We start from the raw sequence: 54,390 nt of genomic DNA on the forward strand, positions 1-54,390 counted from the left end.
GGGTAACGAAACAGAAATATGGCAAAATTCAATAAAATTCGTTGACTAAAACCTATGGAGAACTTTAATAAGTTTCTCTTACACAAAAAATTTTCGGATCAATTTTGTAAAATAAATCTCGTCATGGTTAATTAATGAAAATTTTGTATATATATGTTGATTTGGATGAAAATATTAATTTAGATGTCAAAATTATATTGTGTTAAAATATACTATTTTGAAATAAAATATTATTTTTTTATTTTAATAATGTTACTTTGACTAAAATGTAGATCGAGTCGACTTATCATAACGAAATAGATTTGTGAATCTCGTTGCATGTAAGACATACTTGTTAATTTAGAAAAACTAGCTAAAAAATTTATATATTGATTATTTATTCAACATCAGTGAATATATCAATAATTATTTTTCTCACATCAATCAAATTATATAATTAATATTAAAATATTATCATTTATATATTTATTTCATTTATATTAATTTATTAATAAAGGAATGATAAAATTGTAATTTACTATCTTATCCAAAATTTATTGAATCAAACTACACATTTTTATTAATTATTATTCAATATTATTCTATATCCTAGTGCTCTTCTCAACAATTTTAATAATCATAATATTATATACCTATACAATTTTATCTCAGATTTAATCTATTAAACAAAATAATGCTAAAAAAACAAGAACGGGATCGGGGATCGTTAGCGGGACAAATATATGCCATTATTATTAGCAAATGAAATGTTTTCCCATTATGTGACAAATTGACAATAATACAAAAATGTATTGTGTTCGTCGTATTACAATAATCAACAAATAATTATTGATCAGCAACCCTTTTTTTTTTTTTACTCAAAATCAACAAATAATTATTGATCAGCAACTTTCTTTTGAGCACGGAGCTCTGATCGTAGTTCCATATAGTCAATAATATATTATAAGAAATTATGAAACGAAAAAAAAAATGACATTGGTTAATCAATGAGAAACACCGGAAAAATGCATGAATACAACGTTTACAGAATCCAAAATCAAAACAAAATCTGATAGATTATAAATTATATAGCCGAAAAATAAGCATGAATTCATTCTCGATTACAAAATAGGTGCAAAATTTAGAAACTATTGAATGGAATGACATTTTATCTCTAATTAATGATATTTATATACTTAATCAAACATCTTTTAATAAATAATCAGTGCCTAAAATAACCTACCCTCTTAAAAAAGTGGTAATTTTTAAAATAAAGTGCTTAAAATAAACTTTTTTTCAAAATATTAATTTTGTGTTTTTTTTTAAATATAGAAAATTTTTTAATGAACTTTTTATTCCTCTTCGAAGTTTCATTGGCCAAATGATGGGATTAAAAAAAAATTAAAAAATTGGGCCAAATGTCCACCACACTGGACTATTGAAGCTTTGCTCAACATATCTATATCAATTAGATGGACCGAATCAGTTTATATCTAGAATGAAAAATAACAATTTTGGTTTCAGAAATAATATTTTTCATAAGTCGGGTAGAAAACATGTCTCACAAAATTAACATGTGAGATGTTGTTGATTTCATAGGATTTTTTTGTGAATTTTGAACTGTTGATTTAAACTCTCCGACGTTTGAGTAATTGTAGAGTGTAGATCTGCTACTTACTTCAACCTATTCTCTTTAAAATTTATACTGATTATTTAATTAATTTAATGTGGGATCAATTGAGCATATTCCAACTGTGGTTTGACCTAAATATAAAAGAAATTAAGCCCTAAAATGTGGTCATTTTCCATCACAAGATTCTTACCTCATTTAGATGCTCTATATATACTGCATGTGATAAAATTTAATATGAATCGGACTTGAAACATATAGAATTGACTTCTTACTAAAGAAACAGCAGTATTGAACTTTTCCTCACCAACTATATATATAAGTGGTAAAGTTTATATATCTTAGCACATGATCGGACCTTACTATGAATTTTTCATAACTTGATCGAACTGATCTAGCTTAAAAATAGTTCAACTGATCGAGTAGTTCAACAGATGGTCGGTCTGATTTTAACCGACTTATTAGTTCACAACTTGTTTTTACAAGTTCTGTCAAGTTTGACCACAAAACGGTTATCAAATTTGTTTCGGACTGGACCCATGACTGGTTCTTAGTTGAATCGATCGGTCTTATCCGGTCCGGTCTGATTTTGAAATGATTGGAGAATTTGGAAGTGAATATGATTCTTCTTTAAAATAATCATAATAATAATGGAGATTCGTTATCTTTGTGGCGTGGAGAATAAAACCATAATAATATTGTTTTTTAAAATATTTTTATTGTATGTCATCAGCATGCGGACTACTGGGCCTTAATACATTATTAGCTGTCTGTACTATTTGCAACCTTAATTTGATTTAAGTGAGCCCGTTTTTATTTTTTTAATAATGTCTAAGAAATGAAATTATGACAGCACTTACCAATTGTTGGTGACTATGAATATAATTGTTAAGAGATTGTAATATTTTTAATTAAACTACCGTAAAGATTATTTAAAAATATAGCTTTGTTCGAATTCTAAGAAAATAAAAAAAATATTCAAATAAAGACTTTGTTGGTTCTAAACTTATGATTAATCGGTGAGATTTTATAATTTTCATTTTTTGATTTTATATAATTGATATTCTATGTTAACCGATACCTACAAGGATTCAGGCCTGGCATACAACTTTAATGGGACAAAACGTATCGTTGCTCAATCTCCTTTTTTGGGTGGAACTCGTAGCATTCCCAATGATTTCATTTTGGTTTTAAAAAAAAACAATAATATAATTTTATTTTAAATATACAAATTAATACTATAAGTTCTAAACTATTTATATATTAATTCATTTATTTATTTATCTCTAAAAAATATTATAAACAAACATGTGTAACAAACAAAAAATAATATACATGCACGCGAAGTGTGCAAATGAGTGTCATTTTATAGAAATCCTCACCCTAGCTATGATTTATTATCTATATATTTGTCAACAATTTTATCATTCATTTTTTGTTCATTTCAGAAGTATCGAGAATTTTGATTAAATATGAAAAAAATATTAAATATAGTATGGAATTATAACTAATTTATGTTTAATTTAAAAAATATATGACTTTTATTTTAATATTTTTTTCACGTGTACCGTTATACGCTGATGGTTTTTTTATACAAGACTAGATTTCACCATATATTAGAAATATAACATGTATAATATAGGCAAGACAATCTTTTAGCCTATTCCTAATATTTTTCCAGTCCTTACAACAATTTCGTTAGGAAACCTATCGACGCACAAATGATCAGTGATCATAATTATATATATATACGGCATATCATATTGGGCTTGCATTATAATCAACGTTGAGGACTCAGAATACCAGATATTATTTTCATTTTTTTCATCGACGACGATGGATTTTTATCAAGGAGTTGATAGTGAAAATGTGCATTTTCAAAACTTCTTCATGTTAGAGTACAATTTTTTCGCACTCAATGCACAATAGAAGTTTAAAATTTTTAGTTTCGATTTTCGAAACGTTCTTTGAGCGTCGTATAATTAAACATTCGTATAGTGTTTAAAATTGGTTACATTTCCATATTTAATGTCGGTTCTGACTATTCCGATTTTTAAGGGGATATAGCACTTCTTCTAAATCTCTTGAACATATCTTCCTCTTTTTTATTGTCTAATCTGGTCCAAGATCAAAGAATGAGTTTCTCATTTAGATCGCACCAGAGGTCAAAAGAAACTTTGCGTTGAAACTGAGTCGTGGGAATTTTAGAGATCCTGCAACGAAGATGGCCATGGAAGTGGCCATATGAAATTTTTCTTCGAAGTGGACGAAATTTTGTGAGGAAGGAGAGGGATGGACACATTTTTTTGTGAAAATAGTCTTATTTCACATGAATCTCAATGAAAAATTATTAATCAATTAATCAATTTAGACTCTTCTAAAATATTTTATGAGAATCATGACATGTAGTAGTCATCACTATTATTATTGTTATTTAGTTAGTATTTACTAAATAAATAATTGAGAACTCATTATAAAATCAGACGGCACCGATGTGTTGATAGTGCAACTATTGTTCATATGATGAAAATTGAAAATTTGGAATATCAAAATTTCCACCGATCTATTTTGGCAGCTGTCAGTTTTGTAAACTTTTTTTTTTTACCAAAACAGTCATCTTCACTCTCCTTACTTGATTAATAATTAAACTAACTTACACAACTTCCAATAAATGAAATCAACTTTAAACTCCTTTATAAGCAATTTGTCTAATTTCCATCCAATTGCATTTGTTATATTCAATTCTTTGAATTTCACCATCTCAACGGGAACACAGAATCTGATACTTTTTTTGTGACCCTAAATAATTCATAAATATTGCTATCAATGGGTTCACAACTTTTTGTGATTCAGAATAACATTTATTTTTATTCGGGCTTACCCTAATTGGTCTCATTCTTTTCATCGACCCTTTGATCAAAATTGTCAGAACTCGAGTTTGAATCATGACAAGAGCGTCTAGTAGCATCGCCTCATTATCCACTAGATATCACTGACAGTGACTGCAAGAACATTATGTTATGGTTAACGTACAGTACGGTCTTTCAACTCATATATTTCGATCAAATCTACAACCATTGGTATATCGAGAGTTGCATTTGAATTCGATAACGATGTGATGTATCCTTGAGTAATAATAGTTACATAATATGTGCAGCTAGGAAAACACATTTCCATAAAGCATATGTCTTGTTTTGGTCAGAGACTTCTTACACTTTTGATTCATCAGATTAAATAGGATATCTTGACCTGTAAGCAAACAGTGAATCTCCAACTATAATGCCTTGCTTCTACGTATTTTGAAATTACACTCAATCTCCCCCCTGATGATCCTCAACGGAGTCCGTAAACGGATCAAAGTGCATGATAGTACGTATAGCGTCTACATTGTCCCGGGTCAACTGACTAATGATGTACAAACATATCTGACTGTCGATGATAACCACTTGGAAAGTACGAGGGAGAGTTGTTCGATAAATCATCAAATTATCACCCATTTGCAAGAATAAACACCTCATGTCTGTACCAATGGAACATGACGTGTATATCACATATGTTATCTTAGGCGACCTTTATCTTTTTTTAGGCGGCTTAAACATGTTTAGGATATACGGTACACTTCTTAATGAGTTTCATGATTTTAAGTTGCGATACGAATCTCAAGGTACATTTAGTACATTTAATGGCTTTATATATGTAACTTACACAGATAAAGTAAATATCGTAATTAGATAAAACCATGAAATATTATTAAAATAAATATTGTTTTTACATTAGAATCAATAAAGCTCAAACCACAAATTGACTCATTTAACAACTACTTTGACACTTCCTTCGTTCAAAAATATTGATCTCTCTTCTTCGGTTTAATGAAATTATACATGATTTTGTTATTTTTCTACATTTACTAGTATTAATATGCTATCCTAAACAGAGACAATTCTAATCATTTCCTAAGCTGAATCCATAATTTTTTAATTATTATCACATAATTATAATAGCGACGTTTTAAACTTATTATCACAAAAAAATTTATAAGGTCGTATGACATATCAATTTTGTGAGATATATATTTAATTTGAATAATTGACGAAAAAATATTATTTTTTATAATATTACTTGTTTATTATAAATATGAATTTTTTGATTTATTTCGCGAATAAAATTAATATAATTATGTATCTTGGCCAGACGTAGATCATTTTCGTCAACTATCCACATTTATTTTAATTAAATTTCTTTTATAAAATCCTCGCGACTACCCATGCAAATCCAAATCATACCCTTAAGATTTTCCACAACTATTTCAAAACTTTATGTTCCACGGAACAGTATTTTGGATCATTACTGTGCTGCAAAAGCATCACTCTAATTTCCACACCAAAATGAGATGAAGAATTTTTCACAAAATAAATAATTAATATAATATAAAATATAGAGAATTTATATTTTAAAAATTATATCTTTACAATCTTACGAAGCAATGAAATCATCATTTTGATTATAAATAAAATTGATACTCCACTTTAAATATCTAGCGTAGCCACTGTGTTCTTAGTAAATAACCATATTTAGATGACATCCTTAAATTAATTTTTGATACCATTTTTTTCAATTCTGATAAATACACGTGTCATCTAATTAATTTTTAATATACTTATGTATGTTATACTTTACTAGAAAATATGACAAAGTAACAAAAATATAGTTGAGGATAAAATTAGACCAGCACTATTACACCACACAATTATAATGTAAGAAAATTGCATGCAACGACGCAGCATCATGGAAAATTCTACGCTGGCTTTCACAGTGAGCCATTAAATGTTGATAAGATCTTCCTGTTTTTTTTTTTTAAATTAGGTGGGAATTTATTATTGGGTGCAAATTAGGTAAATTTCATACAAACATAATAAAGATTACAAATCATGTTCATCAAGTAAATTATACCGAATAAGTTCTCTGTGACAGATTCACCCAAGAAAATGTTGGTTGAAGAAACCAAATTCTTGACCATTAATCAAATATTAATCTACGTATTTCATCAACTCGGACACAGTGAAAAGGATAATCTAGTTATTATCTGTTTGAAGTTGATTCTTGTGTGGTACGTGTCATATATATTGGTTAGTAAACTGCAGGTCCAAGATAATGGTCACTATGTCTATCTACCAAAGAAAGGATAAGCAATGCCTATCTTTTGTTGAAATATACATACGCTGCGTTTGGTTGTTCTGATAAGGTAAGTTTATTTTTTTTAATCCACTTTATCATTCGTTTGGTACGCGTGATTATTTAACTAACTTAATATTTCTTATGAATGATTAGGTTATATTATGTGGTTAAAATAGTACCTCCTCATCCCTTAGGATTATTTATCCAACTCTTAATCCTTCCTATTTTTCCAATTTTATCCTTCTCCTATATCCAAACTCACCACCACTTCCCGCCACGACCGCCGCCTCGGACCACCAATCGCCGCCACCAGTCGGCTGGCCGATCACCGCCGATAGTTGCTGAGAACCAGCAGACGTCAGACCACCGACCGTCGCCGCCGACCAATAACTTCCGGCCGGCCGGCAGCCGTCGACGCCGCACTTAAAAATCTTATCAAACATAATACCATATATTCTATTTCTACGACAATCATTTTCTTTATCATTTACTTACTAATCATTAGTTTATTTTATGCTCCAAACCAAACGCAACCATACAGTCTACAGAGCATAGATCGAACCCGATGGCGAGGAATTTCAACAAAACAAAAAATAAAAACTAACAAAAAAATTGATCTGGAGAAAAATATTTGATGTTCAGCTCAATTTCACCATTATTACGATTATTATGATTATTATTACTAAAGATTTTAGCCGAGAATGCAGAAAAGTCGCTTTCTTTTGTCCTGTCAATTAGTAGATCGACATGTAGAGAAAGGGATATTTACTGGCTTTGCCTGCAACTCATCCAACTACTCCTACGTACCACCAATTATTTAACCAGTATATTCAAAGGTTTTACTCAAGCCTATGTTGTTCGATACGATATATCAAGTTTAAATACTCAAATTTCGATATGTCAAAAATTTCATAATTTTTCAATCAAATAAATTTGATATATCGAAATTTTGGGATGATATGAAGTATTATAACCTTTATACCAAAATTTTAAAAAAAAGTTAGTGTCATTCACATCAATTTTTTTTGAATATTTTACTGAAATATTTAATTTTTATTAATTATATCATATCGATATTGAAATTTATATTATATTATAATTTTTAAAATATAATTTTTTTTAATGTCATACCGATATCGAAAATTTTGAAATATACAGTATTTTGCAGTAAGGTATATAATAATGTTTGATATTTTTTCTCACCTCTTAGTTTTACCACTTTTTTATTAATTAAAACTTTTACTATATCTATTTTTATTAGTTAAAACTTTTACTATATCTATCACACTTTTGTAAAAATAAAATAAAATAAATTAAAATTGAAATTGTATCTATAATTTTATATAAAGGAAAAAAAATTCAATTATTGTTTTGGAATAAAACTTTTCAACAATAATGTTTCAGTGCATGTAGCCATCAATTATTATAATTTATACTCCTCTATTTAATTTTTTTAGTGCATACTTTTCAAAAAAACTGTTATTAAACGAATCATCGCGTGGGAATTCTTTCGAACTCGTTATTATTTTTATACTAATTGTAACGCCTGGATGCTCCCATTTACATATCAATTTGTGGGAAACATATCAATTTAATTCATTCAATATAATTGCTCATATGGATCGATGATAATTTTTTTCCCACGTTATGTATAAAAGACAATGTATCGAGTTTAAATTAAACTCATCTTGCTCGGGTGGGTTACATTAGGCGAAGTCAGTCTAGAAACAGATGTGAGACGATTTCTCGGATTCAATGTACTTGTTCCGTCATTATATGGCAAATGCCATCCCTATATATAAAATCATGAGAAATCTTATATCGAAATAAAATTATATTTCTAGCTCCGTCAACGATGATAAACTGAGCTGTTTATCAAAGAAAATGACCGAAGGATTTTTTTTTTACAAAAACAAAAACTTTAAATTAATGAGGCCAACTCCTCCACTCCAATTCCTGTTCCTTCATTGGTAACAGTAAACACTGACGGTCTCAGTTTTTGCAGGCGCCGCTCTACATATCCCATCCACCATCACACACAGACACACTCTCTCTCCTCGCTCAATCTATACATACATATATACCCAATAGAAACTAGCCTTTATGAATGTACATGCGCAGCCATTGTGAATTATAGTGCTGTTTTACAGCGAAATCTTTTTGTTTTCCTCCTGATATTCTGATAATGGGTTCCCTACGTCTATAATTATTGTATAGATAGATTTGCCCATATTTCAAACCATTGAATTTTTAGTCATGGTGGGCTCCTCTAACTTTCCAACTTTTTCCTCTTCTTTTTTCTTTTTGTGGTCACTGATCGATTCATTTCACGGGTGTAATTTTCTGGGTTCTTTTATGGAACTTTGGTTTTGTTGTTTGCAGTTGGATACTTCGGAGATTCCACGGTGGCTTTTGGCTCTTTTGCGTGAGAAATTCTTTATTACGTGTTTGATTCACGAGGATGCGAAGAAGAACGAAAAGAATGTTTTTTGTTTGGATTGCTGTGAGGGAATTTGCCCTCACTGCTTCATTCATCATCCTTCTCACCGACTCTTGCAGGTATGTATCTAATCTAAATTAGTTAGTGAAATTTATTTCATTGAAAAACGTAATCTAACACCATAATTAATCTATGATTTGATTTGATTTTTGGGAGTTTACTTTATTAATTTGTTTTTTGTTTGGTTTGATTTCAGATACGGAGATATATGTATCACGATGTTATACGGTTGGGGGATGCTGATAAATTAATGGACTGTGCTCAAGTTCAAGTAAATTTTAATATTTTCCTGTTTTTATTAATCCTCCATTCTAATTTTCATCTGATTTCTTGTGTCTAAATGCAATTTTCTGGTATAATAAATTTAATGTTTTGCAGTCTTACACCACGAATAATTCAAAAGTAGTGTTTTTGAAAGAGAGAGCACAGTCGAGGGCAGGCAGAGGCGGCGGCAACTTGTGCATCAGTTGCGACAGGAACCTGCAAAAGTCGTTTCTCTTTTGCTCTCTTTCTTGCAAGGTCCTCCTTTTAACTTTCTTGATTGATCTAGATTTTTACAATTTCTAAATTTCTATTTAATTATCTAAAATCTTGAATTTTGATTCCGAGTTCCGACCGGTTTTGTATATTTCCCGGGTTTGTTTTTATCATAATCATTTTTAAAAATATAGGTTTTACTTGATCAATTGTATAATGAATGTGAAGATTGGTTGATTCATAAATTTGATGTATCCATTTTCAAAGGATGTGATTTGGTTATTTATTTATTTCTTGAATTGATAGGTTGGCTATGAGAGATAAATAGAAAATTTAGAAATTTGGTTCATCAGAGTTATGATTGATACGAGTCATAATTGTATTGTTTTGGAAATTGTGAAAAATCAAAGTTAGCGTAAATTTTATAGAAAATAAGGAAAGCGATGGAAATGGTTTTATTCTCGAAAATATCTATTTATTTGTGGAAGTATTTCGAATATTTTTTTGGGTTTGAAATAATTCTGGAACCATCGACTAAAATTAATAATTTTAGCTGTATTTATTGAAATTTATGTTCTTGTTTTGCACAGTTTCAGCACGTTGTGAGAAGTGGCTGCAATGTTTCAAACTATCTACGCAAATGTGAGTTTCTTGCAACGCCTGAATCGGGTTTAGATGACGACCAAAGAACACCCGATTCAGTGCTAGAAGCCACCGGTCCAGGAAGTTCAGAGTCCGGTTCTGACTGCGGTGACCCGACTAGCTCACTGGGTTACCCAGCTTTCACCTGCACGGCTACCACGGAGGTTGTGAGGAAGAAAAGAAGTAATCTTGCTGGATTCCGGTCTGATTACAGTCTGGATTGTGAACCGGTTTTAGAAGTATCCGAAGTGATACTGAGCCGGAGGAAGGGTACTCCACATCGGTCTCCATTTTACTGATTTGTATAGGAAATAGTGTGGGATTGGAGACAGATTTGGTATTTCGTGAATCCTGCCAAGGGCAATATAGGGAGGAGATTGTCTGTCATCTCCAAATTTTGGAGCGTAAACTTGCTTCCTTCACATCTTTTGTGTTGTGTAGGCCTATGTGATTGCTCAGTTATAAATTTGAATCACCAATTTAACCTCCACTCATATAGTTTTTGTTGATTAAAAAGTTGAATTCCCAATACTTTTCTTAATATATATGAAACAACAAATAAGTTTAAGTTGTGTTTCGATTTTAAATATATTTTTGTTGTTTATGTTAATAAAGATGAATTTCAAGTTTAACTAATAATAATAACGATGATTGAACTCGATATTTTTTGTTTTTGAGGTGTCGGTAAACAATGTTTTTGGTTGGTGCATCATGCCAGCCCAAGTTTGGAGTTGGGTGTCCGTAATGATACTATGTTTTCATTCGCAATTATAATGTCCTTATATCAATGTTTTGTCTCTGGTAATTTAATGTTTAATCTCCCAGTTTACATCGTACGCGGCATATTAAAGTTTGCATCGGTGTGCTACTGCTACTCGTTAAGGTCTAATTTGAACCCATATTTAACAACTCATAAATATATAGTTTTAATCGCCTTTTAGCGAAGGTTGACATAAGATTTAAGGTTTTCGTAAACAAATTTTAGGATTATGATTAGCGATGGATTCATACGGAAACAGAATTTATTAGATTTGTGACTGATAACTGTCTTAAATGGGTGTACTGGTGGTGTATACATCAATTATCAGTATTTATTATATCGAAGCTCACCACTGGTCTATCCTAGCCCTAATAAATAGTATAATTGGTAGGGATGTAAACAAACAAAATCGTTCGCGAGCTATTCAGAGTTCGGCTCGATAAAAAGCTTGTTTGATTTCGTTTGTTAATCATATCAAACCAAGCTCAAGCTCGATTTTGATCTCGACAACTTAATCAAACCAAGCTCAAGCCTAAGCATATTCGGCTCGAGAGCTCGCAAACATGTTCGTTAATAGGCTCGCGAGCTCGAACTCGGCTCGTTTAGGTGGCTCGTAAGCTCGAGGTTGACTCATTTGTTGAGTTTGACAAATAAAAATATTAGTACTAATAAAAGTTAAATTTTTATGTCTAATATAAAATTAGTTCATAGATATATTTAATTTTAACAAGCTCGAATCAAGCTCAAATTCGAGCTCAATTGTATGTTTTACGAGCTCGTAAACGAGCCGAGCTCAAGTCAGACTTGTTAAATATGATAAACAAGCTATTAATAAACCAAGCTCGAGCCCGGCTTGATTAACATGATAAACGAGCTTTTCACGAGCTTAGTAATTTCAAGACAAGTCGAATTCTAGCCTGATGATAAAAGCTCGAATAAAGCTCGAGCTTGAGCTCGAGCTCTATCAATCTTAAACGAGCCAAACTCAAGCCAGATTATAAAAGCTCGAATCAAGATCGAGCTCGAGCTTGAGCTTGAATTATTCTTGAACGAGCCAAGCTCAAGCCTGATACTGTTCGACTTGGTTTGGATCGTTTACATCCCTAATAATTGGGCTCCGTTTGGTACGTGTGATGAGATAAGTAAATGATTAGTAATTAGAATGATTAAAAAATAAGATATATGGATTAATAGTATGATGGGATAAATAACATAGTGTTTGGTATAATTTTAAAATGATGGATTAATTTTGTAAATTTTATTACAATGACCAAAATACCCCAAATGTTAATAAATATATATTCTTAAAATAATTGGATAGATAATAAAAAAATTTATAATTATAATTTACATTTATTAAAATTAATTTAAATATATTTATTAGAAATATATTTGAAAATATTACAGTAATCATTAAACAAAATAAACTAGAATTTAATAAAAATTTATTTTCATAAAAGAATTAATTAATAAGATTAAAAATTTATAAAAATTTAATTAAGATAGATTTGTATTACAATTTATTTTTTTTAAAATGATTGAAAATAATAAAAATATATGAAATTAATTTATAAAAAAATATAATAAAAATTTAAATATTATATTAATTATTAAATTTTCACTAATTTTAATTTTTATATTATATTGAAGAAGACAATTTAAGGGTATTACGGTCAATATACATTTTTATTATTATCACACCTTTGAGGAGAGATATTTAATCACACAAATAACATAAATAATGAGGGCTTTCAATCATAATTAAAGGCCTCCATGCTAAATTAAAAATGAACCAAACATGAGATAAGGAATGATTATTTAATAATCATTCCCTTATCATGGCTACCAAACATAACCTAAATAGATACGAGTGAGTCTCATGTGAGACCGTCTCACGGATCTTAATCTGTGAGACGGGTCAACCCTACCCATATTCACAATAAAAAGTAATACTCTTAGCATAAAAAGTAATACTTTTTCATGGATAATCCAAATAAGAGATCCGTCTCACAAATACGACCCGTGAGACCGTCTCACACAAGTTTTTGCCAATAGATACAGTCTCATAAACCCAAAATACATTAAAAAAATCCTTTAAGATAAGAACAAAATCTCGAAGATATCGGGATATATTTTCAAAATTCATATTTTATTTAAGATAAGATCATATTAGTGCAAATCTCACAATGAATCTCGCATTTTAAGAACTTATTTAGTTCCTTCCAACTATATAAATATCATGTATCTATCATATTTTAGATAATCACACATTGCTATCACTCAACCATACTTTGTTGCACTCTTAAGTTTTGATTCAACATTATCATAAGCATCGGCCGGTTTTGCCGGAAATATCTCCGGCACCCTCAACTTCTGTCTGTCTGTGCATAGTTTGCCAAACCGAATCCAAGATGAATTTTTTTGTTACATCAATTTTTTTTTCTCAAATTATAAAATATTCTATTTTTATTTAATAAAAATATCATTAAACATATCCGATGTATTCTGAGAAAATAATTTTTTTACCAATACTTTTGAATTCTTATATTAAATAAACCTATAACACATATCATAAAAATTATTGTAAAAAAGTATTAAATTTTAATACAACTTCTCGAAATTCACAAACAAAAGTTTTATCTAATACACAACTTTTAACATGCATGCACTAATACAAATAAAATTTGAGCGGAGGTAAATATTGTCGATTGCTGAGTTAGATATCATTGTTTCATCCACAAAAAAAGAAGAAGAATAAAAGGAAAAAATCAAGCATCATCTTGAAATAATATTCAGCATCTTAAAATCAGATCGAATATATGCAATACTCCATAAAAAAAAACTGTAACTAAAAATCAGAAATTATGATGAATCTACTATTTTGGGTTCTGGGTTAGTTGAAGATGTCTCCTCATGAGTCCTGCTGGGCTTCATGTAGGTTCCTTCGACTCTTCCAAACGCCTTTAGGATCTCATCTTTGATATTCGGAACGTCGTAGTTTTGAGCGATGTATGCGCCGCCTATGAGCCCCAACACCATCTTCAACTTACATTTGAGAAACCCCATTTTTTATTGAATTCTGTCTTTAACTTGGTTTTGATAGCAATGTCAATTTCAAAGTGTGGGGCGATGAATTATGCGACATTGTATTTATGGGATTTTTGGTGTCTTGTGGAGCAATAAACTAACTAGAAGCTGTTCGTTTCCCCTTGTCCAAGACTCGAATAATAATATAATAAAAATTTTAAAATATATAAATTGTATTATTTCAAAATTCGTCAAATCGTTTCAAGCTCAACACCAACGTACAATTGAGATTTGAGGCTTAATTTTATACCCAAAAAGGCTTTCTTTTCGGAGTGGATATCCTACGGTGGGCATCCCACAGTAGGGAATGATGTGTCAAAATTTTTTTTAAAGTTTTTTTATATTTATTTTATTTCTTTTTAGTTTTAATTTTTTAATTTTGAGCTTTTTGTTTTCATCTTTTTTCACTCACTCCCAAATTTACATTTTTAATCTTATTTAAAATATATTATAATTTTTCTTTTGCTATTTTTCTTTTTGTTTCCCTCTTTCTTTCTTTTTTTTCACATTTTATTTATCTCATTTGTTTTGAAAGTAAAACATATTAATGTATCATCCCACAGTAGAGGATGTTGTGACAAAAAATTTAATTTCAAAATTGCTTTACCGTGGGCATCTTCACAAAAGAGACTGTGATGTCGTTTTACAGCCACAATCACAATTTTCTATTCTTTTATTTTTTTTTTTTGTCTTTTTATATATTTTAATCAATACTTTCTTTTTAAATTTTTTTTGTTTTCTTTTTGACCTTTTGTGTATATATTCTAATTTTTTAAAAAGTATTTTCTATTCTCTTTTTATCTTGTCAATTTTTATTGTATTGTTTTTTTTGTTATAATTTATACTTAGCTTATATATTATATACTAATGTACCAACTGATTTAAATATGTCAATATGGAAAAAAAATATTATATATTTTATTTCCTAAATAAATAAATTCGGTAGTCAAAAAATTAGAAAAGAACTGGACATATAAATGATCAAGAAAATAGAAATTTTTATATTGAAGTTCTCTCTTCCCTTATTTTAATTTTTAAAAAAAATTAATGAGAAAAAAAAAAGAAAATTGACGAATCAAGCGTGTGAAAAAAACTAAAATTGAAACATTTTACTTTCAAAACAAACAAGATAAACAAAATGTGGAAAAAAAAAAAAAAAAGAAGGAAACAAAAAGTCCAAAAATGGCAAAAGAAAAATTATAATATATTTTAAATAAGACTAAAAATGAAAATTTGAGAGTGAAGAAAAGAAAGATGAAAACAAAAATTTCAAAAAAAAATTAATACTAAAAAGAATTAAAATAAGTATTAAAAAAACTTTTAAAATATTTTTTTTGCCACATCATTCCCTACTGTGGACACCCCACAGTAGGGGATCCATTCCCCTTTCTTTTATATAACTAAAATAAATTATTTCATCCTGGTTTTTATAAACGGCCAACGCACTATTTGCATGTGGTTTCGGATTTTTTTACGTTGACATTAGACAAGTGCCTTTCAAATTGTTGATTCGACTCTTTTTATGTTGTCTCCATGTGAATTTTGAAAAAAAAAAAAAACATCTGTACATTTTACATATGGTATTGTCTCCACTTTCTTGAATATGCATGTTACAATAACAAAAATATACACATTTAGTCGTATCGATCGATTTTGGTTCTGAGACAGAGAATTTCAAAGGGAATGAATCCAAGAATCGTTCTGACATTTCAAGAGATAGTGATGAATTAAACGAGAAGAAGAAAGTTCTGATAAACTACATAGTACTTCTATAGAATGTGAAACTATTTATTGAAAAATTAAACTATATATTTATTATAAGATGTTGATAATGTTTTTGAGCCTTTTTTGGCGTAGAGAAAATGGCACAATCATTGCCAATATTATATATTTTAATTTGCTCAATATCTCCTTAATTTTTGGATCACGAAGGTGTTAATTAATTTGATTTCATTATTTTACATCAAAAGGGATGAATAATTTATTTTTCAAATCAAATATGGAAACATCTTTGAATTGCTCAATCTTGTGTCTGGTTTTTGTTTTAGATGTGGAGTGTTAATGAAAACATGGGAGCCAACGTAAAATGTATGAATATATATTTTTTTAATGAACATCAATTTGAATCTTGTGAAAATTATAACTCGGCCTTTTTTTAATTTGTTTGAAAATTTTAGTTAATAATTACTGACAAAAATTATACCAGTAGAACCCTACATGACATTCTTTGTAGGAAGAATTTCTAGTAAAAATATATATAACTAAATAATTCTTGTTTTCATGCATGCACCAAACAACCATTTAGAATGATGCAAAACCTACCTAATCGAGAAGATGAATCTCGGAGACGGAAATGTTCGCCGGACGCTATCTAGCTATCGAAAAAATATCCATATCAAGAACAAGTACAAATTCAAGAACAAAATCGGATGAAGAACTGGAATCAATAAAAAGTACTCATGAAAACTTATCAATACCTTAACGATTAATACTCTCAAAATATACGTGAGGCATGATTATAATCAGTACATCATGTCTAAGAACTTGAAGCATTATAGAATAAATTTTATATATCATTCAAAAATACCGAGAGACCCACCCGTCTTCTCCCTAATGCAAGATCAATTTAGTCCTCTTTCCCCGAACGATCGACCCATCCTAGCTAATGTTTAAAAATAATGAAATAAATACACACTGCAAATTGACTAATCATTGCTTTGATCAATATATATTAAGATAATAATACATAAAGTACCCTCAAGTTCGTGATATGATGAGCATCAGTTGTGAATTGGAGGATGAGTTTTCGGCGGCAAATAGTCTAAGTTAAACCCTGGTTCTGGATCTTCTCTTTTCTTGTTAGGCACCCTCCAAGATACACTTTCTAAAGACTCATTTTGTGCGGCATCAGGTACGCGTATCTGATCGCCTTTCGCCTTTGTTTCATCCTTATTTCCCTGGTCTTTGGAATGGTCACTGCTAACCCTAATCACTTCCTTCGATTTGTCTTCCTTTTTCGCCCCCTCGGATACTTTAGGCAGTAAAGAGTACCGCTTGTCATGTTGAATCAAAACCCCAGTATCATTCAACTTCTCATCATTTTCCTGCATATTACCCTAAATCCACATTAATTATACTTTTCAAAATCATATACCGGAGCTACAAATTGTTGATGATAGTCATATGTTGTCAAATAATTATACTATTGTAATGATCCTGACAAACAGCACGAATAGAAAGAAGGGATGGTTGCCTCCAATACTTATATATGCATAAATCCGATCCACTCTTCACTACCAAATAGGAATTAAAGTAAAACAAGACTTGAACTTATTACCAGTCTTTTTGAGTGATATTCTTGTGTAGGTTCCTTATTCACCACTCCAAGACTTCTAGCATTAATACATGCATGGAAAGAACACAAAAGAACTAATACAAGACACGATATGACTGACATTTGAAGGAAGGAAAGATCTCCAAATTAATCAGGCTAAAGTTTCCACACAAGATTAGATGAAATCGTTCGCTGAGCAAGGTTTTGGTACCAAAACATATGTATCGAAGATCAAAGGAAGGTTTTGGAGGATTTGATTAATTGGTTTCTGAATTTTTTTTGGTAACATGCAGCAGGTGTATGAGAATGTGAAAATTTAGGATGCATATATAAGGGCGACCAACTTCTTCTTGCGTGCCCACTTTCAATTGGGAACCCAAGACTTGACAAGATATATCACCCGCCAAACAAGAAGAAGCATACATATATATATGGGTTTATTCTTAACTACACGAATATGTAATAATAACAAAAACCAATCACTTATACACACGAGTATTGATAAAAAGACGTGAAATAAGAGTAAATAACAAATTCAGTATTTTTTTAATCCCCTTGAATCTTCTAAAATCAAATGTTAATGGTTTTTGGAAACACGCTGATAATTACGTAATGGTCATTAAGTATGCCGTTAATTAATACAATTCGACCTTATGTTTTTGTAAAGATCATAATTTAAAGGAATTCAACCATAAATTAGAGTATAATAATTATGTGCGCGAAAGAACAAGAAAACCGATAAACAAGCAAGAGCTTGTCTTATTTGTTTCCTCCGAGGAACTTATGACCCTCGTTGTCTCGTCTGTGTGTTACGGTTTGGGTTTTCTCATTTCTTGTTCTAACTTTCCCCCAACCATTTTACATGGAAAACATAAAAGGAATATTATTTTAATCTTCAATGTTAAAAAGTGTGAAGCCTTTTTAAAATTGTACAGGAGTTCTCTAATTATTAAATAATTCTATACATGCTTGATTTTTGGGGGAGGGAGTAATCAAGAGTAGATTTTAAGCTTTTGATGAATTGACCTTTGAATTTTTAAAGACAACTTATTCCTTTAAATGCAAAAATGTTGTCGTTATAGGTACAGAGTTTGAGCAGTCCGAAGAATTTGAGAATCCATATTAATTTGAATATAGAAAAAGAAATTCATGTATCCAAAATATGAAGTCAAAAAATAAGACATTCATATCTATTAAAATTACTTATGAGATCCCTGAAATATTGGAGAAACAACAAATATTTATGACACGATCCGTTGTGAGATGAGTAAGAATATTCGAATGTCAACAAACAATTTTCCCTGAACTAAATGTCTTTGCAACAACGTTCCGTTCGCGAAAAAACGAGCTTGTACAAACATTTTCTATTTTTTAGTTGGATGGAAGTGTTTTGCAGGTGTTTTCGAATACCTATTTCTGCTTCAAATTCTGCAATTTGAAGCTGGAAGTAAGATTGAGATATCTATTTCCAAATACTCCGTGCTTTTGTTTCTCACTCACTTTTCTATAATATCTTAAAGTATCACGTACTTCAAAATAAGTAGAAGCGCGATTAAGAGAAAACGAATAAAACACGTATTAAACAATTAATACCTTGCAAGAAACGATCTTACGACCATACTTGTACGATTGAAAATTTGTTGATTATCTTAATTTAAGACAAACTGAAAATTAATATCGTATTCTATTTAAGGTACATTGAATATTAATACGTAACTGAGACATTTAACATGCTAGCAAGTAGCTGAAATGACGTAAACTTCTCTCATGCATGCGTGGGTTTGAATGTAGTAGCCCGAATCCCAAATTGGGTAATTAACGGATTATTGGTGATTAAGAAGGTTTAATGTGTAATTTTGACCGAGTCATGATCGGACGGACCGAAGATGGTTCAGAAGCACCGAAGAGTTCGGAAGGTCCGAAGTGAGTTCGGTGGATCCGATCATTAGGTGTCAAGAGTTGATCGACACGTGGGAGTTCGGACGTTCCGAAGTGTAGGTTCGGTGGATCCGATCATGAGGTGTCAAGAGCAGCTGGACACGTGCATGTTCGGACGGTCCGAAGTGTATGATCGGAGGATCCGATCATGAGCTGTCAAGAGCCAATGGACACGTAGCGTTCGGACGTTCCGAAGTGGTGTTCGGAGGATCCGAACATGGCCTATAAATAGTGCTCGGATTTCTCATTTGTGACTTGCCATTCCTTGAGTTAAGTCTCCTCTTTGAGAGTTTTGGAAGGATTCTAGGGCTAGTTGTTGTTCGAGCGATAGCCAAGAGCTGCCGGGATTGGTAGCATAGCAGCGCCGGAGTTTCGAGGCAATCGACATCAAAGGGCTGTCGACGGACGAAGGTAAACCCTAAACCTTTGGTAGTACTAGGGAGTACTGGTTTTGCTAGCCGAGCATGGTAGTATTGTTCATTGGGTATGCTTTTGATGCGTAGGCTTGTTCTAGACCTGATTAGCGGTGTTGCGTAAGGCTAGGCTTGCTGTGATAGAGGTACGAAAGTACTATCCGAGATATCCTGGTTGAGTATACATTCATATATGTGTTGCATGAGTATTTGCTGCATTGTTATATGTCATATGATGCATGTTATTATGTCACGGTTATTACTGCACGTTGCATTTCATGTTGAGCCGTATCTCCTTCGAGATAGCCTTTACTGTTGAGCTGTATCTCTTTCGAGATAAGCTATATCTTGGGGCCGCTCAGCCCTGTCTTGTGGACGCATGGACACCGAGAGTACACAGTGGCCGACGGGTCGGGAGGGCTTCGGTGGTCCGGGACATTTTAGGTCCACGTCTGTCTTGTAGTGGATGCAGTGACCCAGAGGTGTACCGCGCGGCACTATCCACTTGGCGCCTCTAGACTGAGCATCGTTGAGATCCTTTTGTGACTCCTGTTTCTTGACTACCCCGGTATCATGATCATAGCATGTGCATTTCATATAGGTCTGTATACTCATACTTTTGTACTGGGCGTTCTTATCGCTCACGTCCTCGGTTTTGTTTATTCTTGGACACCCCATTCCCGCGGGGCAGGCCTCAGGTTGGACAGCTCAGGAGGAGCAGGAGGAGGACGTTGAGTAGCTGGTTGGGTTAGTTTTCGGTATTGTTCTATTCGATATGGTTGTACTTGTATTTTTAGTTGAGTTATTCTAGACTTCGATTGGGTTGTATAACCATTATAGTTGTCGACTTTTTCCGCTGTTGTCTCTGATTATTGTTTATTAGGTTAATTGCATGCTTAGTTTTTGATTAGTAGGTGATTCTGGAACGGGTCACTACATTTATGGTATCAGAGCATGCATGCGATTTTGGGATATAGATTCTGTTTTGGGATTTCCGTTGACCAATTTACTAGTTTCCCCATTCTATGTTGTAGCAATGGCTGACCACTTTGGTGATGAGAGTAGTCAGGGAAGTGTAGGTCGTTGGGGTGACCAGGACGATTTGTTAAGCGTCATAAGTTACCGCATGTTTCTCTAGATGTCATTCTTTCCGTTTCTACTCCGATGGGTCATTCGGTTTTAGCCAAGCGTCTAGTGATGGGTTGTCCCTTAGATTTGGAGGGTAATGATGTTGTTATTTTCGTTTTGTTCATTTTCTAAGCTTGATTTCGAGGACGAAATCGTTTTAAGGGGGGGAGAATGTAGTAGCCCGAATCCCAAATTGGGTAATTAACGGATTATTGGTGATTAAGAAGGTTTAATGTGTAATTTTGACCGAGTCATGATCGGACGGACCGAAGATGGTTCAGAAGCACCGAAGAGTTCGGAAGGTCCGAAGTGAGTTCGGTGGATCCGATCATTAGGTGTCAAGAGTTGATCGACACGTGGGAGTTCGGACGTTCCGAAGTGTAGGTTCGGTGGATCCGATCATGAGGTGTCAAGAGCAGCTGGACACGTGCATGTTCGGACGGTCCGAAGTGTATGATCGGAGGATCCGATCATGAGCTGTCAAGAGCCAATGGACACGTAGCGTTCGGACGTTCCGAAGTGGTGTTCGGAGGATCCGAACATGGCCTATAAATAGTGCTCGGATTTCTCATTTGTGACTTGCCATTCCTTGAGTTAAGTCTCCTCTTTGAGAGTTTTGGAAGGATTCTAGGGCTAGTTGTTGTTCGAGCGATAGCCAAGAGCTGCCGGGATTGGTAGCATAGCAGCGCCGGAGTTTCGAGGCAATCGACATCAAAGGGCTGTCGACGGACGAAGGTAAACCCTAAACCTTTGGTAGTACTAGGGAGTACTGGTTTTGCTAGCCGAGCATGGTAGTATTGTTCATTGGGTATGCTTTTGATGCGTAGGCTTGTTCTAGACCTGATTAGCGGTGTTGCGTAAGGCTAGGCTTGCTGTGATAGAGGTACGAAAGTACTATCCGAGATATCCTGGTTGAGTATACATTCATATATGTGTTGCATGAGTATTTGCTGCATTGTTATATGTCATATGATGCATGTTATTATGTCACGGTTATTACTGCACGTTGCATTTCATGTTGAGCCGTATCTCCTTCGAGATAGCCTTTACTGTTGAGCTGTATCTCTTTCGAGATAAGCTATATCTTGGGGCCGCTCAGCCCTGTCTTGTGGACGCATGGACACCGAGAGTACACAGTGGCCGACGGGTCGGGAGGGCTTCGGTGGTCCGGGACATTTTAGGTCCACGTCTGTCTTGTATTGGATGCAGTGACCCAGAGGTGTACCGCGCGGCACTATCCACTTGGCGCCTCTAGACTGAGCATCGTTGAGATCCTTTTGTGACTCCTGTTTCTTGACTACCCCGGTATCATGATCATAGCATGTGCATTTCATATAGGTCTGTATACTCATACTTTTGTACTGGGCGTTCTTATCGCTCACGTCCTCGGTTTTGTTTATTCTTGGACACCCCATTCCCGCGGGGCAGGCCTCAGGTTGGACAGCTCAGGAGGAGCAGGAGGAGGACGTTGAGTAGCTGGTTGGGTTAGTTTTCGGTATTGTTCTATTCGATATGGTTGTACTTGTATTTTTAGTTGAGTTATTCTAGACTTCGATTGGGTTGTATAACCATTATAGTTGTCGACTTTTTCCGCTGTTGTCTCTGATTATTGTTTATTAGGTTAATTGCATGCTTAGTTTTTGATTAGTAGGTGATTCTGGAACGGGTCACTACATTTATGGTATCAGAGCATGCATGCGATTTTGGGATATAGATTCTGTTTTGGGATTTCCGTTGACCAATTTACTAGTTTCCCCATTCTATGTTGTAGCAATGGCTGACCACTTTGGTGATGAGAGTAGTCAGGGAAGTGTAGGTCGTTGGGGTGACCAGGACGATTTGTTAAGCGTCATAAGTTACCGCATGTTTCTCTAGATGTCATTCTTTCCGTTTCTACTCCGATGGGTCATTCGGTTTTAGCCAAGCGTCTAGTGATGGGTTGTCCCTTAGATTTGGAGGGTAATGATGTTGTTATTTTCGTTTTGTTCATTTTCTAAGCTTGATTTCGAGGACGAAATCGTTTTAAGGGGGGGAGAATGTAGTAGCCCGAATCCCAAATTGGGTAATTAACGGATTATTGGTGATTAAGAAGGTTTAATGTGTAATTTTGACCGAGTCATGATCGGACGGACCGAAGATGGTTCAGAAGCACCGAAGAGTTCGGAAGGTCCGAAGTGAGTTCGGTGGATCCGATCATTAGGTGTCAAGAGTTGATCGACACGTGGGAGTTCGGACGTTCCGAAGTGTAGGTTCGGTGGATCCGATCATGAGGTGTCAAGAGCAGCTGGACACGTGCATGTTCGGACGGTCCGAAGTGTATGATCGGAGGATCCGATCATGAGCTGTCAAGAGCCAATGGACACGTAGCGTTCGGACGTTCCGAAGTGGTGTTCGGAGGATCCGAACATGGCCTATAAATAGTGCTCGGATTTCTCATTTGTGACTTGCCATTCCTTGAGTTAAGTCTCCTCTTTGAGAGTTTTGGAAGGATTCTAGGGCTAGTTGTTGTTCGAGCGATAGCCAAGAGCTGCCGGGATTGGTAGCATAGCAGCGCCGGAGTTTCGAGGCAATCGACATCAAAGGGCTGTCGACGGACGAAGGTAAACCCTAAACCTTTGGTAGTACTAGGGAGTACTGGTTTTGCTAGCCGAGCATGGTAGTATTGTTCATTGGGTATGCTTTTGATGCGTAGGCTTGTTCTAGACCTGATTAGCGGTGTTGCGTAAGGCTAGGCTTGCTGTGATAGAGGTACGAAAGTACTATCCGAGATATCCTGGTTGAGTATACATTCATATATGTGTTGCATGAGTATTTGCTGCATTGTTATATGTCATATGATGCATGTTATTATGTCACGGTTATTACTGCACGTTGCATTTCATGTTGAGCCGTATCTCCTTCGAGATAGCCTTTACTGTTGAGCTGTATCTCTTTCGAGATAAGCTATATCTTGGGGCCGCTCAGCCCTGTCTTGTGGACGCATGGACACCGAGAGTACACAGTGGCCGACGGGTCGGGAGGGCTTCGGTGGTCCGGGACATTTTAGGTCCACGTCTGTCTTGTAGTGGATGCAGTGACCCAGAGGTGTACCGCGCGGCACTATCCACTTGGCGCCTCTAGACTGAGCATCGTTGAGATCCTTTTGTGACTCCTGTTTCTTGACTACCCCGGTATCATGATCATAGCATGTGCATTTCATATAGGTCTGTATACTCATACTTTTGTACTGGGCGTTCTTATCGCTCACGTCCTCGGTTTTGTTTATTCTTGGACACCCCATTCCCGCGGGGCAGGCCTCAGGTTGGACAGCTCAGGAGGAGCAGGAGGAGGACGTTGAGTAGCTGGTTGGGTTAGTTTTCGGTATTGTTCTATTCGATATGGTTGTACTTGTATTTTTAGTTGAGTTATTCTAGACTTCGATTGGGTTGTATAACCATTATAGTTGTCGACTTTTTCCGCTGTTGTCTCTGATTATTGTTTATTAGGTTAATTGCATGCTTAGTTTTTGATTAGTAGGTGATTCTGGAACGGGTCACTACATTGAACCACGTAAAATTAATCCATTTTGTCTAAGTAATTTGATTATCCAAACTTTGTTGATCATGTCAAAAACAAATAATTCGAGATAAACTCGACATTAATAAGGCAATAATATTCTACCATGTATTGTGACAAAAAAAAAAATAAAACATTTTCGAGTAAAGAGTACATTTTTATAATTAATTTATACGATTCAACGAGCCATATATATACCATGCTAACTTCTCGTGTTCATAAACGGTTGATTCTACCAAATCTTTCGTGAGTTTAAATGATTCGTGTTTATATAAATAATAGGTATTTTTATTTGTATAATACAAGTATTTAAATTTGTCTTTTTATATTATGAAGGCTAAAAAGTTTTTGTTCAAATTAAGTTGCTCAGTATTAATTCAAAGAGCATGTTCAATAGTGCGAAAATGTTAGTGAGATGAAGTCGACAACTCAATTACATGCTGATATCAACGTTGATAATTTAATAGTGTGTATTCAACTATAAGATTTAATGAATTTAAACAAATTTTTTTAAATGATAGATTTCCGTGGATTTGTTAGATTTTTATTGACTTTTATAAAATTTCACAGATTTGTAAACAAATTACATGGACTTTTATAGACTTTTTTAAAGATTTTTGTAGACATTTGTAAAAATTTTGATTGATGGTACAAATTTTGTACTTTTATAAATAAATATATATTTTAAATTTCTTAATTATTTGACATAAATAATATCTTCACTTTAAAATAATTTTTTAATGTAAATAAATTTACTTATTTTAAAAGTAAATATATTTAATATATGAAAAAAAATCACATTTATATTTAACAAAATCAAAATTTCAACTATTTTCATGATTTCTTAGCACACGCTTAAATATTATATTAGATCATTGAGGATCAATTTGTTTTTAAAATTTTCATTTCGAAAACTTGTAAACTAATATTTAGTGTATTGTTCAGTTTTGTTTTTTAAATAAGCTAAACTAGAAGTTTCAGTTAGGCAATAATAAAGTCCTAGTGAATCGGGTTGTTACAAAAATTATATTCTATAAAGCCTTCTAATGAACATCATTCCAACAATGAAAACGGGGTGACGCAACATAGAAATTATTCGAATTTCCAAACATTCAGAAACATATTTTATGTTATTTACGTTTCAGTTAGCTTATTCTTGATAACCTAACTGTTTTTCTTAAGTAGTCATTTTTTAGTGTCCAATTTGTCAGTTAAGCTTTATTCCACACAAAACTTATTTGATTAGCCAACTGACATTGATTTGACGTGAATTGCTAAATCAAAATTGTTAACTCAACTAAATTTTGGACAAACAAGTGTGATTGTTTATTCAACTCCTTCTAACCAATCACACGATCCTAACAATATGTATGTAATTATGTATGTGGTACGTATATATGTACATATTAATGTTCTAGGCGTTGCACATTTATGTTGTTTTTCTCGTTTTGCAAAGTTTAATCGTTGAATTTTTATATAAAAATTGACACAAATTAGAGTTAAAATTGAAAAAAGGGTAACGTGATGATTATAAAATTGTCTGTCAGGGATAAAATGATTATAAATTCCAAAATGGTTGCAATCCATACAATTGTCAAATGGTAAAATAGTAATTACGTAAATAAACAGGGGTGATATGGTCAAAAGTTATATTTTATAAAATTTTGTCGTTTGTTTTTTTATTTTATTCATCTTATAGAAGATTTCAAACATTAATAAAAAAAAAGATAAATTAATATTGATAAAAAAATATTAAAAATGTAATAATAATTACATAAAAACATTGTCGATCGTGTCCATACTCAAATTTAGATAATTGAAAAAAATAAATGTTATAAAAATTAACAATATTATTTTCATTTTACTAAATAAGCCAAAAAAACATTGTTTGAAACAATAATGCCAAATTTGACCGATCGTCCTACTTGGGAAACTTGACTCAAAATAAGCCAAACCCAACAGCTAAGACATTGCCCAATGTTTGGGCCCATTTTGTGGAGTTGCTGATTAGGTGAAATTAATGGATAATTGATTATTCAAAATAAGATATTTTAGTTTTTGAGTATATCTTTTGTGAGACGATCTCATGAATCTTTATCCGTAAGATGAATCAATCCTATCGATATTCATAATAAAAAGTAATACTCTTAGCATAAAAAGTAATATTTTTTCATGATTGACCCAAATAAGAGATCTGTCTCACAAAATACAACTCGTGAAACCGTCTCATACAAGTTTTTGCCTATAGTTTTTTATAAAACAAATTTGTACTCATCTTATAAAAAAATATAAAGAGAATATTTTAACATTTAAAAATAATACATCGAGTCTTTGTAAAGTATATAACGTTAGCAGCTTATTTTTTAAGATTTAATTAAAAATAACAGTTTCAAAATTCATATATTAGGTTTATGTCGCCATTAATATTGCATAGGCTAAAAATAAAACAGTTCTCGATTTTAAATATTTTTATAAAAAGTATATCTTATATGATGAAGCAGACTACGTAACATTACATGTGGTCATGAGATCGATATTTAATCGAAGTTGATATGTAAAATTATATATATGTACTATACATTCTAACATCGCCCATGGATTGTACACCTCTAGCGGTAAGTTGTTCAAAATGTTTGATATATCACAATACGTCAAGAATTCATGTCTCATTATCAAAAAAATATGAATAACAATAAACGCATACCAGATTATATTGATTGATCTAGAGTTTGAGTTATGGATCCACAGAGAATCGATCACATTATTCTTATCTTAGATGAGAGAATAAAGTAGATCTAGAATATGTGTGACATATATATTTTATGTGAATCGAGAACCATAACCTTAACAATTTTCGACCCATCATTGAAAATTTAATTGAGTTGAGTTTCTACCCATAAGATGGATCATACCAATTTATTTAATACTTTTGAAACTCATAATTAACTAAATCAGTTTATTGGGTCTTTTATTAGATAGCTTGTCTATATACAATTAGCTAAATTATATGAGCCCACAAAATAATTTCAAGTTCAATATAAAATGAATCAATAAAATAATTATATATTACTTTTAAATCTTTTTAAACTAAAAAATTATAATTAGCATCAGAATTAGTCCACCTTTCAAATGTGGATGTGATTAATTAATATACATATAATTGATTTAATTATAAAATTTTTGAGTTTATTAATTAACTAAGGGAAAAATACAAAGGAAATGAGCTGGAAGGAAAAAGGAAATTTGTACCCCATCCATCACATGAAAATTAACAAATATTAATTGCACCCAAATCCATATATATCATGCTTGTGCCCTAAACTACTCTTTGAAACCTAAGCATGTCCTCTCTTATTGAACACACAAAATTTAAAAAATATCCAACTTTTAACCTTTTTTGGACAACAAAATAAATTGTCCCTTTTAATCTGTCTTTGAAATTTTAAAAAGAAATGGCCAATTGCATGCCTTCCCCTACCTTGATCGATTCACAGTCCGATTATTCGATCTATTAAGTAACTTAATTATGTTGTTAATACTTACAAAACCCAGGTCATATTATGTTTTCATGCATATCAAGAAATTGTTGGAAAAGTAAATTTACAAAAAAAAATTATATTAGTGTTTTAATAGAATAAAAAATTGTTAGAAGTATATAATGTATTTTATAAATTGGTAAAAAATATAGAGAAAATTATATTAAGTATAGACAGTAGACTATATAGTTAAGATAGATGGAAAAAAAAACAGTTTTTATTCATAGAGTAAATTTTAACATAGTGTTTCCATTTCCTAGTTTTAATTAAAATTACTCTCCATGCCTCTTGCATGGAGAGTAATCCAGCCTCTTGTATATTATCCGAAATTTTTTTAAATCTATTTTGAAATCTAATAACATATGTATATTGTGATACTTTCGTCTCACATCTTAAAAATGAAAGATTTAAAATGAGTTTATAATGGCTTACAATGGACTTCTATAGCAACTTGGGTTAATCATTTTCGTAAAGCGATGACGAGTACGAAATAGTTGCTATAGGGGTCCATTGTGCAGTCACGCAGTCGCGGGCCCGGGTTCGAGACGTGACAGCAGAGCCGGTCACCAGCATGGAATACCGGGAAATAAGTGCTATATGTAGCAAAGTACTACGTGCATGGGAGCCACCTCTTGAACCTGCGGGGCAAAGTGCTACATGACGGGAGCCACCTCTTGAACTGTAGGAGGCACCTCTAGATTCTCGGCGCTGGTGGATCGAGAAGTCAGGGCGCGACGAGGACGTCGCGTTCTGAAGGAGGAGTGATTGTGATTCCCTCGTCCCTGCATCTTAAAAGTGAAAGATTTAAAATGAGTTTATAATGACTTACAATGAACTTCTATAGCAACTTGGGTTAATCATTTTCGTAAAGCGATAGACGAATACGAAGTAGTTGCTATAGGGGTCTATTGTGCAGTCACGCAGCTGCGGGCCCGAGCGACTCAGGACGTGACATATACAAACTTGATCATAACAGTGATTAGATGTCATAGATATCACATCGATTTCAATATATTTTCGAATTATATACCTGATCTCGAGTAAGATTCCAATGTAGATATATTGAGAAGTATTGAATAGCCCGGATATTATCTCAACCGTGTATATATGTTTGAGTTGGTGGTGTAGTTAAGAACTTAATCGATGATCATGAAGTAAATTTTCTTTATCAATATTTTTCGAACGAACTTATCTCGTATTGTTTGTCTTGTATAACTTGACACTGCTAGCAAATTCGGATTGACGTATAGTTAAAAACACACATATTGAACATGTCTTTGGATGGAGACCCGCGAGAAAATGACTAATAAATCAATATTTGGTTGTGATATATGGACGAGATATTACATGAGTTTAGAAGATGAAAATAACAAATTTGCACATTTTAACAGCTTTTTCTTGTGAATCGCTCACCTTTTAATTTCAAAGCGCCGGTCAATTCATAAATACCCATTGGTTCAAATGGCCACAAAAAAAGATGAAATCCCGACCGTAGATGACACCCAAATCCCGTACGTTAATCTTCCTCGAGATAAGCTTTATCTTGCCGTCAGATTCAGTTCGATTGAAGTACGGATTTGCCCCGGCATCGAAACGTGATATGGGCAAGGGTAATTTCGGGTGTTGAAAAAGGCACCGTCTCTCCCGGTGTTCAGCCCTCTAATCCTAGTAGAAAAGTACCGGAGAAGAGCACTCATTTTTCAATTACCCACGCTCTAAGTTGCGCGTGTATATATCCTGCTGAATTTTGAGGCATATAAAATCTTTATACTTTATATACGAGTTATGTATGCTACTTAATTTGAGTGATTATAATGTGAGATCGTCTCATGGATGAGACAATCTGTGAGATGGATCAACCTTATTCATATTCATAATAGAAAATAATATTTTTAGCATAAAAAAGTAACACTTTTTCACAGATGACTCAAATAAGATATCTGTCTCACGAATACAACCCGTGAGACCGTCTCATACAAGGTTTTGTCATTTAATTTTATATGATATTTGTGTTTTGGTAAGTTGATAACTCTCTTTCGCTTTCAAACAAGTTCTTGAGAGGCTTATTATTTTTCGAAACTTTACTATTGAGTAAGAAATATATTAAACTGGTAGATGTATTATTAATATTATTAAAAAAATATATGAGAAAAGCCTATGTCATACTAAAATTAATCTACGTCTCCATTACCTTCTATTCCACAATTTCAGTGTTTTTTTCCCAAATAACTAAGTTCAATTTATCTGCTACATGTTCAACACAATTTCTTCAAATAATTTATCTACCTTGTGCAAGTCTTCGGTCGAGAATTTCCACTAGTAAGGCGTGAGTGACACGCGCGATTTCTTCACGTGGTTGCGGGTATAATAAAAGAGAGAGGAAGGACGGTGGACATTTTGCTTCTTTTTTATGTTCCACGCATCCATGGCAGAAAACACAAGGCAGGGACATTTCTGCTTCTTCGCAGATTAGAGTGGATTAAGAGTGGAAAAAAGAAATTAGAAAAATTGCTTCAAACCTCCATTTTCAACTTTTGTTGACCAGTCATCCAATTTATTCACTGTCCCATATAATCAAACTGAAACGATAGCTGCAGCTACAGATTGATGCATGTTCTTTGTGGGTATATATTATGCCCACATGCACATAGGTACTTGTTTATGTTCCCGAGTTTCCTGCATTTGGAAAGATTTTATCTTGTGGGTTCACCGTTCATATTTAAGATTTTAATTGTCTTGTAAAATATTCTGGGAAGTCTTGTTTTGGAGGGTTAGATGTAGAGGAATTGAAGGTGTTGGATATTTGGGTGTTTGGTTATTTGATGAAGGGGATACCCTTACCTTTTGATTTTGAGGGTACAAGGGTGTTAGATTTGCAGCTGATTTTGAAAAACAGAGGTTTCTTCTCAGATAATTGCAACAAAAGTTACTTCTTGAACGGTAATTCTGGTGAGCCTACTTCTGTCCTGGATTCTGCTCGGGTTCCTAGTGGGCCTTCATCTTCTTCAACCCTGAGTTCTTCTTTCGGTGGCGGCGGAGTTGGTGGTGGTACTTCTACAGATACGGCGGGGGTAGTGGCTGTTTCTCACATAAACCCATCTCCCAAATGGATGCAAAACTCCACAACTGCCACCAGCTCCAATGCTGGAGGAGCTGATCCGGAACTCCTCCCTGTTCCTCCGTCTCTTGAGATCGAAACTGCCTGCGAGAGAGGAAATGCGGAGAAATGTGGTATGGAGGACTGGGAGAGTGTGTTTTCAGGGTCCGTCGCCCCGTCACCGAGCCAAGAACAATCCATTTTTAGGTGGATCATGGGGGATGTCGAAGACCCTGTACTGGGAAGTCTGAATAAGGTTCTTCAAATTGGCGGTGGCAGTTCAAATGCAGCGGAGTTTGAGTCTAGTGGTGGTTTCGGGGTTATGGATCAAAGCTTCGGTGAAGACCAATTTGGTGCGATTCCTACTAGCCAATTATCTTCAAATCTCCATACTAGTCTTATGTACCCTTCTATATCTATCAATCTAGGATCTTTTGCTCTTCATCAGCAACCTATTTATGATTCTTCTGCAGAAATGAAATCTCCCATTTGCAATCCACAGCTGTTGTTAAACCAAAACCAAACTCCGAATTCATTATTTTTCTTGCCTCTAACATATCCCCGACTCCAGGAACCGGACTTCTTCGCTTCACCTCAGGCCAAAAGGCTCAATTCTGGCTCCATTGGCGGATTCCACGAGCTTCCCGGTGCTATATCAAAAGGGCCTTCTTTTTTGTTTCCGCAGAATCTGCATCAGAAGCCAATTGAGTCAGGTTCAAACTCGACAAGCGGTAGTGAGGAACAGCAGGCGATTGACCAGCTATACAAAGTAGCAGAGCTGGTCCAGACGGGGAATCCTATACTCGCGCAAGGGATATTGGCGCGGCTCAATCACCAGTTCTCTCCCATGGGCAAGCCTTTTCAAAGGGCTGCTTTTTACTGTAAGGAGGCATTGCAAATGCTCCTTCACACGAATAACAACAGCAACACGTCTACCTTTAATTCTTCGCCATATAGTCTCGTTTTCAAGATTGGTGCTTACAAGGCTTTTTCTGAGATTTCACCCCTGGTACAATTTACTAACTTCACTTCTAATCAAGCCATTCTTGAAGCCATGGATGGATTTGATAGAATTCATATTGTAGATTTTGATATTGGGTACGGTGGACAATGGGCCTCTCTTATCCATGAGCTAGCATCAAGGGGCATAACACTTTTGAAAATAACTGCAGTTGTCTCCCCCTCGACACATGATCAGATAGAACTAGGCCTTGCTCGAGAAAATCTTATTCAATTTGCAGGTGAAATCAATCTTGAATTTGATTTTGAGGTTATGAGTGTTGATTCTTTGAATTCTAGTTCATGGTCTCCATCTTTTCTTACATCCGGAAATGAAGCTGTTGCAGTGAATCTACCATTTGGTTCCTTTATGAATCACCAATTATCAATTCCTTTAGTTCTTCACCGAGTCAAGCAATTGTCACCAAGAATAGTGGCGTCTGTCAACAAAGGATGTTATATAACTGACCTTTCATTTCCTGGCCGGGTGATCCATTCCGTTCAATTATATTCGAGCCTGCTCGAATCTCTTGATGCCGTTAGTATGAATACCGATACCTTGCAGAAGATCGAGCGTTTCTGGATCCAACCTGAAATCCAAAAGTCTATAATGGGTCATTTTCGTACTGAAAAACCACAGCATTGGAGGAGTGCATTTTTGTCGTCTGGATTTACCCCGGTAACATTTAGCAATATTACCGAATCACAAGCTGAATGGGTCGTGAAGAGGACCCCGGTTCGAGGATTCCACTTAGAAAAGGACCAATTTTCTATAGCTCTTTGTTGGCAAAAGATGGAGTTGATATCTGCATCAGCTTGGAGATGCTCTCATAGTTATTAGTTGAATTTATTCCCTTTCGACTTGCGAATTTCACGTCTGATTTTATCTTTTGCTAATTCTATGTTTGGCTTAGGCAGATTTTTAGTACTTAATGTTCTGATATTAATCTCCATTCCTGGCCCTTGCACTATATTCCAACTTTCCTTAGTATTGAATATAGTCTTTATCTGATATACTTCACCAATTTAGATGTCTGTCAATTCCAATCTCGTTCTTCATTTTTGTGTCACATTTTACTGAGATCTTGTTATTACTGAAGTTGTTATAGTTTGAGAAATCCTCTGTTTTGCATCAACAAGTCTGTCATAATTATGTCATCTTGTATTTGTGTCAAGCCAAGATTTCTTCTCGTCACTACTCGAATTAAGTTTATGCTCTGTGTGTAATGTTTTCCCGTTATTTAAATGCTTGTACCTGCGCTTTACTTGGTGTTATGGAAATTTTTACCGATTATCATGATTAAAATGCCTTTGAGTTCGTGTTTTTGCACATAATATCCGATTTCTTGCAAGTGTTTTTTTTTTTCTTTCTCTCTGTTATACGTGTCAATCTTACCGATATCCACGATAAAAAATAATATTCATGACATAAAAAATAATATTTTTTCATGGATGGTCTAAATAAAAAATTTGTTTCACAAAATACGATCCGTATGATAGTCTTACACAAGTGTTTACCTTTAATTAAACTCAGTGACACATACGTCCGTGAACTATACTATGGCACATTTTCAAATGATCAGATCTCATCGTATATTTTATTGTATTATCAATCCATTCATTAATTATTTATTTTAAATCAATTAAATAATTAAATTGAATTATAATATTTTCTTTAATAAATAATATAAGTAATATTTTATTAATTATTAAAAGAATAATATCAAATCAAATATTATATTAATGATCATATTTATGTATTTTTATTATATTAGATTATTTATTTATATATTATTTTTCTATCTTTAATTTCGAAAGGTGCCATAAATTTGTGTTAGATACATTTTAGTTTTTCAAAAAATTAATTTTGAAATTTATATTGGTTTTTCTATTAAATTGATTCACAGAAATATTTTTGTTTTCCACTTCTATTATTTACCACCCACATCACCTAGCAAATGACGTCTACGAGGTATAATTAGATTAATCAAAACCTCCGATACTATCCTCAACACCGTAATAAAAACTTATATGAAACAGTCTTACATATCAATTTTATAAAACATATATTTATTTGGATCACTCGTGAAAAAATATTACTTTTTATCGTAAATATGAACACGATTGACTCGTCTTATAAATAAAAATATGTAAGAACATCTTACAAAAACAAACTCATAGACCATTGATGGTAGTATTTAAAACTGAAAATTAAATTTGTCATCACCATAAATTTTGGGATAATAATTTATGGTAGGCTTAAAAAATAATGTATGATTGCCAAAATTCTATTTAGTACATGCATCTGCAACAGGGCATACCCTGTCTCCATCATTAATCTCAATAAATTAAATAAATTATACAATTTATTAATCAGACGAAATTGAATGTCAGCTTTTGTGATATAATAATGCATTGAACTTTAACATTAATTAGTTTCTTAATAACGTCTGTCCCAATCAAACCACATGGGACTCCTACTATTGGACCCTAAACATGATTAGTTTTAGTCATACTTTTTTTAAAATTGTTATTATTATTATTAAGAGTAGGTCTCTTGTGAGACGGTTTCACAAATCTTTATCTTTGAGATGGGTCAACCCTACCGATATTCATAATAAGAAGTAATACTCATAGCATAAAAGTAATCATTTTTCATGGATGACCCAAATAAGAGATCTGTCTCACAAAATACGACATGTGAGACCGTCTCACACAAGTTTTTGCTTATTATTAGAAGAGGATGATGAATCTGATATAATTGAGTTTCAAATTTAAAACATTATCTTAAATTTAATATTCAGATGTCACATGAACTATAATTTATTGACGTCATATATTTCATCTGAGTTTGCAACTTTGAGTTAGAAATTGCCGATGAATGACCACTTGCACGAATAATTTAAAAGTTCATTAGAAAGTGGATTAACTTATGTATTCTGTGAATATATATGATAAATATAAATTTATTAAAAAATTAACTAGTAAAAAAAGATTGTCCCCGTCCAGCCCATCAGGCTCCATCACGGCCAGCTAGGATGTCTCCATGCATTGTTAGCATTATAATCTATTTGTCTAATTCTAATTAAGAATTATTGAAACTATGTACATGTCTTAATTTCTTTCAACATGATCAACCTTATAAAGACGTGATATACATAAAAGCAAACATGTTCATATGATTGTTTGAGTTGATAAAATAAGTAAACGGTTGACTAGTGATCAGGACTTCGATTTCCTCGCCAACAATTATTTGGACGAGAATGGTATAAATAGTTTGCCCAATACAGTTCACCTTAATTGCTAATGTGGTTCGCAAACTACTCCTTCAGTTTGGAATTTTACACCGTACGTATTGAAATGGTAAAAGCGATTGCGAGATATCTTTGTTTGAAAGAAATGTGGTTTGATCCATGTTCAAGAATCGATGACAAGTTGGTATGATTCCCTTAATTTGAAATATTCAATTTTTCATGTTTAATTTATATAATTTATACTTTTTAACCAACTTTCATTTCCTAATATTTTGTACAAAATCAAGACAATTTTGTAAATTTAATAAATCATTAAAATCTTGTGGCTCCACCTTCTTATTATGATCTAAGTTTGCATTATTCAAAGTATAATTAGGTAATGCATAACGATGACCAAGTCTTGTGACAAGATATATGGACTCATGCGTGGCCTGACAATTTCCTTCGAATCCGATAGAAAATTCGATATTCGACCTGAATGAAGAAGGTAATAAAGAGATTTTTTATCTGAATAAATAAACGAGTAATAAGATATGATGATTTTCAAGTATGACAATGGAGGTAAGTCTTAAAATATCATACTCATATACGACTTGAATACCCGATTAAATTTATATATATATACGATTTTTCAGCTATGATGATAATTTTAATATGATTTTGTTTAATGATATTGGTTAAATGGAATGAAAAAAAACCAATTGAATGTGATGAAATATATAAAAATTGCTCATCCAATAGATGAGTGACACCTCATCGGTGCTCACATAGGTGTGCACGGTAAATGTACAGCATATCAAAACTGATATATATATATATATATATATATATATATATATATATATATATATATATATATACACACACACGTATATTTCACCAACTGTGATCATCAATTGGTCATAAATACGTATATTTCACCAACTTGAATATCCTGAGAGCTACTACTATAATTGTTGAATTAACATGATGCAACTATTTTGTGTACTAGGATCAAAGTTCAAGGCGAAAAAAATTACTTTGAGATTAAATTTAATTTGAAGTTGAATTCAATTCAGATTTATTTCTAAAAAAATTATTAAGCAAAGATAAGAATTATGGCTCGAAGACCAATCTGCTTACCCGTTATTTTAATTTAGTGGGCTTAAAGGATTACGGGTTTAGGCTTTAATAACCCATAAAATGCGTGACCCATCAAATTACAAATCATAAATTTAAAGATAAAACAGAGAAAAATCTTTGATTCGAGTTTATTTTAGGATTTACTTTATATGACATAAAATTTTAGTTTGAACTCTCAAATTTTGAAAAATTATCAAAAATATCCTTTATTTATAAATAAGCCAAAAATGATATCACAATCGAAATTAAATTATTTCAAACATATAATTTTATTATTTTTGTGTAATTAAATATTTGAGGAGAAGATTTTTCTAAAAGAAAATTGTATCCGAACATATATTTGAAATTAAATCTTTACCTGACTTATTCCACTTTGGAATATTTACAAAAAGAGCTAACCAAGGTTAGACATCAGTAGCCAAAAAGAACAAATCATAATCCTAAGATAAACTTATGATTCAAACTAATAGATTCCTAGAAATAGTCTCCAATTTCACTAAACTCTCCGGGGATCTTAAAGATTTCCAAAATATGGTATTGATTTTGAACTTACCACATAAAATTGAGAAAATACTTGAAAACAAGAATAAATTATTAGAACATTAAAAGATATTCAAACAAGTATCCAGACTCTAGAATAACAACCAAATTTTAGCAAAAAGAAATTAAGATGATGAAAACAGTAGAAAGAATTAGTCTAAAAGATTTCAAGACTTTGCAGATTTTTTTGCGAATATTAAGGTCGTAGATCTAAAAATGAATACAACAAGGGGTGAATTTCCTTTAATAACTTGGTCATCTTCACATGAACCACCAAAGGAAAGAGTGAGATATCATACTACAAATGTGAGATAACCCCAAACAGATTTCCAAGTAGGTGGAAAATCAAACATAATAGGAACAAGTTCAAGAAGAAATCAAATTCTCTTACACCAAACATCCTATGAGAAGTCTTTTTTATAATCAATACATCCTGATAGGTTGTGCTTTAACTTTAATGTACTGGATTTAAAAAACAAATAAGATCTCATAGATGATTAAACTTTGGCTACGAGAATCGCAACATGAACAGTTGATATCAACAAATAAATATTCATTAAACTTTTATAAATCAGTCTGATGGGATAAGTTAAAATCACCTAGAAATGATTTCGGCAGAAACCAAAGAGTCGGTCATAGCCAGATAATCTCTTAGTGAGATAGCTGGGAGAATTTCTACCATATTTAAAGCCCAGGTTATGGGGATAGACTATTTTAACAATTAAGATACAGAGAAGATAAACAAATATACTCAAGCTCTGTATAACTTTCAATTACATGACATCTTTTTGGTGGATGGATATATTATGTTATCCACTATATATAAATGGAATTTAAGAGTCGAAAAAAATATATCGATGCAAATTTTCTTCGTCAAAATGCCAAATCCCTAGAAAGAAATGTATGAGGAAATCCATATATTTTGGAACGAATGACTTCTTTTATCAAAGGAAAATTGATATAATTGTGTCATATGATAATATTACAAAAAAATTAAAAACGATTAAGATATATTAATAAATTACTCATTTAAATGTAAGAAAATGATTTTGATTTTCCAACAATCATTGAAAGTAAGCCACAAAGGTAGAAAATAAATAACTTTAGATTTCACCCTTATGCCAGAAGTGTAAGTAATTGCTAGAATGCTCATAAAAAATATAGCAAGACAAAGAAAATTTTTCAATCCATAACTAAATGAGGATGAAAGATATATATGGACAGAAGAACACACAAAAAGATAAAGTCAATTAAAAGATATTTGCAAAAATCCCCGGAAAATGGGTATTATTCGAGATGAAGATGATCTAGTATTATATACAGATGCTAGTGACCATTGGTGGGCAGCAGTTTTTACGAAGCTTACAATATCATGAGAACAACCATGCAAGTATTGCAGTGAGTTATTCTTAGATACAGAAGTCGTAAGATGAAAAATCAACGAAAAAGAATTTTATGTAATAAAAAGAACTTTTCAAAAATGACAATTATTTTTACTTTCGAAGAGTTAATACACATGTAAAAGCTTTTTTAAAAAATAGAATTGAATTTAACCTGAGAAAACTGGATTATTGAGGTGATAGACTTTCTGTCAAAATTATATTTTTGATTTTTTTATTATTAAATCTCATTAAAATATTCTTGCAGATCTCTTAACAAGAGATGTATAATGCTAATGTCGATGTCATCATGAAAATGCAGATATATTTGAGGGAACACCTTGAAATGCTTCACACCGAGTTCAATAAGCTTGTCCTAAATGCAGAATTTGCAGGTAGGCTACAACAAGTTGACAAGAGAATTTTCTATGATAGAAGAAGAATGTGTTTACAGGCTTATACTCAGCTATAGTCTATGTTACAAAATGCCGATCCTCCAGGCTGAGAAACCACTGGTTTTCCAATGGAGATTTTTCGAGTACATGGCTCTATATTTGGAGTAGGGGATTCAATTACTCTTAGCATAAGTGCTAAGTAAAGATCATCTTTAGATGAGTCGGCCAAAGAAAAAATCGAAGCTACGGATCCTTATTTGGAGACTTCAACTCAATCATTCACCCCGGAGATTGAAGAGGGAGGGGTCAACCTTAGAATTCAAAATGATAAAAGAAAATCTAATGTTGATACTAACGAGCTTATAGTTTCATCAACGGAATCACCAGAAATTGAAAAAAAATGTATCAGCCCAGTCACAATCCGAGTTGATATAGTATGAATGTAACGTCTCGCTCGTTTTAAAAATGCGGAAATATTTTTTTTTTTATTAAAGTTACCATTTTCGAAATAACATTTAAAAATGATCTTAAATATTCGACCATAAAAATAGTGTCGTTTAAAAATAATCAAACTCATCTTTTAAAATAATCATATTTATTTTGACATAAAAATAGACATGTTGTCGTACTGAAAATATCATTGAAAAATACTCATAAGCATTTGCCAATAAAAAGGAGTAAAAATCATAATAGAAAAATATAACATTTAAAAATGATCTTAAATATTTGTCAGTAAAAATAGCGCAGTTTAAAATAACTCAAATCATCTAAAATCATACGTAAACATAAACGTATAAAATTCTTAAAATCAACGTATGAAAATATTCATCTCCTATCAATCTCATAAATCGTAATGCGGAAAACATGTGGTCCTCGGGTCGTGTCACCTTACCAGGTCTGCCTACTAAGAGTTCAGCACCTCCAGTCTCCTCATCATTAAGATCACCTGCATCACACACGCCTAGTGAGTCTAAAGACTCAACACACCTGCACCGTTAATAACAAGTACATATACCTAGCACACAACAGTGAAAAATATCATACTCAACATATCTTTCATGAACTTAAAAGCATAATGTAAACGTGTTGTGTAAAATCATGTCATGTCAAAGCATGTCATCTCATATCATCATATACGTAAACATATCTTTCATGAACTTTAAAAGCATGAACATCAACGTCTCGTGTAAAATCATGTCGTGTCAAGGCATGTCATCTCATATCATCATATACGTAAACATATCTTTCATGAACTTTAAAAACGTGAATATAAACATGTCGTATAAAATCAAGTCGTGTCAAATCATGTGATCTCATATCATCATATACGTGTCAAAACATGTAATCTCTTGTTATCATGTACGTAAACGTGTCGTGTAAAATCATATCGTATTAAAGCATGTCATCTCATGTCATCATATACGTATACATTTTCTTTTTAATTGAATTCAGTTCATTAGCTGTGACTTTCGTATCATCATGTCATCATGTCAGTCGATGGATCCATCTACGTATAACCACAGTACTGGGCGGCGGGGACACCAGCGACACTCTCACCCGTCAACTGGGCCTTGGCCTATCATATCATCATATCATGTCAATGGAAATACGATCGTCGGGCTCCCTCTGGGGCCTTCTCCCATAAACGGGCTCCCTCTGGGGCCTTTTCCCTCACGATATCTCCAATCATATCATCATGTCATCGTATTAGTCACAACTAAATCACTTCCTTCAAAACGTGTCATCATATTCATCACTTAATAAAAGCATGGATATATATAATTTTTCCTTTAAACCAAGCATGCAACGTATTTTCATAATTTCATAAAAATCATATTCATGATGCATAAACATTTAAAACATGGTAAAAATGTGATCAGGGCGCTGCTAGGTCCAAAATCTCACACCGGGTGCAAAATGACCATTTTGCCCCTGAAAACCCAAAAATTTCCATTTTGCTCCTAGACGTAAAATTTCACTTCTTTGACATTTTCTTAATCCCATTGACTCTAACATTTCCCAAATAATTATTTAAGCCTACATGAACTTTCCCATATTTTTATTTGGCATAAATCTATGACTTTTAAATTAATTTTTAAATATAACTTATTAATGCGTTTTAATCTCGAATTAAACCAAATCTTAGCATAAAATTCCCAAATTAAAAACTTAGACTTCTAATAATTATTTGAGCTTAAGTATAATTTCCCATTATTTTATTAAGCTTAAATCTAGGCGTTTCAATTAATCCTTTAATTAACGCTTCGTGCGATGACTAAATCCAAGATAATTCCAAAACTCATTATTTTGATCCGAAACTTACCAAACTCCTAAAAATATCCCAAAACATATTTATAAGTATTCCTAGACTTAAACTCGAGCTCATTTCATAAATTAACCAAATTGTTTTAAAACTTGAACCGTAGCCCCGATTTTAACCCGAATGAAACCAAAATTTAACCAAAACTTTCCCAACTTTTTACCACACCTTATAAACTCTTAAAAAAAACCTTAATTTCCCCAAAACCAGCCCCTTAGGCCTTCGAATAAACCTTGGACAGCACTTCCTACCTCTCAATAAATATCGGCCCCTCTCTTGTACACTTATTTCCCAACACCTTTCCCACCTCTTAAATGTTTCGGTCCTCTTCTATCCTCACTTGTCCAGCCATTAATGGTCACCGTTAAGACCTTAATGAACTCCTAAACCAAGACTAAACAAAGTGTAAAGCTGCTGGATTTTTAGATCATGCCCAAGTCCAAACTCTAGTTCATGCACCTCCCTTAATTTCGCTCCTAATCTTCGTCCAATGGAACCAGTCCTTATCCGAACACACCTGGACCACCCTAAGCTCCCCCTGGACGTGCTAAACCCACGGCTAGCCTCCCATGCAAGCCTACACTACCGGCCCAATCTCTAGGAACCTCAAACGCACACATGACCAACTTCCAACCCCTTGCTCGTTCGGCTTCGTGGATGGTCCCAGCAATGACCGAGCCTTCCTAAGCCGTGGTTCAGACCTCCCAGGGACTGTTCCGTGGCTCAGTTCGGCACTTGAGCTGCTGGATCATGCCATTCCACCGATCTCTCTCCTTACAAGCCGAAGATTTCAAGAACTCGACCAACACTTACCCAACACTATACGGCCTCATTTCCAGCTTGTAAATCCTTCCTATCTCGGTGATGACAGGCCCTCTACTCACGGTACAGCAGCCCCCTTGCCTCATTCCAGAAAAACGTGAGTTAAATGCATAAAATACGGTTTTTCATGAATAAGACGAAGCATAAACGAAGCAACAACGGGTTTAAACATTTTTCATATGCGAGCACACATGTAACAGCATATAATGGCATGAATGATGCAGAAAGAAGGATAAAAAGCGTGCCTTAAGATGTAAGAACTCGAGAAGAATGAAGAGAGGAGCGCCGGAGAGCCTTGGATGCAAGAACCAGGGCCGATCCTAACAATATTTGGGCCTGAGTCTAACTTTTAAAAAAAAAAACCTCCGAATCATAATGTGTGTTCATATTTTTTTTCGTTCCATAGCAATTTTTCAAATTAAATCAATACGTCAAAGACAATATAAAAAACTAAAGGAATAAAAATATCAAACATGTCCAAAATGATTACTAAAAAACAACCCGCCTAACAGTTTTAGAGCTAAAAATATTAATCAAGTCTGTATAATCAAGTTGTTCAATAATTTCTTTCTCAATCGATAACATAACCAATCCATTCAAAAAAACCTAGAGACGACGCAACAACTGGAGTCGATTAAGGTTTGTCTGCAGATGAATATTGAAGATTGAGGAATAAATCGATAACATATTAAGCAAGTTTCATTTAATAAATACTTGGTTTTGGGTTTGGGCTATTTAATAACTAGTATTATATATAATAATTTTTTAAAAAAAAATTTGGGCCCAAAAAAAGATATGGGCCTGAGTCATTGGACTCATTTGCCTCCTAATAGGCACGGCAAGAACAAGCCAAAACCGATACAATTCAGCTGCTGGGGGAAGAAGCCGAGATAAATAGCTGAGGGGAAGTGTCGGTTGGTGTTTTTTCGAGAATAAAGGCTGGTGGGAGTGAGGGTGTCGGTTGGTGAGGTGGGGAATGATAGGTTTAGGATTAATTAAGTAGTAATTAAGTAGTTAACAATTAGCTAATGAGCCTTAATTTACTAATTAAAAGTTAAAAATTTATTTTAAGCCCAACAAGCTTAAAAGTAGGCCCATTAAATTCAAACACACTCCCGAAAAATATTTCGTGTTGGAAAGTTTTTGAAAATATTAGCCGAACCCTCAAAAATTCCCCCAATTTGATAAAATTTACGCACCGTTAAAAATTAAAATCTTGCGGGTAAAAATACCCAATAAATCTCAATTCCTGAAAAATACCTTTAAAACATCTTATATTAATTAATAAAAATTAACCGTGTAATAAAAATAATTTTTTCCTGGAAATTCTCCGGTCTCCGTTCTTCGATCGAGCGCGAAATGAAACTTAAAAATCAAAGCGCATGAACTTTTAAAATTTCATGAATTAAATCATTTCATGCAATAATAATGCATAAAATAATTAAACACAATTTAATAAAATAAAAAATACATTTTATGCTTTTAAAGAATTTATAAATAAAATACCAAAGAATTTAATAATTTGCATGCATGTGATTTACGTGGACTTTTCGATTTTCGGGATGTTACAATGAAGATATCCCGGGGTATTGACAAACCAAATTCATATCTCAATGAGGTAAAAACATGGTATGAATTTGGGGCTCTTGCCTAGGTGGCTAAGTTTATACTACATCACCTATCTTCCTAGAAATCTCAACAATACCAAAATGGATCTAAGAAGCTATTCATAAAATATAGACAAATAATGATTATTTGTCAAGAGGAAACATTCTGGAGCTTTATTTTGTTAAGGCAATACCAGAACTAGCCGGGAAAGGCTCGCATGAAACCTTTCATTTCATCAAGTTGATAAGACCAGACAAGAACATTCAGAACTTCATCAAAGATCCTCCGGAGAATGAAACACATTTTTTTTCATCACTCACAAAAGGCGACATCAACATTTGACGATAATGGGGATTATATGTATATCTCACAGAGATGGACAAAGCCAAATTTCTATTTAAATCTTTTCAGTTAAATACCATTGCAGGAAAAACCACAAGCTTTGCAGAAGAATCATTTGAAAAAAAAAAAGAAATCTTTTGTGGAATAGCAAGCTGCTGGGGATTAAAAAAAACTCGTCGGAAATTATGCAGTATGGCTCACATGGAAAGATGATCATAAGGAATCTGTGCAGAATGCCCAAACCAAAAAGAGCCATAATTCGGGAATGATTTTCGGCCCAGATCTGACCAAACACATAATGTGCAGGCAAGTTCAAGTGGTGAAAGTCTACACAAGTCACATTTTCCCTGAGTACCACACAAAGCAAAAATCTTCGACAAAGGTAAAGAAGACATGCAATCCAACCACTCAATTAATGGAGGATGAACTAATCAACCATCACAACAGACGGACCACTAACTAGTGGTAGACCAACTAAAGATGATGTAGGCCACAATTTACAAAGTAATTCACAAGTATGAAGTTCATATTTCAAATCTATCAAGACTTTTGTATATATAAGGACAAAAGGAGATGAAGAGATCATTCATCATCTTCATTTTTCTTTCAAAATAAAATTTGTAATTTTTTGCAGTTTATGCGTTTTTAGCTATCATAGCTAATCAAGTCTTTCTCATCTACAAGAGGTTACCATATAATAATAAATTGCATGCTTGAATAAAAGAACCAAGTCTTACTCATCATATCATATATTCAAAATTAAACTTTTTTACCATGCACTCTTAGTTAGGAAACGATACAGAATTGTGCTAAGTATTGTTGAAGGGATCTATGTTATGACCATCTATTACGACTGTGTGATTAAGTTGTGAGGAGCAGTCCGTAAAAATCCGGTGGACACAATTCTACGACATTCTGGTTAAAGAAGTAAAACATTTAATTTATTACGAATGCATGGTGAGTTACACACACACATTAACTTATATTTATGATATATAGATTGGAAATCTTACGTACTCCTATGTCTTTTAATTTTTTTTAAAATAAAATAACGATTTTGATGAGCAATTGATTAAAGTCTAAATGAAAATAGGAGTTGGAATTTGTCTTCAATTTAAATTTTTTAAAATTTCTTTATCAATTGAACCGAAGGTCATTTAAGAAAATAATATCAAATTCTGATCTCATGAATTGATTGACATGAAAAGTTGAAAATTGCTACATATATGTATACGATTTTTCTAGTTCAGCTTTGCAAACCTGACGATCAAATCTCTTCAAGTGAATTGGGTAACAATGTGAGTCATTGGAATTGCTGAGGAAGAAAGAAAAATCAGTGAAAGTGTTTTTTTTTGGTTGCCTTTTTATAATAATTTTTCTCCAGTTGACATTAATGCAAGAAGGTTTTTTTTTTTTCGCTTGAATGGGCTTAGCTCAGTTGGTCAGCAGCAGTGAATCTTTGAGCAATGACCAGGGATCGAATCTCGCAAGCAGCAGTGTGGGAGTTAAATTCCCTTCAATGAAGAGGAGCTCTTTGTGTACGACGTAGCATGTTTAGCTGCTGTTGGTTGACTGAGTTATCATGATTTACGAAAATCTAAAAGTTATATAATAGTGAAATCAAGAATTCTGCATCCGGATGTCATACTCTGTTTTATCACCGAATTGCCCCTCCAACATGAACAAAATTCCCGCCTTCTTCCGATAAAGCCCTAGCAGAAGAAAAGTGGTTTCCCTGCTTCAAACCTCGCCCTTTTTTCTTTTTCTTTTTTTTATCAAGATACCCAAAACCAGTCGAGAAAATGCCCGAAACAGAATTATCAGATGCGCAATCATCGGAAGCTATCTCATCAGAAGAAGAATCTGAAAATGAAACTGCAAATGAAAAGAACGGTGAGGAAAATCCGATACAGTATGAGAGGGAGAGATTGAAGAGAATTGAAGAGAACAAACGGAGAATGGAGGCTTTGGGATTGCATAAAATGGCAAAGTTTTTTATGGGTTCTGTTAAAAAAGCGCGCAAGAAGCATAATGAGAAAAAGGGTAAGAAAAAAATGGTTGATGAAGACGAAGAGTACAACCCAACTGAAGAGGAAAGGAGCTCTTCAGGTGATGAAGACGGGGAATTTTCCGGGTCTGGAAAGAAAAAGGTTTCGTATTTTCTCCTTTTTCATGGTTCTACTTTTCGAGATGCCAAACATGTCCGTTTATGGGCATTTCGGCGTACGTAGGTGGGCTGAAGCATACAATTTTAAACAAATTCTAAAATATTTATTCGAGGGCACAATTCACAAATGTGTTTAATCGTGTCAATTATTCGTTTTTTGTTATTTCTTTGGCTTTTATGGTGGTATCACGATTGTCTGTTTTTAGTGGAGATAATCTTCCTACTTGTTTATAAAATGGGAATCGATGCAACGCATTTTTTGGGAACTTTGGAGTAGAGTTCGGAAACTGAATGTCGGCAAGAGCTGTGAACTTCATCAGTAGATTGTGTTAAGTGAAGTTTTACAAGAGTGATATGGAATGTTTCCATCCTTGATCAATGTATGTGCACGGCCTTTTCATTTTTAAGCTGCTGATTATAAAATGACAAAAATTTGTGTGAGACGGTCTCACGGGTCGAATGGTCGAATTTGTGAGACGGATCTCTTATTTGGGTTATCCATGAAAAATATAATTTTTTATGCTAGGAGTATTACTTTTTATTATGAATATGGATAGGGTTGACCCGTCTCACATATTAGTATCCGTGAGACGGTGAGACCCACTCTTATAAATTTCATCTTGACTGGAGCATTTCTAGCCGATAGTGCTAGGTTGTACTAATTTGTTGGTGACAGGGAAATAACATGCTTGTTTACTGGTATAACATGGATGGTTTATTTTTCCTTTTCTTTTTGTTCAAATTTTTACAGGGGAAGAGGAGTACTTCAACCCCTAAGAAGTATCGCTCTGCTAAAAAGCTTACATTCACCTCTGATTTTGTGGATGATAATGATTTAATGCAGGTTATAAAACCATTACTTTCTACTTGCCATGACCAATGAGCTAGATTCTTCTTTTCTAACGGTTTTCTGCTAAAAAGCTTACATTCACCTCTGATTTTGTGGATGATAATGATTTAATGCAGGTTATAAAACCATTACTTTTTACTTGCCATGATCAATGAGCTAGATTCTTCTTTTCTAACGGTGTTGTTTTCACCTTGAAGGAACTAAGTTTGTGTTTGGATTAAAGGATTTGGATTTGACTAGGCTTGAGAGTTATTTGAAATCAAAGAAAAAAATGCATTTGAGCAACACAAGAGATTTCAAATAATTTGTTCTAATTTTGAGTCAGACGGATACAATGTATTTGAGATATGAATTTGAAATCAAATCCGTTCAAATCCTTCTAACCAAACGCATGTTAGTCTTTTGTATTTAATGTTATTTAAATAAACATCTTATTTTATGCAGGCAATTGCTCTGTCACTGCAAGATTCTGCAGGGTTTTTAGATGTAAAAAGCAATTGTCTTCCCCAAAGTTCTGGTGCGAATCTTAGGGACAATTCACCTTCTACAGCCTCTGGCGCGATTTTCATAGATTCATCAAGAGATAAAATAAACGAAAATCTCGATCTTCAGGATGATTCACAAAAGAGGAAGAGAAAAAAACCAGTGGGTGTTAATTACTTTTGTCCTGATCAATATGATAATTGTATTATTCGCTTACATATTTAATGGTTGCAGATTACAAGACGCGTGCAAATGTCTGAAGATGAAGTGCTGATACACTTCTTTCAGTTCGATGGTAATGAGTTTATTTTTGTTAGATATCTGGTTTCTTCGAATAGTAATTACATGATCTTGAAAATCCCTGCGTGTAATAAATAATTCATTCTTATCTTGATTCAAAAACTTTGTTTGCTATTTGAATTGAAAGTTGTTATGATCTGGAAGATGAGTTTTCATAATGGAGAGTTACATGATCTAGCTGACTGAAATTCAGCTCATGCCAAGTCTACGTGTTAGTAGGGCTAATGTGATCTTTCATTCTGTTCAGTCAGCTGTTCTCTTCAATCTTTAGAATTATTCAGTATGAAGCAACATTTTCAAACTAATCACTGCTACATATATGCTCAAAATAGTTTTTGCAGCTGGTTCAAAAGAAGCAAGCTATTTTTGTTTAGATTTTGCAGCGTATAGCATGAGAACATGAAACTTTTTCGATTTAAATCTTTCTTAAATGCTTGCCATGGACAGAAACTGGGAATGGGGGATTTTTTCTAAGAGATCTATGCAGACTAGCCGCAGCTCATGATTTTACATGGTCAGAAAAGGATATGGCAAATATGATACATCTATTTGACAGTGATGGAGATGGAAAGGTCCTGATTTTTTCAACTTTTCCTCTTTCCCATATGGGTTTGCTTTGATATTTTGTATGCATAGTTTTCTAGATTTAACAGCAGCATGATTTTATAACTGAGCATGCATATGAATTGAAAACTATTACTCTATTAGTTCTAAACCTTGAGACAATGCTAAGAAATCCACGTTGTTATGCATTCTCATCATAGCTCAACTTAGATGCACTTTAACTTGTTTTGCGCGTGAACATCTTTTTAGATAACCCTTGATGACTTCCGCAAGATCGTATGTCGATGCAACATGCTAAAAGGATCCGATCAGGGAACGAACGGTAAGATGCCCTTACACTAGAATGTTGCAACTTGACACTGTACTAGTTTCTTGCTTGTGGTGTTTGATAACTTGGAGGGAGAATATAGTTTGAAGTTTGCAACTTATAGATTCATTATTTAGATGGCATTTTGAAAATGGTTTTAGACGATATTGTAACATGAACTGAAATGCCAATTTGGAACAGAATATTAGAACCGGTCAATGGCTGCCTTTGCTGTGTTGAAATGTCTACAATGCCCCTTGCAACCGTTAGAGTGTGTTTGGCAGAGCTTATATGTTATAAAAAACAGCTTATAAATTGCTTTAAAGAATATAAACTCGCATACTTTGTTTGATTAAAAAGTTGCAAAACTTATAACTAGTTTTAAAAAAGCTGGATATCCCACTTTTTTCAAAACTATCTTATTTTTATATTTCATTTCTCTAAAATATCATTATATACACTTTTAAATTTTCTTTTTATCTTTACTTTTTAACTCACCATTTTGTCACTTTGTGTTTTTTAATCAAATTTAAAATACGATTTTGTTATACCTTTTTGTTAAGGTATAAAAAACAATAGTGTTAATATTTTATTGAGCAAATTATCAACTATAATTTTTTAATCTACATTTTATTACAATTAAAAATAATATTAAATATTTTTCATCAAAAAACATAAAATTTTCTAAATATAAATATGAAATAGATTTATTTTTTAAATATTAAATATAAAACTATTATATATATATATATATATATATATATATATATATTACATTAATTGAGTATTATATTATTTTTTGATAATTTTGACAATAAAAAAGATTATAATACAAAAAACATTAATGTATTTAAGTTATTTAAAATTATTTTATCCAAATACTTTAATAACTTATTTTTAAAATAAAATTTCATAGCTTTTAAGTTATTAAGATTTTAAATAAGTTAAGCAAACATTTTCTTATTTGTCTGCCATAATTCAGCACCTTAATCATACATGGGAAGGGGTAGAATATGTAAATTTGATTTAAATCAGAGCGTAAAAAATTGTTGACATCACCATATATCTTTGGTCTCCACTGACCTATTTGTACTAAAATTTGATTGTTCTTATTCTTTTGTAGGGTAAAAAACTCGTTGAGGTGATTTTTTTGGAAAAAAAGAAGAGAATACATCACCATTTTGCATATAGTCAACTAAAGTCCTTGTGTAACTTCTTTGGTTCCTTTTGTGATGCATGTACGTATCGAAAATTAAGGGAGACAACTTAAACCATATTCAATTTTTTGTTAACAGAAACTAAAAGTTACTCATAAATCAAATCTCCAGGCCTAGCCGTACCGCACTTATCTTCCAAATTATGAAATAAAATAGTTTCTGAGCTATTTAACATGCCACTGCTAAATGAAAATGGAAACCTATCCATATTTCAAAACATATGAAAATGGAAATAACCATGAAGAATCTGTTAGTCACTCATTTCCAACAAATTACAAAAAGAGCATGAAACCCAATGTAGGCATGTTTTCTACAGTCAAACAAACTTCTAAATTCAATGATAAAGCAACTTACAAGAAACACATGTTCTTCAATGACCTGGATCTTTTACCAGACAGGCACAAGCTTAGGTATCCAAACAAGTTTCAAGCATATCCAGTTTCGTCCTTCACGTTCTTTTAAACAGATACCCTACCAGAATCCCAATCAAGCCAATGATGATGACATACTTGAACGGTACTACCAATCTACCATGGCTTCTATTGCCTTGACGTTTCAATAGCTCCTGTATATCATTAGTAAAAGTGAAGAATTATTGCCAAGAACTAAGGACACGATCTAGCATCATGCACGAGCTGCATGTGGTGCGTAAAAACATCAGCATCATAAACAGAAGTATGCTCCAAGATGGCCCAACCAATCTCAGCATCATAATCAGAAGTGTACTCCAAGATGGCCCAACCAATCTCATTCCCAAAAACTCATCTGGGATTTTCACAAGCACTACCACAATCTCAACATAAATTTGGACTCAATCTGAACGCAAATTCTATGGTTGAAGAATTCTGCTATAGATTTCAAATCATCAGCCTTCATTCGTTGCTTGAATCAATTTTCTAACAAAATGAAACCTAATAAATTCAAAGAAACCCCTAAATAACCCAGAAGTTTTCTCAATCCACAACAGAAAAATCGACAACGATTTGAGAACACATGAATCACGCTGTTTCTTGTCCTTGATCTTCCCATTTGTCAAAGGTTTGTCAACCGAAAGATCTTATTTTACATTTATTTCTATTTTAGGGCAGGGTTGGAGAGAGGAGACAGTTACAAGTTCATCGAATCGTTGCTTGTCTAAGATGTCAAATAATGAAGTACCAGAAAGCAAACAACAGAGTGTTACCATTTCTTGATGAAGCTTCATGTTTTGCTGAATAGCATTTTGTTTCTCCTCGGTTAACTTAGAAATCATGGCCTTAACCTACAGTTGAGACAAAAATAAATCCTTCTTGAGAGAAGAAAATCTTCAGAAGATTCCATCAGTTTTACCAAAGCAAAAACGATATTATCCACAAATGTGCTCCAACAATAGATAAGTAATTGATGGATAAGAAAATACGACTCTACATTAAGTAACTCATTACTAACTGGCTAGAGATAAAGTAGTTTAAAGTACAAGCCAGGCTCAAATGTTTGTCAACAACAAATCATTCGTCAACACAGTAGCTGACGGCTGCAATCTGCTACTCATGATATGAATGTTCACTTTGACTCTTTAATCCCAAGGTGTTTCAATGGAATATTATAACGATTCAAAGGGTATCTGAATTATATCAAACCAGACCATGAAAATACAAGTAATGTCTAAAGGAACAAAAACATTTCACATAAACAGAAATTTAAATATCTTAAATGACCCAAAACGTGCAACAAAGGAGATCTAAAGCAGATTCATATATGTCCATAACAGTAAAAGCCAACATATGCAGAGGGATTACCCAAAAAAAAAAAACGAAAAATGCAATGGTGTAAATATTTTTGTAGGCTGTAATGGTTAAAGCTAGTACATGCGGCGAGGATATCTTTGCACACGTCACACGAGTAATAAAAGTATAATAATAAGAAGTAAATTAGAGAAAAATGATGGATATAACCTCTGAAGTGCTCTCGTGAGACTCATTGAATGCTTTTGACATCTGCAAAATCATCAAAATTAAAGTTGACAGATACATTCATGTACTTGACATACATTATGTATGGTGACAACTGAGATTCAAATCAAGAACCCAAAACTCACAAAGTTGAATTCAGGAGTTTGATTCACCGTTCCATTGTCTGATACTGAAGCACGAGGTGAAGAGCCTTCCTCTGACCCTTCTCGGACCGGAGAAGGTGGTTGTGGTGGGGGAACATAGGTAACCTTCAACTTGCATTCGGCAACATGATTTCCCGATTCTTTGTTGAACTAACATACAGCTCACACATGAAAACTTTTGACATTTTTTTAATAAAAAACATATCTTATGTGATGAAAGCACGTGAGAGTAATATAATATTTACCATTTCCGGAGTAATATCCTTTGATGTGATACCAGGTCTCACCACTACGCTCTGAAGGAGAAATTTATCCCTGCATTGCATGTCTGGCGGTGCCTCTTTCTGCGCTTGCATCGTAACTGAATGATAGAACTAAAAAATCAGCAATCGCTTCAATTCTTAAAAAAGGTGTATCAATATTTCAAAGTCTTTCAGCATCCAGTAACTTAAAAATTTCAAGCTAATGACAGATAAACATGAAAATATAAAATAAATAATTGATAGGGAGATCATATGCACGCGGACACCGGGACATACTGGGATTTTAGTAAGAGGTGCGACGTTCTCATTTATCCTAACGCTTCAGAAATACACAAAAATTGGAATCTTTTATCTTTAGTGCGGAGATCTCCTCAACAGCCTGCCGGTTATATACACACTAGAGAAAGAGAGAAAGAGATACCTATAACATCAGAAGCCGAGTGAGGAACAACTACTCCAGTATTCGGCCTGACACAATACTTCTTCGGATTTGTAGTCTTCACCTGAACATCACAAATTAAATAGAACGGAATATAAAAATCAAACATTTGGACACCCCAAGAGAACCAATGATTTTTACGTTATTTCTTATCCAATGGAAGACAAACAAAACTTGGGAAACTTATACCTTGAAAGCGACATAATCATCTGATTTGTTCGTTAATTGCATGGAACAAGAGATCTGCTTCTTCAATTCGACTTATTTTGCAAAAACAAGAAACATAATTAATAAAAAAACAAACAAGTAACTCGAAAATAAAAATAAATCTCACTCGCAGATCTAAACCAACAGAAATTAAGGCAATTATACTTCTGAAGGTTACCATAACACAAAGGCATTTGAAACCCGCACGCACGACTGAAAATTCTAAACAAAGATAACGGATACAAGCTACAAATATAAAAAAATTACATGGAAATTGAAGTTCAAGAGGATCGATCAGGAGATGATCTCCGTTGCTCATTTTCAAGCAGATCGCTGATCTACACGCCTTGAATTGATCGTTCGGAGATTCCCGGAGGCGTAGAAGATCTTTTCCGGCAGCGGCGATGGAACTTAAGTACTGTCACCGCAAAAAACTGAGGTTAATTAATTAAGAGAAGAAAGCCCGAGGCATACAATATATATATATATATATATATATATATATATATATATATATATATATATATATATATATATATATATATATATAATATTTATATCGTGCACGTTTATACAAATATCGAGATAAAATGAATAATTATTCTCTGTTTAGCTCACATCTTAAAATACAAAAATGGCAGTTTTTTTGGAAAAATTTGTAAAATAATTATTATCTATTTTTGTTGTTGACATGTAATTAGGAATTTAGTCTCTTATGACATCCGCATATGTTGTCATTAATCTACGTTATTAATCTCTTATCTCTTCAAAATATGAGGTCCACCAGCCACATAATCATTATATTAATATTTTCTCGTTATTAATATACACTCACATTCATGTAATGTCAAAGTCTCACTATCCATTTATTCATTTTTTTTATTTTATATTAATTAAATATCTTTCTAATTTTATTTAAAAATTTACAATAAATATTATTGAAAATAAATAGTATTATTATTTTAAAAATAACTTAATTTCAATATTGATTAAAATATTATTAAAAAATTAAAAAACCGCTAGACTCTTTGCTATCAATCTTTAAACGTCTAAATTACAATTATTTAATATAATTGTAGAAATTAATTAGTATTTATAGTGAATAAATTATAGTTTTTTCATATGTATTTTTTTTAAATTAAATGAAAGAGTCATTGGTGTATTAATATTAATTGATGTCAATAATTATCCATTAATGCACCAATGTGGTGCTCTTATCATTATTTATCTTGACAAAAATTTGTGTGAGACGGTCTCACGGATCGTATTTTGTGAGATGGATATCTTATTTGGATCATCCATGAAAAAATATTACTTTTTATGCTAAAAATATTACTTTTTATTGTGAATATCGGTAGAGTTGACCCGTTTCACAGATAAAGATTCGCGAGACGGTCTCATAAGAGACCTACTCATTTATCTTTTAGTTGTTGGATATTATCCTCAATATAATTTAATGTATGATA

The 54,390-nt window shown here is 33.0% G+C and overlaps 4 protein-coding genes and 1 long non-coding RNA gene across 8 annotated transcripts; 3 read left to right on the forward strand and 2 right to left on the reverse strand.

Annotated features, from left to right (window-relative positions):
- The first annotated feature begins 8,760 nt into the window (after positions 1-8,760).
- On the forward strand, positions 8,761-10,914 carry LOC140814021 (protein RGF1 INDUCIBLE TRANSCRIPTION FACTOR 1-like). Of its 2 annotated transcripts, XM_073172873.1 has the most exons (5): positions 8,761-9,043; positions 9,167-9,343; positions 9,481-9,555; positions 9,663-9,803; positions 10,352-10,913. In XM_073172873.1, exons 1-5 carry the CDS (start codon positions 9,041-9,043, stop codon positions 10,700-10,702), a joined length of 747 nt encoding a protein of 248 aa, XP_073028974.1. In that variant the 5' UTR covers positions 8,761-9,040; the 3' UTR covers positions 10,703-10,913. The 2 variants fall into 2 exon arrangements, with proteins under 2 accessions (XP_073028974.1, XP_073028972.1); XM_073172871.1 differs by having other exon boundaries at positions 8,761-9,343; positions 10,352-10,914.
- A 19,593-nt stretch (positions 10,915-30,507) lies between these two features.
- LOC140814072 (scarecrow-like protein 6) lies at positions 30,508-33,248 on the forward strand. Its single transcript, XM_073172931.1, has one exon. It carries the CDS (start codon positions 30,977-30,979, stop codon positions 33,089-33,091), a length of 2,115 nt encoding a protein of 704 aa, XP_073029032.1. The 5' UTR covers positions 30,508-30,976; the 3' UTR covers positions 33,092-33,248.
- An 8,430-nt stretch (positions 33,249-41,678) lies between these two features.
- Positions 41,679-42,388, reverse strand: LOC140814732 (uncharacterized). Its single transcript, XR_012114145.1, has 2 exons — positions 42,328-42,388; positions 41,679-42,158 (listed from the first exon to the last, which is right to left on the reverse strand). It is a non-coding gene; the product is annotated as an uncharacterized lncRNA (long non-coding RNA).
- Positions 42,389-45,696: 3,308 nt separating this feature from the next.
- LOC140813669 (uncharacterized) lies at positions 45,697-51,073 on the forward strand. 3 transcript variants are annotated; one of them, XM_073172301.1, is made up of 7 exons: positions 45,697-46,182; positions 46,942-47,043; positions 47,494-47,694; positions 47,767-47,827; positions 48,280-48,404; positions 48,646-48,718; positions 51,009-51,073. In XM_073172301.1, the coding sequence occupies exons 1-7, from the start codon at positions 45,835-45,837 to the stop codon at positions 51,056-51,058; spliced, it is 960 nt and encodes a 319-aa protein (XP_073028402.1). In that variant the 5' UTR covers positions 45,697-45,834; the 3' UTR covers positions 51,059-51,073. The 3 variants fall into 3 exon arrangements, with proteins under 3 accessions (XP_073028402.1, XP_073028404.1, XP_073028403.1); XM_073172303.1 differs by lacking the exon at positions 51,009-51,073 and adding an exon at positions 49,827-49,998 and having other exon boundaries at positions 45,698-46,182; XM_073172302.1 differs by having other exon boundaries at positions 45,701-46,182; positions 46,951-47,043.
- LOC140813670 (vesicle-associated protein 1-2-like) lies at positions 50,130-53,396 on the reverse strand. Its single transcript, XM_073172304.1, has 8 exons — positions 53,192-53,396; positions 52,907-52,977; positions 52,700-52,781; positions 52,261-52,376; positions 51,998-52,165; positions 51,855-51,896; positions 51,104-51,181; positions 50,130-50,485 (listed from the first exon to the last, which is right to left on the reverse strand). Exons 1-8 carry the CDS (start codon positions 53,241-53,243, stop codon positions 50,369-50,371), a joined length of 726 nt encoding a protein of 241 aa, XP_073028405.1. The 5' UTR covers positions 53,244-53,396; the 3' UTR covers positions 50,130-50,368.
- Between the last annotated feature and the right edge of the window lie 994 nt (positions 53,397-54,390).

This window comes from Primulina eburnea, chromosome 15, assembly GCF_022965805.1.
Source record: "Primulina eburnea isolate SZY01 chromosome 15, ASM2296580v1, whole genome shotgun sequence".
NCBI lineage: Eukaryota > Viridiplantae > Streptophyta > Magnoliopsida > Lamiales > Gesneriaceae > Primulina > Primulina eburnea.

Coding starts and splice junctions, on each gene's coding strand:
- LOC140814021 (XM_073172871.1), top strand. CDS start 9,041: ATGGTGGGCTCCTCTAACTTTCCAACTTTTTCCTCTTCTTTTTTCTTT. Junction 9,344..9,480: donor CTTCTCACCGACTCTTGCAG/GTATGTATCTAA, acceptor GTTTGATTTCAG/ATACGGAGATATATGTATCA. Junction 9,556..9,662: donor TGGACTGTGCTCAAGTTCAA/GTAAATTTTAAT, acceptor AATGTTTTGCAG/TCTTACACCACGAATAATTC.
- LOC140814072 (XM_073172931.1), top strand. CDS start 30,977: ATGAAGGGGATACCCTTACCTTTTGATTTTGAGGGTACAAGGGTGTTA.
- LOC140813669 (XM_073172301.1), top strand. CDS start 45,835: ATGCCCGAAACAGAATTATCAGATGCGCAATCATCGGAAGCTATCTCA. Junction 47,044..47,493: donor ATGATAATGATTTAATGCAG/GTTATAAAACCA, acceptor TATTTTATGCAG/GCAATTGCTCTGTCACTGCA. Junction 47,695..47,766: donor AGAGGAAGAGAAAAAAACCA/GTGGGTGTTAAT, acceptor TAATGGTTGCAG/ATTACAAGACGCGTGCAAAT.
- LOC140813670 (XM_073172304.1), bottom strand. CDS start 53,243: ATGAGCAACGGAGATCATCTCCTGATCGATCCTCTTGAACTTCAATTT. Junction 52,782..52,906: donor ATGATTATGTCGCTTTCAAG/GTATAAGTTTCC, acceptor TGTGATGTTCAG/GTGAAGACTACAAATCCGAA. Junction 52,377..52,699: donor CTCGGCTTCTGATGTTATAG/GTATCTCTTTCT, acceptor TCTATCATTCAG/TTACGATGCAAGCGCAGAAA.